General features: G+C 44.7%; 3 protein-coding genes across 10 annotated transcripts; 1 reads left to right on the top strand and 2 right to left on the bottom strand.

Annotated features, from left to right (window-relative positions):
* Positions 1-10259: 10259 nt before the first annotated feature.
* On the bottom strand, positions 10260-22737 carry C6H1orf116 (chromosome 6 C1orf116 homolog). The gene is made up of 4 exons (XM_006730402.3): positions 22518-22737; positions 17140-17326; positions 14515-14692; positions 10260-13057 (listed from the first exon to the last, which is right to left on the bottom strand). Exons 2-4 carry the CDS (start codon positions 17242-17244, stop codon positions 11532-11534), a joined length of 1809 nt encoding a protein of 602 aa, XP_006730465.2. The 5' UTR covers positions 17245-17326; positions 22518-22737; the 3' UTR covers positions 10260-11531.
* An 11085-nt stretch (positions 22738-33822) lies between these two features.
* YOD1 (YOD1 deubiquitinase) lies at positions 33823-40927 on the bottom strand. The gene is made up of 2 exons (XM_081824914.1): positions 40568-40927; positions 33823-39536 (listed from the first exon to the last, which is right to left on the bottom strand). Exons 1-2 carry the CDS (start codon positions 40908-40910, stop codon positions 38833-38835), a joined length of 1047 nt encoding a protein of 348 aa, XP_081681040.1. The 5' UTR covers positions 40911-40927; the 3' UTR covers positions 33823-38832.
* Positions 40928-42573: 1646 nt separating this feature from the next.
* PFKFB2 (6-phosphofructo-2-kinase/fructose-2,6-biphosphatase 2) lies at positions 42574-68010 on the top strand. 8 transcript variants are annotated; one of them, XR_014146507.1, is made up of 17 exons: positions 42574-42760; positions 43940-44047; positions 49802-49927; positions 50427-50523; positions 50952-51018; positions 51148-51222; positions 51614-51670; positions 52578-52702; positions 54798-55005; positions 55450-55596; positions 56290-56394; positions 57146-57275; positions 58099-58161; positions 58593-58657; positions 59307-59486; positions 65974-66539; positions 67291-68010. XR_014146507.1 is itself a non-coding variant. In XM_081824910.1 (16 exons), exons 2-16 carry the CDS (start codon positions 43960-43962, stop codon positions 66034-66036), a joined length of 1596 nt encoding a protein of 531 aa, XP_081681036.1. In that variant the 5' UTR covers positions 42574-42760; positions 43940-43959; the 3' UTR covers positions 66037-68010. The 8 variants fall into 8 exon arrangements, 5 of the variants coding, with proteins under 5 accessions (XP_081681036.1, XP_081681038.1, XP_081681039.1 ...); XM_081824910.1 differs by having other exon boundaries at positions 65974-68010; XR_014146509.1 differs by having other exon boundaries at positions 42580-42760; positions 59307-64759; positions 65974-68010.
* The last annotated feature ends 2449 nt before the right edge of the window (positions 68011-70459 follow it).

Genomic DNA, 70459 nt, shown 5'->3' with positions numbered 1-70459 from the left:
GCAGAGAGGCCACAGGAGTGGGCTCTTAAGAGACCTTTCCCACTGGAACATCTCCTGAGGTTGGACAGTTTTCACCTCTTTGAGAAGATGACAAAGAAAAGGCAATTTTAGGAAGTTTGTATAACAGCCAGACTTCAAGGCCTGACACCACTTGTTAGCTGTCTGACTTGGGGCAAGTCTCTTAACCTGTTTATGCCTCAGTTTCTCCCTCTACTAGGGCTGTTGTACGGATTGAACAGGATAGTGTGGGTGAAGTGCCTACCTCTGTGTCTTGTATATATTTAACTTCAGTAGAAGTTGCCGATCCTTACAATTCTCAAAATGAGCTCTGGGATCTGAGTCCAGAGTCTACCCTTTTACCCTGTTCTCTACTACCTTTCAGGGACATGAGGGTGTTCCTGGGGAGTTAGGATGAAGTTCCTCATCTTTGGTTAGGGGGTTCTTCAGTAAAGTCCCAGGCTCTCGGTGGAGACAATGTCCACATATTTGCTTCTCAAGGCTGACTACCAAGAGGACCAAACGCCAAATACGAATGGGGCAGAGCCAGAAAAATGTAAAGGGTCCACCTGAGACAGTAAATCAGAATTGTCCCATCTTTGTTTTAACCTGTAGGAACGATGTGCCTTTGTGGCACCCTGCACCCAATTCCACCACATATTCCTTTATCCATTCAACAAATATTCATTGAGTACATACTGTGTGCTGGGTATACAGTGATGACCAAAAAGAGAAGTGGTCTTTGGTCTTATGGGGCTTAGGCTAATGAAGGAGTGGACATTAATGAAACAGTTATGAGCAAATGCTCTTGGGGAAGAGAACGACTATTTCCATGAACTACAGGAGTGACTGGAGCCCAGAGAGGGGAAGGGGGAGGCTAGAGGGATGGCCTGGGGCTGGAGTCCAGGTTTAAAATTTTGGACTTGTCCTCAGAACAGTGGGGAAGCCAGGTCATGACTGCTTCAGGTTTATATTTAAAAAAAAAAAAATCTTTCTTAAAACTTTTTAATTTTAAATACTTTCCAATTTTAAAAAAGTTCCAAAAATAGTTCAGAGAGTTCCCACATACTCTTCACTCAACTTCCCCAAATGTGAGCATGTTACATAAGTACACTTATTAAAACTGAATCAGGATGTCCTTTTCTAATGCAAGATCCAACCCAGAATCTTAGATGGCATGTATTTGTCATGTCTTTTTATCTTCTCCAATGTCTGACAGTTCCTCAGTCTGTCTTTCAACATCAGGGTGCTTTTCAAAAATCCTGGCAGATTATTTTTGTAGAATGTCTCTCAATTGGTATTTGACGTTTTGTCATGTTTAAGTTCAGGTTGTGCATTGCTGGCAAGAACACCGTGACATTGTGTCCTTCTCCGTGCGGTTTAATAGGAGGCCCTTGATATCAATATGCATCATAATTGGTGATGTTAGCTTTGATCACTGATTCATCTTGTGTCTACCAAGTGTTTTCATCGCAAAGTTACTGTTTTTCCCTTTTCAATTAATACGTAAGTTGCAGGGGGATACTTTGAGACTACTCAAAAATCTTATTTCCCATCATACTTTCTTCCACTAATTTTAACATATATTAACGATTTTTGCCTGCAACAATGGTGTCTGCCAAATTGTAATTTTTCTATTTCCATCATTCTTTAACATATTGATGGAAAGCTACTATAACAAAGAGCTGTTTCTTAACCCCCATTTAATTATTTATCCAATGATTTATTTATATCAGTATGGAATCATGTATATTTATTTTATTCTGTGAGTTATAGTTCATGATTATCATTTCTTTTGTTGCTCAACTTATTCCATATTTGGCTACAGAGAGACCCTTTACATTGGCTATTCTGTCCTTCTGACAAGCTCCCACCATTTTTTGAGTACTTCCTTACTTTTGACATCACAAGATGGTTGGGGCCCCTCTTGCTCTTTCTATGTTCTCACCCTGGAGTTTTTTGGGCTTTAAAAAATTTTTTTTAATTCTTTTTTTTTTTTTTTTAGATTTTATTTATTTATTTGACAGAGAGAGAGACAGTGAGAGAGGGAACACAAGCAGGGGAAGTGGGAGAGGGAGAAGCAGGCTTCCCACCGAGCAGGGAGCCCGATGTGGGGCTTGATCCCAGGACCCTGGGATCATGACCTGAGCTGAAGGCAGACGCCTAAGGACTGAGCCACCAGGTGCCCCACACCCTGGAGTTTTTTAAGAAACCCTGGATCCTTTTTTGGAATTATATTAAGAAGCTGAGATCAGGGTGCTAGACATGTTCATTGGGACTGGGGTATCATTGTTTCTAAGCCCTTTCAATGAACAGAACTAGGAAATATATGTGCAAATATACACACACATCTATATCTTTGTCTATACTTACCTGTCTGTGTGTGTGTGTGTGTGTGTGTATATATATATATATATATCTTTGTCTATACTTACCTGTCTGTGTGTGTGTGTGTGTGTGTGTATATATATATATATATATATATATATATATATATTTTGAGATCTATTTATTTATTTGAGAGAGAGAATGTGGGTGTGGAGGAAGGGGGGAGGGGCAGAGGGAGAGGGAGGGAGAGTCCCAGGTGGACTCTGTGCTGAGTGGGGAGCCCATCCTGGGGCTCTATCCATGACCCCAAGAGCATGACCTGAGCCAAAACCAAGAGTTGGATGCTTAACCAACCATAACACCCAGACACCCCTGTCTGTATATATATATTAAAAACTTATGAATTCTTATTGATACCTCCAAATCTAATCCAAAATCACAGGATTTATTCTAGTCTTCCTCGTTTTCTTATTTATATCTCTCTTCTCCAACAGTGAGAAACCTAGTGCTTTCATCCATAATAAAGTTACTTATTTGCCTGATCCTATAATACACATAAAGTAAATTCAGAATGCTAACCCATAAATGTGAAACGCACCTTCATCAACGAGAATCTGTCTTCAGCCTTTGACATCATTGTGTGAACCAGACTCACACCATCTTGGACAAATGTGCCATGATGACTGCTTTGTGACCTGAAGCCTTCTCCAGTACAGCTCCCGCTTCCACCTTCTTCCATTTTTGTCTAACCACACCCTTAGGTGAACCCTTGGGGTATTATAGCCTTTATCTGCTCTGAAGATACAACATTTCCTGCCTGGTGGTCTACTAGCACATACTTACCAGCCTCTGGAGCAATAAAAGCAGGTCTTATGGAGCCGAGGTTGCAGAGACCTATGTATCTTGGGTCTTGCAGCTGCCCAAGACATGCTTCTGTCCCTAAGTCCCCTTACTAAACCATTTCTCGTCAAGCTGGGCATGTCAGCAGGTCTTAGAGCTCCTTTGGCCTTTGGAGGTGGTTTTGCATGTATGTCCCTTTCATGAAGCAATCACATAGTCAAAGTATTTTTTTTTTTCAAAGTTAGACCAGTTCTTTTCTTCCTCGTTCCCTTTAGAGTGGTGGGACATTCATCTTTAGTATGGTTAGGCTTATTTGATGTTGTTTGTATTTCATTTGGGATCCTTCCACCCTCCTCCTCCAAACACACACATCCTGCTTATTTATTTATCATTTATATATTTATTTCCTGGATATGTGAAACATTACCACAGTTCTAAAATCTGAGCTATGGAAAAAGGTATACTCAGAGAAGGACCGTCCTCCCCCTCCCTCCTACCCTGTTCCCATTCCCCCTTTTCACAGCTTTCCCACCCCCTCCCAGTAGGTAATCAATCCCATACGTTTTTGGTTTATCCTTGCTGTATTTCTTCTTGCACGAATGTGCAGATACATGCACATTTTCTTAGAACTTTATTCTTTACATGAGAAGTAGTGCGTGACAGATGAAAAGTGTGGCTCCTGGGTGGGCTGGAGGGGGCTTGAGTGGATGTAAAGGAACAACTAGAAAGCTGCCACCCAAGTCCAAAAGAGAGATGCTGGGGCCCCAGCGCAGCTGTGGTGGTAGCGGAAAAGAGGAAAGGAGGACAGGTTTGAGTGTTTGGAGGTGACATTGCCCTGATTTGGTAACTGATTACTGAGGGTCAGGGGGACGGCCCTGTCAGATGAGGTTTTGGTTTCTGGCTTACGGATTGGATGGATGCTAGTGTCGCTCACTGAGATATAGGACACTGTAAAAGGATCAGATTTGGTTGGAGGGGTCCCCCACCTGGGTCTGTTTGGATGTGTTGAATTTGAAGTGGAAGCAGAGTTAGGCCCTTGAGGCATACAGCACAGAGGGGAGGGGAGGTCTGAAGAGAAGTGTCTCAAGCTGCACAGATTCTGCCCTGGTCTTCCGGACACTTAGGTCAGAAAATAAGAGGGCAGCAGCATCGCGAGTATGATCTGCACCCAATTCCAGTAAGGGGGGGTTCCCACACCACCAAGCAAATCTGCGACATCAGCTGGGTGAACTACAATTCAACCTCTGACACTACTACCCAGGGTCACCATCAGACTCCAGTCGATGGAGGGCCCAGTCCCACAAGACGGCTCCCCACTGCAGACGCCAGTGTCAAGTCCAGCTCGTCCTCGGTGTTCCTGAGCAGCTAGCTGTACATTAGAGGCTTCCACGGCCCCTCCTTGGGTCTGACTAATTTGCTAGAGTGGCTCACAGAACTCAGGAAGCCTTTTTACTCCCGAGATTACCAGTTTATTACAAAAGACATTAAAGGATACGAATCAACAACCTGATGAAGAGATACACAGGGCAATCTCTGGATTGGTTCCCCTGGGAACCAGCCCCCACTTTAGGTGATCTAGGGGTTTTCCTTTTTTTTTTTTTAAGGTTTTATTTATTTATTTGAGATAGAACGAGAGTGAGTGAGTGAGAGAGAGAGCACAGGGTGAGAGGGAGAGAGAGGGCCACGGGCGGGGAGAGGGGCAGAGGGAGAGGGAGAGGGGCAGAGGGAGAGGGAGAAGGAGACTCCCCATGGAGCAGGGAGCCCGACAAGGGCTCGATCCCAGGACCCTGGGATCATGACCTGAGCTGAAGGCAGACGCTTAACCAACTGAGCCACCCAGGTGCCCCTCTAGGGGCTTTCCCAAAGTCACCTCATTAATATAACAAAAGATACCCTTATCTCTCTCATCACAGGAAATCCCAAGGGTTTTTAAGAGCTCAGTGCCAGAAACAGGGACAGAAATGAAGACCAGATGTGTATTTCTTATTACAAATCAAAATATTGCAGGAAGATATTCCAGTCCCACGCAGAAGAACAAAACCCAAACCAAAGCCTTGGTAGTCGCCCCTACTTCTTACAGGAGGCTGGCTGCTCAGGGCAGTGTGCCTACCAGAAGACTGTGCCTTCCCAGTGGGTGAGGTCAGAGGCACAGGGATGTCCCTGCCCCTCTAGGTGGAGGTGGGATGACAGAGGATTGGGGCTGCAATTGTGCCTGGTTTCAAGTCACCCTAAAATGCTAATGATGCTGTATTTAAGCTAACTTCAACTAAACCATATCCCTACAGCTCACAAGACCTCCATGGGACCTTGGCTGTTATAGGACCCCTGCCGAGGGATTGGGGTTGGAGGAGGAGGGGACCAAACTTCTCCCCATATCCAAGCAGATGGACACAGCAGGGAGCAATCGAAAGGAGCCCCTTTGAATTCCTTAGGAAGAGTGTAGTGGGGGTCGGTATCAGTTGGAGGTATAGATGCCAAAAGTCATCTTATGTTGTTTCCTCCTCCCTGTTTTCAGGCGTGAAGGTAAGTAGGTAGAGAACATTCCAGAGCTCATTTCAAGAAGATAGCCCCACTCATGGATAAGACATTTTTTGAAAAGTCTCTAGGGGCAGATGCTCAGATCATGAGGGGCTCTGAGTGTGGGTGGGTGGTGGGGAGAACTTCCACCAGGAGCATGGCAGGAGGGAAAAAGAAGATGGAAAGGGTGGCTTAGGAGGTGGTGGCAGGTGTGTTCCTTGTGTTGGTTCTCTCGATATCTCCTACCCCAGTCTTTAAAAACTCAGAAAGTAGCTTGATTTCCCATGCCAGTCAATGAAAGGCCTGGGCTTTGAGTCTGGCCTGGCATGGGTCTGATGAACTTGCTGGGAGTGGGGACAGTGGAGTGAAATGGGGCAGCAGTGCATGGAGCAGGAGGGCAGGCAGGGTGGGGAGGCCCTGGCACAGCACACCCAGACCCAGAGAACACAGCATCGTGAGGAGGTTGGCCGCAGGTTCTGGAAATTGGAGGAGGGCTTTTGCCTATTCCAGGCTGGGGAATTCAAGCATGGGCTAATATTAATCCAGTCCTCAAGGGAACCCACTGGCATCTGACTTACATATGTATACGATACTAATATTAATAGATTCCATTTATTTTATTTTTTAAATATTTTATTTATTTATTTGAGAGAGAGAGAGAGATCATAAGCAGTGGGGAGGGGGAGGGGGAGAAGCAGACTCCCCACTGAGCAGGGAGCCCGATGAGGGGCTCGATCCCAGGACCCCGAGATCATGACCTGAGTTGAAGGTAGACGCTTAACCCACTGAGCCACCCAGGTGCCCAATAGATTCCATTTATTGAGCAATGTGCTATATGTTTTTCATATGTATTATTCCATTTGGATTCTGTTTTCATAACAACTGCAACAGGTAAGTACTATTCCTGCTTCTACAGGGTCCATTCCTATTATAAGTTCTTTTTTTTTTTTTTATACTCCATGTTCAAACTAAATAACTGTAAAATAGCATATAGTTCCCTGAACTTCCCAAGGAAGTTAAAGGAGTCAAAAATAAACTGAAAAGGAAACTGAGGTGCAGAGTACCTGGCAGCTTGACTCCTAAGCGTGCACTCTTGGCCATGTTCTCAATCCTCTCCCCTCCTCTCTCTCATCTACCCATCCATCCATCCATCCATCTATCCATCCATTCAGACATACATCTTTCTGACTATATCCTTATCCACTTATAGATGTAATTCCTTTTTGAGTGGGAGGTTGAATTAGATAATCTAAAACTTTTCTTCCAGGTCTTAGGTTCTATGAGGTATATTTTACCTTAGACTAAATTGTGATTATTTTTGGCAGAGTGTTTGTGTTTCTAATTAAGTTGCTTGGACTCATTTTAACATAGGTTTCAGAGCTGGCATGGATCTAGGCAGTAGTCCATTCCAAGTTCCCCATTTTATGAGTGAGATGAAGTGACTCACTAAAGCTCATCTGGTCCAGAGCTTTGCCAGGATACCATTCTGGTTCAGATTATTTTGAAACCTGGATACATGGCAAGTGCTGAATAAGGACAACGATCCAGATAGGCCATGAGCAAGAGGGAATGGCAGCCTGGGACTAGAACGTCACCTGTTCTAATGCCAAGGGTCAGTGATGACAGTGTTGATGATGATGGTGGCAATGTCTCCTGTGATTCCCCGGGCCCTGATATCCCAAAGGATGTGCAGAGCCATCCAACACACCTTCTTGCTTCCTGCCAACTAACACCTCATTCATTCCTGAAAGATGCCTACCTTATTTAGAAAATGCCCCAGGAAGCTTGAAACCTTTTCTAGTCTCTATCTCTTCCTGATTTGAGCCACCATTCCCCCCTGTTATGTGTGCTTATTCTTTTTCTCCATTTTTTTTAATTTATTTATTTATTTTTTTTTTTAAGATTTTATTTATTTATTTGAGAGAGAGAGAATGAGAGACAGAGAGCACGAGAGGGAAGAGGGTCAGAGGGAGAAGCAGACCCCCCGCTGAGCAGGGAGCCCGATGCGGGACTCGATCCCGGGACTCCAGGATCATGACCTGAGCCGAAGGCAGTCGCTTAACCAACTGAGCCACCCAGGCGCCCCTTTTTCTCCATTTTAAAAATGAGTAACTATAGAACAGCATATAGTTCCCTGAACCACACAGCAAAAGGCAGTTGAAGGAAGCAAAAAAAAGTAAACTACATGGTCATGGGCAACAAGACATTGATGATAAATCAAAAGCTGGGTTTAGAAATAGAGAAGCTGGCTTCACTGAGACACAAACACCATATTCACACTGATCCCTTTCTTTTCCAATTCCGGGAGTCCTGGCGTGGGTGAAGTTGAGTCACCTGGAGGGTGTGGCAAAGCCTAGTTGGTACTTTGGACTTTTACTTGCAGCAAGATCTCTGCTATTTCCTCTCAGAGCTGAATTGGGTGAGCTCTTGGCTTCCAACCCTGTCTCCATTTGGTCCCTTTGAGAAAAAAGAAATAAGATGCAGAAGACAATAATCATGTATTGAGTATCTACACTATGTCAAGCACTGAGCTTTATATATTTTATATCATTTGTTCACCTCAATGATATTGAAAGGATGGTATTATTATCCCCATTTTACAGATAAGAACTCCAAGGTCCCGAAAGTTAGAGTGACAGCCCCAGGGTTCCCATATTGGTAAGTGATGGAGGTCAAATTGAGCCCAGCTCTATATGCTCTGTAGTCACTCACATGAGGAAAAGAGCATGGGAATCTTACAGCCCCATTCCTCCTTAGATTCTGAGATGGACATGATTTCTCCTGCACATCCCACTGGTCTCCACCTTCTCTAGTGTATGAGTTTTCACGTTTTGACAGTATGACCCTCCTCTTCCTACACATATGATCACGAATCAGGGATGGAGTGGTTCATCTCGAATGCTTATACGTATTGTAGACTCTTAAATCTTCACTTCCAGCTTTAACCCATAACATCAAGTAGGGCCTGCTCTCCACTCCTCCACCTGCCCTTTCTTCCATGGAATCAATACCTACTTTTGCAAGCCTGTGCAAAGCCAGGTTTCAGCGTGGCCTCTGCCAGACCATACTTTCCACGATGAAGGGAGGCACCTGAGAGGTGACCAGGCCCATCCCTTTACTTCTGTATAGGATAGCACTTGGACCTGCCACACCAAGTCGGGGTACAGAACTCCCAGGATAACACATGAGGGGTGATTTAGAGAAGCAACTGTCAACACACTTTTGGGCACAGATCCCACCGTGCCAGGCTGAGGAGAAGCCAGCTCCTCTGTTTGGCAGATAGTTTGTTCCCAGTAACAGCAAGACTGCAGCAGGCTAGAGCCGAGTTACAAGGCCAGGTGGAAGTAGAGTTGTCACACGGGTTTTTAAAATCAAGCGAATGGCCTTGACAACTTCCATCCAAAATCTTTCAAAAAGGGACAAACACAGCAGTGACCCCACTCTCGCCTCCACCCAATCATTTTCACCAATGAAGAGCAATCCTATATGGCTAAAAGAGGATAGATAAAACCCCTTCTGTCGTTCTAGCCTCACCTTCAGGATGGCAGATGTCCCTAGGTGGGTTCCCTTGCCCCTCTTCAAAATGAGGACAGCTGGGTTTGGGTTTCTTATCCTATTCTTGAATCCTGAAGACCATCCTAAGAGTAAGACATGCCCTCTGGAGGGCAAGGACCTGGGGAAGCAGGAAGGGAGTTGCTGGGGGAATGGGCATGTCACCAGCTCAGGATACAGAGTGAGAAGGCAAGCTGTATGTAGTATGTTTTGTTGGAGAAATAATTACCTTTACCTGGGAGTGAGGATTTAAGAGGAGGTACTCCTCACACACCTGTGTTGATGCGAGGGCCCCGGTTTCCTCCCAAGTCTTACTTTATGGGTAGCACCAAGTTTCCCTATTAATCAGGGCAATTAAAAAAAAATAAAGTGATCGTTCCTAGGTTCTCCTGACATACACACATGAAGCAGTTCAACCAAACACAGCATGTGTCAAACCAGTCCTCCAGGAGGGGGCCTACTCTCTTTGGGGGAGTCTGTAATAAGGAATGGCTTGGCTAGTTGTGTGAGTCCCTATCAGCTCTGACAGACCCGGTCCTGACCCAGGGCGAGGAAGGCCACAGGATTTTGGGTGTGTGTGTGAGAGTATATACAGAAACTGTCACACCCACACCCCACATACCATGACAGGGTGGAGCCATTTGTTGTCCGTACCTTAATCTTTCCATCATTTTCAGAAATACTATGCTTTGACAGTGCTGGGTCCCTAAGGATGCAGCCCAGAAATGCTCAGCCGACCTCACAGGCGCCTTTCCAACTACAGTTCCCCTTATCTGCCCCTCACATCTGGGGATCCTGCGCTCCAACCGCAGCCATGAATGATATTTATTTCCTTAGGGGAAACAGGGGTCATGTCTAGCTGTGCCTGATTTCCAAAAGTGTATCCACAAGCCGATACCACCCATTCCTATTACCCTCTCTTGGCATTTTGTCAAGTTGCACAACATGGTCAGGGAATTGGGGTTCATAATGAGTTATTATAGTGCTACTTTCCAAAGACATAGTAGAAAAAACAACACTCAATATGGTCTTGAACAACGTTTAATCTCTGATGTTTCAGAAGACACCTTAGGATCTTGAAGGGCCTGAGGGCTGAGCCTTTGAATGTGACTGCTGATCCTGAGGGTGCCATGTGAGGGAGGCGGCACGCAGCGTGGAATGAGAAGCCAGGGTCAATGCTCTGTTACAGGACAGCAGAATGACCACGGATGAGTCGCTTCCTTTCCCCAACAGTGTGGGACACGAGAGTCTCCTTCCTCTCTAAGATTCTTCCCAGCTCGGATATTATGTGAATAACTAGCAGAGAATGTACTGGGTTGCCTTCCCATGGAAACGGACAAAACTACATGCAGTAGCCGAGACAAAGTCCTCAAATAGTTCTTCGGTATTTCTAAAGCCTCAGAGCTTAGACTTCCATCTCAGGGTTGGCCCAGCCCTGGGGTCAGTCGTGTGCGGGCTGAGGTAGGCAGCAGGAGGTTAGGGACAGCAGCGACAGGGATCACTGCACGGTTTGTGATGATAAATTCGCCAGGCCCACGGGCCAGGATCCTCCCCAGTTGAAGCGTGCTGGGTGGTCACTTATCCTGCCTCCTCAGGCCACCCAGAGCCCTCCTGCTCCCAGTCAATGGAGAGTTTTAGTTACAGGGATGTGTCCTGTCCTCGGGACTGGGGACAGTGAGAAGGTAGAGTTGGGGAGGAGATGACAAAGCTACTCCTCCTGGGCCCCGTCCGGAAGTTCAGAACTGAGAGAGGGATCCTGCAAGGTAGGAGCCAGTCTCCTTCCATGCGGGGATTCTGGGAGGCCCACATTTCATATGACCCGGCATCTGCCTAATGCCCCGGCACATCCATTGTCTCATCTGACTTTTTTTCTCAGGCTTAGCCACCTCTGTCCCCTCAGTTCTGGCTGGGCTGAACTCTACCTACGGTAAGAAAATCTCCAACACAAGCAGAACTCTGAGCAATGACTCCTTGTGTCACATAAATAGCTTCAGTGATAATTACAGCCTATCGTACACGCACACACACACACATACACGCACACGCACACTGTCTTGTGGAAATCACCTTCAGGATGATTTGGGCAGGCACTCATTGACACAACCACTCTGAATATAAACGTATGCGTATGCCTGGAGACCCACCTCTTCCTCCCCTTCACCTCAGAGAGAGGAGCGCCCTGGAGAGAAGCCTGCTCGTGCCCAAGCTGTGAGCTGTTGGGTGGGAAAGGCCCCAAGCCTCCTCTTGTATGGCAGGGGCTGTGGGGCTATGCTGGGGGCCATGCTGGGGGCCAGTGACTACTCCTTCAACAGTCCCAGCTTCTTCAGAGCTTCCCTTCTGTGCTCATCAGGGACGCCTTTTGGGGAGATCTTGACACTGACGTAGGGGGGTCGAGGCAGCTTGTCACGGCTCTGTCCTTGGTAGGACAGGCGCTTGGTGCTCTGCTCCCGCTCCAGTTCAGCCAACTTGCCCACCTGGATCCCTTCAAAGTCCTTCCCTGTGCCCAAGGAGGCAGGGCGGGGCCGCGAGTTACGCAAGACATTAGGAGACATCTTGTCCAAGAAGGAGTCTTTGCCCAGAGAGGTGCTGGTTTTGGGGCTGGGGTCTTTCTCAGCCGAGAGGTAGCTGCTCAGCCCCACGCCTGAGCGCTCCAGAGTGTTGGACTTGAAGTTCATCTGTCTCAGGCCAGGGATGTTGCTCTTCTGGAGAGTCAGTCCTGAGTCTGGCCTTGGCTGGGTCAGGGGCCTACTTACCCCAGGGACCTTAGGGATAGGAACTGGCATGGATTTGGCAGCTGGCGCCTTCCCTGAAGTGGGTTCCTGGGCAGGAATCAAACCCTTGCCTGGAGGAGACCCCTGAGCTGGAGTGGGAGTCGGGGTCTTCCCCGGAGAAGTTCCCTGCCTTGGAGCTGGGGCTGGAGCCTCTCCTCCAGTGGGCACGGTGGCTATGCCCTGAGTTGGACATGCAGGCTGAACCGGAGCCCGAGCCTGGAGGGGGGTGGAGCTGGCATGTTTACTTAAGTGGGGGCTGGGCTCATCCTGGTCCTGGGGTAGCCCCAGCTTCTCTAGGGCTTCTCGGCGCGCCTTCTTCTGCTCCTGCAGCGAGGACGAGGCCAGGCCCGAGTCTCCGGGACCGGCCTCCGAGTGGCGGGACAGCCAGTTCTGGGGCTCGCTGTGGAAACTGCTTCGACTGCTCTTCAGAACGATGTTGGGTGGCAGCTTCCGGGGCTTAGAGGCTGTGAGGGGGGTCAGCCGGGCACCGGGGTCCCCCCCTGGTGGGACGGGAGCATCTTCGGCTCTCACATTCTGAGATGACGTGGCGGGAGGAGGCCGAGGCTGCCCTAGTTCCCCTGACGAGCCTTTCTCACTGGCCTTTTGGGACATGGCCTCTGAGGAAGTCTCCTTGCTCTCCTGGGGGCGGAGTGACGCGTGGCTCTGCTGCCCGGGCCTCGGGGGCAGGCGGCCTCGCTCGCGTGGCTCGGGCTGGCCGTCCCGGAAGGCCTCTGGCGGAGGGATGGGCACTGTGTCCAACTGCCGGGCAGGCAGCTGGGGGCCAGCTGGAGCCTGGCTGGGCTCACTGCTTTGGCTGACCTGCTCTTTCTTAGGCTCGGGAACGAGCCCCTCCGGTTCCCCCGAGCAGTGGCTATTAGTCTGGGTGGTGCTTTTCCTGAGGTTCTGGTTGCTGCCGATGTGGATATTTCTGGGGAGGCTATAGGAGCCAGACCTGAGGCCCAGGCCTTGGGGCTCAGGCAGATGGGTTGAGCTGGGCTGAGTCCCTCTCCTTGGCTCTGGTCCTTGCTGAATGATCTTCTCCCCTGGATATCCTGTGAGGGTCCCGGAGAACAGGCAAAGAAGAGTAGACAGAGGTGAGAACCCTGCTGCCCAGGGCAAAGCAAATACTTCCTGAACTCTGATCTCCACCTAGCAATGGGTTTTGTTTTTTGTTGATTCTTTGCTCTTAAAGGGACCACACTGTTGCCTGGATATCATTTAGACTGACAGATGGACACTAAGCAGATTCCTGACAACTGAGGAGTAATTTTTCATGAGGGTTGGGGCAAGAGCAGCCTCACGTAACTCCATGTCCTTGCCTCGAGCTCTTCCTAACCGTCTACAGAAACACCAGCATTGGGGAGAGATTCAGGACAGCCTGCCAGCTACCCTGGGGCGGGCGCCCAGGTAACAAAGTTCAGGGGAAGCACTGAACATGAATAGCATCAACAGCCGATGTGCTCTTGATTTGACCAGACTTCTGCCTTCCTCCACCTTCACTCTCTCTCTTTTTTTTTAAGATTTTATTTATTTATTTGAGAGGAGGTGGAGAGCATGAGCCAGGGGGAGGGGCAGAAGGAGAGGGAGAAGCTCCCCACTGAGCAGGGCTTGATCCAGAACCCTGAGGTCATGACCTGAGCCGAAGGCAGACGCTTAACTGTCTGAGCCACCCACGTGCCCCCACCTTTACTTTCTATAAGCACCTGAATGATTCCTGATGCTACAGCTGTCCCCACACCAGAAAGTCACATGGGCTCCGTCCTTCCAGCAAGCTAGGCAGGTGCATCGGGCCCACTGGGCCAGAGACTCAGTCTCAGGGAGCCGTGAAGTCCTTGCCCCCATTTAGTGCTCTATCTCCACAGAGGGTCTAACACATTGTCAGTTAAGATTCGCTAAATGGATGAATACATGGTTGCAGTCCCGATACCAGTGGGGCTGTCGTCAGGAGTCAAGTGCCCCCCTCACTCTGGGATATATGGCCCCACAGTCATGGCCACACTTGCGTGTCATCCTGGCCCCATTCTACGGAGCCTCACTACTACTGGCTTCCACACTCTCTCCCAGGAGCCTCGAGTTGCCACCCAATGAAGTTAAGGGAGCCCTTCCCTCTTATCTCTTGCAACCTGATCCTCCTGGATCACCCAGATTAGCTCTCCAGACTCACTTAGTGTCCCCAGAGCAACCACCCACCGCTCCCCAAATCCCTCCCGCACTTCTGTGGTCATGTCTCTTCAGAATTTCTCTGTGAGAGGACGGGAGCTAGTCAAACGCTTTTCCCTCCAGGCCTTCTATGAGACTTCATAGAAAGACAGAGGAAGCTGGCTTGTCAGCAGTCCCTCCTCCTCTCCAGGACAAGGCCTTAATTCTAGCCAGGAGTGTGGAGAGGAGTGCTGTTGTTTCTTCTGCCCGTGACCCTTAGAGCACAGGGCAAGCGAGGTACAAAGTAGCCATAAAGATGTACTGGTTTTCTGGGTTTGCCCAAGGTGCCACCCCAGACAGTCTCTCTTACCCTGGGGAGCAGGCTGGGTTATGGGCAGAGCTCGGGGGCCTTGAGGAGCTGTGTCTTGCTCAGACTCGTCAGTGGACAGTCCACTGTCAGCCTCAGTGTCCAGTGAGCCGATGGTCTCCTCCAGGAAGAGCAGACACTCTTTCTCTTCAGCGGACAGGAAGTCGTAGCTGCTATCACTCTGGAATGAGGCGTGGAGGACAGAGAGGGAGAGGGAGCTGTGAGAGGGAGCTCCACAGAAACTGGTGGGGCTGAGAACCACCCGTGTCCTGAAGGAATGCTGAAGAGCTGGAAACCCTTCTGAGAGGCTTCTCCGCAAACGTGCGCTGCAGGGATTGCCTCCTGAAACTGCAGGCACGGACAGGGCAGACACTGCCGGGCTGTTGGCCCGCTAGCACCCAGCGCTGGGCAGCCAGATGGCAACCAACATTTTCACCCAGTCCTGGCTGCAAGACTTAGGGGAACAGATCAGAAGCAGTCCCAGGTTCTAATTCCGGGTCCTCTGTGTGACCTGTGTCAAGCGCTTCACTTTGTGTGTCTCTGATTTAGCCCTAAGTGACATGGACAACATAATGATTTGACCTTAAACTTGAATGGTATTGTTTTTAACTTTTCAAAGGACTTTTGCATCTGCGATCTGGTATGTCAAGGGCAGTATGAGGACAAACAAGAAACTGCCGCCAAGCACTGGCTGTCAGGCCAATGGGAACAGTGGCATGACTAGCCACAGATACATTTACTGAATAATTTATACTTGACTTTGAAATGCATTCCATACAGGACTTTTTCCTTCGTGTATTTACTTTCTTGGTGGCATTTGGCTCTGGCTAACATTCAAATAATTGTGCATTTCTTAAGCAAATATTAACTTGAAGGGGGGAGGGGAGAGAAACTGGACGGGTATGGGAGGAGGAGAAAGCAACTTAGTGTGAAATATCAAGTAGATATTAAGTAAATAATTGTCATGATGAAAAAGCACATAGGGATATTTGGAAAAAAGTGTTATGGCCATTTTAAATGGTTATTGCTCATGTTCTACAAGGCCAGCAAGATCCAGAGAATGGTCGCTCTCTCTAAAGTTGAAGGTTGAAGGGAAAACCAAAAGGGCAAATGGAAATGTAAGAAATTTGGCTTGAGTCCCTTCCTGGCGTGTATCTCAACCCTCTTCCTAATATTTGAGATACTTCAGAGTTATATATTCTCCAGACCCGCTCAGATGGCCGGGGAAGATTTTGAGACAGCCCTAAATATATCCTGGGAGATGGTTGTCAGAATAACCCTACCAGTTCCCCTGGCTCCTTAAAGAGCCATCTGTCAGTTGACAAAAGTGAGGCTTACATGTCAAAGGAAGCCCCACATGTAGCCCTTGGAAGCCCTGAAGTCGATTCCAGGGGTTCCCTGAACAAAATCTTCTTTACTGCCCTTTTCTTCCTAAACTAGCCTTGCCAAAGATAAGCCAACTCTGAATTTCTCCTTTGTGGAGGATGCACTTTGAAAACCTTTAATCCCTGCCACAATCCCTGCCACTGGACAATCCCTGTCCAGTAGTATGTGACTGCTCAAATTGGCCTCAGCCTAACAGAAACAGAAAGATGTCTCTGGGGTCCCATCATCTCAGGTCAAAAAGAAGTGATATACAGATTGTGGGCACTTTGGAGTGTGTGTGTGTGTGTGTGTGTGTGTGTGTGTGAGAGTGCACTGCTTTCTCTACTCAATTTTTACATATCAAAACTCACAGACTATATTAAACATCTTTGACATTTGGTAGAGATCCTTATAATCCTTAAATTTCCAAGTACCTCTATAGGATATAAAGCAATAAAGTATAAATTCTCAAGGGTTATTATGTACATGATGAATAACAAGAACAAAGGCATGCTTACATATGGACATACGGCGGACTTCACTCTTTCACACCAGCCTTACGGCAACTGAGATTTACATTCATTCCCAGAAAAATTACAATTTACTACATGCCACACTCACTCTTAAACACAATGACTTTGGAAGATTCTGAATCGCTGCTCATAGAGATAGGCTACTTCTTTTCTACATAGAGGCATGTGCTAAGTGCTTTATATGCATGTCTTGTACTCTCCCGGAAGACCCTATGATTTCGGTGTTTACATTATCCCCACCCAAAAATTGAGGAGACTGAAGCTTACAGAAATTAAGTAATTTGCCCAAGGCCATTCGGCTTATAGGTAGAGAATTCAGACCTGCTTGACTCCAGAACCCAGGCTCCTAATCACTCTTTTCTCTTTGATCTTCCTAAAAGGAATGTAGCTTGCTGCAGGAGACTTCGGGAATACCTGTGCTCCAGGGATCTACCATCCATCCTTTCCACCAGGAGCTCAGATCACTGGCCCTCGCTCTCACCTCAACTTAGCCCCCAATGAATGAAAACCGGGAGCAAGTCTCATCTGTCCTCCTGCTCTTTGGGGCGGTCCCACCTTATTCTCTAGAAAACCAGGGTGAATCAGAGGCAGAAATACCAACTGGTGTGATTCACTTCCTGAGGAGGAAGATGAAAGCGGAGGAGCAGTGAGGCCGGTGGTGGGCAGGGCAGGCGCGGGGCGGGGCGGGCGTGCAGAGAGCCGGCCAGGCGGCAGGACCGAGAGTACGTACAGATCCAGAGCGGGTGGACGTGGTGCTCATGATGCTGTCACAGCTGCCGATGTGGGTCACGGGTTCCGAGCCAGGCCCCGCTGGCCACAGCTCGCTCTGGGGCATCGCCCGAAGCAAGGTGCGGGGGGGCGGTGAAAGGGGCTCCCAGAGGGGAAGCGGAGGGAAGTGGAGGGTGTCCCAAGCCGGCCTGAAAAGAGAAGAATCAAAGCCACGTGTGAGCCGAGCTGAGGCTCTCTGGCAAGGCTCTGCCCAGGCCCTGGAGCAGCGTGGCGGCAGGGACGCCCAGCAAGCAGAGAGCTGGAAGGGGCCGTGAACAGCTGTCACCCAAACCTCCGGGCCTGGCCTGCGTGGAAGGACACAGAAGCGGGCTCGGGCACGTGCAGAAGGGCGGACTTAGTGCAGGTGGGGAGGGCCGGGCAGGGGGTGGGGGCGGGGAGCAGTCCAATCAGAAAGGAGATTCCATCACTCCTGGTGGCCTTCTTTCTCTGAATCAGGGGGCTTAACCTACATTTCCATCACTCCAAACAGTACATGGGTTTGGAGACAGTCAGATCTGGATTCAAATCCCATTTCCACCATTTCCAGTTATGTGACTTGAGGCAAATTACTCTTTGACTCCGTTTTTCTCATTAAATCGGGTGAATGTAGGGTTAAATGAGAACAGTTAGCACAGCTTAGTTGGTAGTAAATACTTAATGAATAAGATAAGAACTGCTACTGTTCTTGTAATAAGAAAAAGGCAAGATCCATCTAGGATCAAAATAAACTGAAGTAAGGCAACAAAAGTTTAGAAAAGAAGGGTTTGGGTTAAATGGGAGAGAAGGAACAGGGTCCTCAGTAGTACCAACCACATAGGGTTGTCGCGAACAAATACTGATATACTGCACATAAAACACATTGTGCAGTAACTGTTCGCTGCCATCCGAGCCAACACCATCACCATCACCCCCCTCCACCCCCCACAGCCACCATCAATCACCTCCCTAGTCTGGGAGGCACGCACATGAGCCCAGAGGCTGACACAAACCCAGTTTCCCTCTTGGGCACCACCCCTCGATGTTGCGCTTATTTCCAGTGAAGTTCCCTAAACTTTGTCAAATGAACAAGAGAAGTGGCCTATTTGGCTTCCCCCTGACTCCAACTCGTAGGGAAAAAAAAAGTTCCTAATTCACTGTACCACCAGTAATAGCAAAGGAAGGCAGTACTATCTTCCTTCTGAAAATTTCAGTCAAGGTCTGAAAAGGCCAGAGGTGACTCTCTTATGTTAAAATGAAATCCTGGAAGAATTTAGTTTAAAAGACAGTTGCAAGGTCAAATTGAGAATTTGGGGAGAGCTAGAATCGGAATCCAGTTTGTCTGGTTCTGAATCCCTATTTTTCCTGTGACACCATGCTATATTTTTAACCCCCTTTCCTACCCTCCCAATACTAGATAAAATGTCCTAGGAAAACTGTGTTCTGTAAATAGAAATAGATCTTGGGACCTGGGGTTTGGATCCCAGAGAGGTTGTCCCTTCGGCCCCTGCTAATAACTGCTTCCAGGTCCAAGTCAGTTTTGGGCTGTGCTGGGTGAGTCAGCCTGCCAACCCTGTAGAGCGGAGAAGCATGCAGCCTCATGGAGCTCCTCTCCTGCTTTGGGGGAGGCCTGCAAGTGGGGCAGGTAGGGAGGGGCAGGACGATGGGGAAAGAAGAGGAAAAAATCCCAGTGAGCCAGACACACGGAGTTCGTAAGGGTCTAGACCCTCTCAGGAGATAGAGACAGGACCAGAGGGGACAGAGATGCCAAAGAAACCTAGCAATAAATCAACATCGGGTAAAGTAGTCCTTCAGGTTTCTTCATGAGGTTACTTTCCCAATCCCCAGAACTCCAAAGAAACAGAAACATGAGAAATCATGTGGATGGAATTCAGTCACCTCAGCCATCCACTCCATTCATGACTGTTTAGATCCAGAAGGTACTAACTCATTCTTAACATTCTGTAGGGCTGAGGCCATTACAGCCAAAGAGATGCATTGCTCAGAAGCCTAGGCACACAGAAGGTGTTCAGAAAATGCTGGACAAATAAACTTGTCATCTGTTCTAGTAACTGTTGAGTTAAGCTGTTGGAAGACCTCTTTTTTGTTGGCTCTTACCCTATTACTATAAACTCTTTCCTATGTATTTTATTTCCCTGAGGATAGATGGCTCAATGGAATTGGGGCAATGCTTCAGTTAAACTAACATTTATAAGCACCTAAGAGACGTGGGGCAAGCAAAACTTATAAGGCAAAGGCATGCTTTCCAAGTAGTCATTGTAAATCCAAGGGTCTAGTTTTTGGCTCTAGTTTTCTTAAAATATTTCTGTAAAATCATAATTATTAATTATTAATACTGTAATTAATACAGTAATTATTAATACTGTATTAATCACTGTAGTTAATATAATATTCTCTGTGAATGGGTGACCAGATGTTGCCTCTTCTTTTCAAAAACAATTACTGCCTTTGTTCTTCTAAGTACTCTTCGGACTGTATGGTGGCTCGCTAGCCTCTCCTTCCTCCCGGGGCAACCTATCACACTCCCATTTTGGAACTAAGTAGTTGGAAGTAACTAAAGTAGCTGGAAGTGAGAGAAACAATATGAATTGCACTGCTTCAAAAACACATAGCACCGTATAGCTTACAAAGTGCTTTCAATATGCTAATGAGATCTTTAAAATAGCCTGATAATTAAGGTAAGATGCGATATTTTCTCCTTTGACAGATGAGAAATCTGGGGCTCTTTCCACTTCCCCTTCCAAAGGGAAGCAGGGGATGACCTATAACAGCATGTGGATTGCAGCCCCTCCAGGGATGCAAGAGGGCCATGGACCTAAAGAAGGGTCATCAGCCACCCCTGGCTAAACACGAAAAGCCCTAAGATCACCCTTCTCCTTCTACTTCACACCTTAAACCCTCGAAATCATCTGATTCCGCTTTATGATTCCAGGCCAGCTTTTTGCCCCCACGATAGATATTTCCAGAGTAAACAAATGACACCAAATGTCACTGAGGATCATGTCATCAGGCACTAGGGAATCCCTGCAGAGCTGAATCTGAACCCAAAACCAAGGCCAAATGAGCTCTAAGGTGCTTGCATCTTGTCTCCAGGCCTCATTTTCTGATCCAAAGAGCCAGAACCATTAAGAGTCTCCTCTCTTGGGGTGCCTGGGTGGCTCAGTCGGTTAAGCATCTGCCTTCAGCTCAGGTCATGATCCTGGAGTCCTGGGATCGAGCCCCACATCAGGCTCCCTGCTCAGCAGAGAGCCTGCTTCTCCCTCTCCCTCTACCGCTCCCCCTGCTTGTACTCCCTCTCTCTTTCTCAAATAAATAAAATCTTTAAAAAAAAAAAATAAAGAGTCTCCTCTCTTTGTCCCACCCTTCCACTCTCCTTCGCCACTTTGGCCTACCTGGATGCTGCATTTCCTTTCACCAACTTTACAACCTTGAAACTTGGGGACTATTTCAGGGCAGCCATCGAAACCTGAGGTATTCCTACTTGATAAGAAGCCTGAGAAACAAGCAAAACTCTCAAGGTGAGAGTTTGGTATCTTTTAACCCTTGACCTCTTTGGAGGATTTGAGGGGAGGAGGAAATGGGTTATGAAATACGCACAGCCTATAGTCAGGGCGACCCGTGCAAAAGACATTAAACATTAACTACTCCACTGAAACCAGCCAAGTCTTGGAGGAAAGTAAATAAAGAGCATGAGGAATTCTGGCATGGGTGGGGGAGTCGGGGTGCGCAGGGCTCCAGCCCCATTCCTCTTTGTACCTTCTAAACAGGCCCAAATCCCCCTTGTCACCCTCCTCCCGTGAGCCCACCCCCATATCTTTCAAGAGCTCAACTTCTCTCCCAAAGAGTCAAAGAGATTTCCTATTTCTCTCAGACCACGTGTCTCTCCTTCTTGCTGACTGTCCAGAAATATGCCTCAGGCTGGGGAACATCCTAAGAAAAATGCCAGGAGGACTATAAGTTGCACCACGTGTATATGCTTCTCCATGAGCACATGGCCAAGTTTCTGAGTGTGTTTAGTCAACATTATAATCTCCTATTTCACAGGTGGGTTTGAGGCAAAGGGTGGGTCGACCTATCTTCTGCACAGAAGAGCTTTGTTCGACACTGCAGGTTATCTTATCACTGACAAGTTCACCATGGATGGCAGCCCTCAGTCAGTGAGTTTGGTGGGCTGGTTCTGTGGTGTGGGCTCAGCTAAAACCGAAAGCTCCGGTCGCCAGGACTGGAAACCCACATTTGCTTAGGGCTTGCAGGTGCCAGGCCCTGGGAGCCTGGCACGGGGGTCTTCCCACTTCGCTCTTTCCTGCCGCAGGAGGAAAAGAGGCGAAGTTAGGGGCCAGAATGTTAACACCTCCCTGCGCAAGGTGGATAATGGAGAGCTGACTTGCTACTCTGAATTGACTTTGACATCCAGCTTCTTTGTGCAGGTAAACCTGCCACACATTCTGTCAGCTGGGACACCTGGAGGAAGACAAAGCCAAGCCACCACAGTGGTCTGGTTCTTCTGTTTGTGGACTCCGCCACCCTACTTTGGCCCGAGCCCCACTGAGAACTCCTACCAGTTTCGAGGTACTACCGTGCAATGTTAATGTGGGTGGGGTCCTGGCACAGCCCAGCAAGCGGCTATTTGCCAGTCTCTGTGTCTAATAGCAGGCAAAGTCGGAACATTAACTGAGTTGAACCTTTTAACTAGATTATCTGTGGGTTTTCCAAAGACGAACTGGTAGTCTGAGTTGGAGTTTTCTGAGCCTCACATCCCCTTACAAACAACCTAGCACACCTCATACCTTACACGCTTGTCCACAGAGAGCTCCATTATCACGGTACCATTATTGAACACACACACACACACACACACACACCCTGCACCCTTTATTTAAATAAAGATAGACATTGAGTTGATAAAGCCAGGGGAAAATTTCCTTTTGGAAATGCAATGGAGAAACTGAGGCACTTTTCTCCCCTGGGTGATCCCCCATTTTAACTCCCTGTACTCTAACTCTTCCTTTCCAAAATCACAACTCAGTTTCAATTGCTCAGAGATGGAAATTTCCAAAACAAACCTATTTTATTTTTCTTGTTGTCTGCAAAATATGCTTATCCAACGAAATAGGCAGATGAAAAAAAATATGCATCTCAGCCCTGGTCTCCACAAAAGCATTCCAACCTTAAGAAGCTATCAGTCTACTCTGCTCCCAGACTGGCCTTACAGAGTTGAGGAACAGAGAGGAAAGCCCCCTGGCTGGGGTGCACAGGGCTCCCCACAACCCTGTGGCTCTGACTTCCCACAAAGCACCCCTTCTTGTTGCAGAATAAGCAATAGTTGGTTAGTAATTAACTCACCTTCACTGGATGAGGGGCTGAAGAGAGGAGAGAAATACCCTTTTATTGCCAAGGGCAGGGACGGAGACAGAGACTGCTTCCCCTGCCTTCCACCGTTTTCTTCTTTTGACCTCCTCCAGACTTACCTGGACAGGTAAATGTTTCATCCGTGCTGCCCCACCCCACCCTGCCACTGACTCACAGCCAATCCCAGCCTTCCCTCCCTACTTCTCATTCCAGCTGTTTCCACTGGGAGGGTGTGGGAGGGGGATGGGCAGGGCCAGGCTGCTCTCATGGAGCCAATCATCTCTTGCCCTCCCCTTCCCTGGTTAAAGCCAATAAAGAAAAAAAAAAAGAAAAGAAATAGGAAGGCTGGAAGGAGAAGAGACACGTTTGGGCTCAGACTGGAAGAGGAGAGTTGGCAGGGAGGGAGCAGGCAAAAGACATTATTTTAAATTTTCAATACGAAGAAACACAGACAGGCAGTATGCTTTTCTTTGTGTCTGTTGGAAACGTGATTTTCTGTCTAGAACTGCTTTCCTTTTCTTGGAGGTAGGTATTCCCTGGAATTCTCCAAGTTAAAAGCCACTGGGGCCAGTTTTGTCAGTAGCTTTTCTAGCTGTGCAGAAGCACTTTCACCGTCAAGCCTCTTCCTAGCGGCTCTTACTACTAGCACCTCCACTCAGGACTGCTGGAAAAGGGGTGTAAGCCTGCTGGAGCTGAGACACCCTTGCCCCCACTGCTTGGCAATGACCTTCTTAACCTCATTTAGTTCTGGAGGGCATGAAACTGTTTTCTCTCCCAAGAGGCCCCTGTACTGATGAAAAAGTGGCTGGACAGCCTCGAAGGAGGGAACGTGCATGCTGTCATTTGGGTCTCTGGTCTCTTTCAGCTGTTCCTGGAAGGTAGCAATGAATCTGAAGACCTAAAAACAAAATAAGCTTCCAACCAGTGTAGTGACCTGTCTCCTTCCATAGGCAGACTCTTTGCATCTGTTGTTAAAACAACCTGATGAGAGTAGGGAGAAGGAAGTAGGTGGAAGAAATCACTGCTTTCAGGAAAACACCTCCCTCCACGTGTGGAGGCCACTTTTACCAGGTAGGACTTTTGCCTGGAAGCTTGATTTTCCTACATAGAGGTTATCCTTGATACCAAAAGGGCAGGAAGAAAAATTAAAATCAAAGCATATAATAATCGCCAACATTTAATGAGCTCTTGCTATGTACCAGGTATTATGTTGTGCTGAGCATTTTCATGCATCATTTCATTTAATCTTTATTTCAACTTCAAAAGGTAGGCACTATTAATATACAAATTTTACAGGGTGGTGAAATAACTTGGATAAGATCACTAGCTAGGAGGTAGCAGAGCAGGGATTTCAATTCAGGCAGTATGATGTCCAGCTTGCCATGCGTCAGTATGATGCCAGTCTGCCTCTGTTTTGGAGAAATTCCCAAGTAGGAAATGTAATTTGCAGGCCTAAGTCTAACAATTAGATTAATCCTTTCCCATCTCATTGCTGTCTTGTAGCCATTCATATCTCTATTAACAAGATGACACATGCCTTTCAATCTTTTCTCTTCCTGTGATCACGGTTGGGTGATCTTAGGAAATAAGAAGTGCAATGATGCTGGGGCCAAGACAGAGAAGAAATGGGGAAGGACTAGTGAGGAGGAAGGAGGAAGCCTGAGATAACCAAGTACCCTATCAGCAGCATATGGGTAACGAGCTGACTGAGCATTGAAGGGTGGCGACCTCTCTTCATGGTGTGTCACTCAAACATGCACGATGTCATAGTAGTAACAAAACAGGAAAGGCACCTCCATCCACATCAGCAGGAGTTCAGTGCAACTAGAGTTACACCCATGGATGGAATCACTGAAGTTGATCCAGCTTCATAGGTGTGCGATTTGAACATTTGCTAGAAAAATGAATTTGACTCATGAGCATTAACTTCAAAGATGATAGCACAGTCTTGTTTGCGAACAAACACAGTTTTTCAGTTTATAATAAAATTAGTATAATCAGGAAGGGCTCCTTCTTTTCACAGGTAGAACTAGGGACATAGACAAAATGATTGTTCTGTTCCTCTCTTTCCTTTTAGACATACATCTCTTATTGAAAATTATGAAATATTTCAGATGCCCTGGCATAACAGACACCACTGTACCAACACCCAGTTCAAGAAATAGAACATTACAGCTGAAGTTACTTCCAAGATTTGCCCTCCCTTCCCTCCTACCTCCTCAAAACACACATATGCCCCCACTGAATTGAACCGCTATCCTGAATTTGAATGTTCTTCCTTCTCCATATCTTTAGATGTTTTACCCTGGAATCTTTTTTGCTTTGCTTTTTTTGTTTTTGCTTGGAAAAATACCAAGTCTCTAAAGGAGACCTGGACCAGGGGAAAGACAGGCCTTCCAAAATCAAACACTTGAAGGACTAAGGCTCCACAGTTGATGTAGGTCATTGTTTGAGGAGGAAAGTGTCATTGCTTTTTGTATATGAATTCCTGTTTGATGACCTGACTCTGTGAAAACTAATTATGGTCCAGTTCACCTGACTCACCTATGTCCTCCCTCCTTCTCCAGCCTGTATGTTGTTTTGGTATGGTCATCTCCTTGACAGACAGAGGCTAGTGTATGGTTTCCTTCCTCAGTACAATCTCCTACTGAGGTATCTCATTTCCCCTACCCATTTCACACACACACACTACTTCAAAACACACACACACACACACACACACACACTACTTCAAAACCAAAATGTACCATAATCATTGGTTAAGCTTTCCTCTTTGGGTCCCTTATAAAGTTGAGTTCTCTGCAAAATAGCTGTAGACCTCCAATCTAAACATTCATGATACTTATTCATTCACATTATAGTCACATCCTATCAGTGCCTTTCTTCTCCCTTTCCTCTCCAAAGGAAAAATGAAGGGACTTTGAACATGTTTTATCACCATCCTTAAGAAACAAAGGGTGCCCACCAAGTTCACGGCATTGAGCATGATACTGTATGCTGGGTCTGAGTGTTTTTCCAACATATCAGGGGAAGGAGAGGTTTTATTCCTCAAGTAGTACCAAGAGCTGTCTTTAAAGAGAAGACAACTAGAGAAGGGTTCAGATGAGGGTGATTATAATTTGGCTATAAGCCATGGAATTGATTGGCCATATTAAGACATCAAATAGATCACCAAGTTTTCTTACCAAAGTGGTATTAGTGTTAAGCCTAAAAAAATTAGAGAACTAAAGGGTGTAATTAAGAGGGTTTGGATGAATAAATTCTGAAATTAATCATTAGGTAGTTCTTGGGAGTAGCTTTTTTTTTTCTTTCTTTTTTGAGATCAGTATCTCTTTGGCCCACCTACCATGGAAATTTGGAGGATTCAGTAGTCCTTTACCTTCTAGTGCTAATGAAAGTTTGAGATCTGAGATCATCTATTAGGATCAGAGAGTTTTGTAAATAATGCCAAATCTTAACATGTTCAAAATTGAAATCATCTTGTCCCCCTGCCCCCGACCCCAAACATGTCCCCTTTCCCCATGCCAGCTAATTGCATCGCCATATTCTCACCCAGACTCCATGCTTCATAGAGTCCTCCCCCATCTCCTGTGAGATCATTCCAGCTCTTCGTGCTCTCTAGTCTGCTTCAGGATTGCACTAGTTATCTGGTCATGGACCACTGAAGATGTGAAGAGACCACAGGAAGGTCTTGTTTCACATCTTCCATTTTATAGATGGATCTATAGATTATCTGAGTTGTTGATCCTCTCAATACATGGATGCATTTTCATAGCATTCAGGACTAAATTCCAAGTCCCCATGTGACACAGAAAGACCTTCATGAGCAGACCTTACATGCTTCTCCTCTCACATATTCATCCATATTGTTTATTACAGTCACATCTAATATTTCTGAAACTGCCATGCTTTCATGTTTCTGGGCCTTTGCACATGCCGTACCCTCTGCTTGCACCCATTCCTATGATGCCCTCCTGGCTTAGTCTTATCCTTCTTTCAAGTTTCAACTCAAGTTCCACCCTCTTTTGGAAAGGAATGTTAGGTGCTGCTTCACTGTAATCTCCTAACACAGCATATACATCTCTGAATTTAACCCACTAGGATGTAACTGTCCTCTTTTTCTCCCTGTAAAATTTGAATTCATGAAGAACATCAGATACTTCTGAGTATGACTCCTCTATTGTATTATAGTAGTTACATATTAATGCCAAAACTGATGATGAACTTTTTAGCAACTGAAGTCCTTTACTTAAGAAAATTGCCCTAAAAACTTCATTTTTGGAGATCGTGTTGGTAGACAAGTCATCTACTGCCAGATTTGCTTATTATTTTTTCTAAATCTTGTCTTTTGACATACTATTACCCTGTGCCTTCCCATTCCCATCACATTTACAAACCTGCTTTCCTTTGCACCCATTTTCTTCTTCTCTTTTGGTACAACAAAGAAAATGTTTTTCCGATAAAACCCCATCATCCATGTGTGCTCTGGATCTCATCTCACAAACTCTATCCTTGCATTCCTCTCTCTTACATCATCTTTTTGACCTTTCTACTAAACTAATGCCCATCAGGGGGTGCCCAGGTCGCTCAGTCGGTTAAGTGTCTGCCTTCAGCTCAGGTCATGATCTCAGGGTGCTGAGATCATCGAGCTCAGCAGGGAGCCTGCCTCTCCGTCTCCCTCTGCCCCTCTCCCTTGCTTGTGCTCTTTCTCTCTCTCTCTATCAAGTAAAATCTTTTAAAAAAGAGTTAAAAAATAATAATGCCCATCAGCATTCGAATATACAACATTTATGTGTAGTGTTTCTGGAGCCACTTGCTGGTTTGATTCTTTGCTTCTTCATGTAAATAAATGCTATGACAGGTGGGCTCTGAGATACTATGTGTACTTTTCCTTTTCTATTTATCTTTTTTGTCCTTCCATTCTTGCCCACTGTGTAGGTCTCCTCTCAATACTTTCAAATATAGTAGCATATCATTAGTTTCATCGTGAAGAAACATTTTCCAGAGCATTCTGATTTACTTCCATCTGGATAGGTTTTTCTGTAGCCTGTTGCATGGCTGTCATTTTCATATCTGTCTTCATCATCCTACTGGAAAATATCCTTTCACTTCTTTCTTTTGTTGGAGTAACTGGATCTCATATCTCCCTCTTTCCTGAGTTAGCTCTCTCAGTTTGGTAAAACACATTTTCCAGTAGTTTCCCGAGAAAGTGTGTAAGATCATACATGTCTGAAGTATTGATATTCTAGCCACACATTTGATTGATAGCTTGTCAGGGTACAGAATTTTAGATTAGTATCTGCTAGCTTTCAGTGCTGTTATTGCAAAGCCCAAAGCATCTATGATTCTAAGTTTAAGGCTTTCTCTTTGTTTTCAGTATTCTGAGTTTTCATAATGATGTGTTTTGGAGTGAGTCTATATTCTGGATACTCAGTAAATTCAGTCTGGAAATTCATGACATTCCATATTTCTTGAATTATTTCTTTGATGAATTCCTACTATCCATTTCCTCTCTCTCTCTCTTTTTGTTGTTGTTTCTTTTGGGAACTTCTATTATTTGGATGTTATTGGACAACCTCCTGGACCTCAACCTCTTTGTTTTGCTACTGAGCAATTTCTTAAAATTTATCTACAACTTTCTCTTGCATTTTCAATTTCCAAGAATTATTGTTTGTTCTCTGAATTTTTATTACATTTTCTCCAGTTTCATTGATGCAAAATCTTCTCTTATTACTTTAAGAACATATATGTAAATATGTTAGTGTTTTTCTGCCTCTATATAGTCTCTATTTTCTCCAAGTTACTTTTTTTTTCCTGTTTGTTTTGGCTTCTGTGTTTCTTATTAAAGAATATATTCAGATGTCTGATGATTCTTGGCTATCCACTCAAATTTAAGAATTTGCCAACAGAAAGCTAATTAAATTTTGAGGCATAGCTGGGGCTGGTTGACTGTAGACGTTGCTAGAGAGTGATCTCATAGGACCATTTGGTTGGAAAATCTTTGATGCCAATATCTTTAGTATCAAAATGGCCTGTTTGGAATCCTCAGAGAAGAGTTTTCCAATATCCTTCCTGAAGTGCATAATTCTGGCAGCTCGCATTCTTGGAGCCTAGTGGCAGAGGAAGGTTATTGCTCTCAGCATCTAGCGTATAAAAACATCACTTCATCCCCTTAGTTTTAGTACAGAGACCCTACTTATCCTGAGAGGGGATGTAGCAAGCAAGCTCTTAGTTGCTCCAAGTGGGAGAGAAGGTGGGAGAGGTCTTACTGTTCCTTAACCAGACTCTTCACCCATCTTCCTGATTTTTTCCCCACCTCTGTTTTCAGGGGTACTAATGTCACCAATTCTTGAATTTTTGAGGGGGATCTCCATGGAAAAAGTAGGGTCGCTGGCTTAGGATCAGCTTTTTCAAATCTGCTAGGTCAGTTAATACTCATCCAACTGCTGTCTAGCTTCCAAAATTTTGTTGCTGTTTTTTAATCCCACCATCCCTTTGTCCTTCAGAGTTTATGCCTTTCAATAAATCTCATAGAGTTACTGTGAAGATTACATGAGATAATACATGAAAAATGCTCTCAACATTGTAAGCACTCAACAAGTGCTATTATAATTACTGCCATCATCACTTAAAAAGGTTACTACAGCAGCCTCCTCCTAACTGGTCCTCCACTTCCATTCTTGCCCCCTTCAATCCATTCTCTACAGAGCAGTTGAAAGAACTTGGGAGAAACATAAATCTGATGCTTTCCTTAATATGCTATAATGTCCTCCCAGTTACCTTAGGATAACTTTATTTTTTTATTTTTATTTAATTTTTTATTTTTTAGAGAGAGAGAGAGAGCGTGAGCTGGGGGCTGGGGAGGGACAGAGGGAGAGAATCTTAAGCTGACTCCATGTCCAGCACGGAGCCCCACACAGGACTCAATCTCACAATCCAGAGATCATGACCTGAGCCGAAATCAAGAGTTGGATACTTAAACAACTGAGCCACCCAGGCACCCTAGGATAACTTTATTAAGTTATACATTGATTCCATTCATGCACATGTTCATTCATACAAATATGTAATGAATATCCACTATGTGCCAGTACATTGTTAGGTGCTGAGAATACAATCGTAGTAAGGGAGAACTGGTCCCTGCCCCTGTGGACAAACTATTTGGGGACACACATATAAAATGAATAAACAAGTAAAATGTGGCAAGTATGCCTTCAGGTAAGTGCTTAATATAGCTTATTGATGATGCAAATCTGGATCCTTGCTTGCTTCTAAAAACTTCATCTAATGTCCCTCTTTTCCTGTGTATCACACTATGGCCAGACTGGCCTGGAAAATGTTTCATTTCCTCCTGCAATATAGGGTTTGCAAATGCTATACCCCTTACTTGGAATGCTCTTCTTACTCTTCAAATGACTAACTCCTATTCATGCTTCAGGTTTCAACTTAAGTCACTTTCTCAAAAAGACTTTCCCAGATTCACCACTTTTAATTAGAATCTCCCCCGCCCCATTATTCTCCTCATAACACCTGTATTTCTAATTTTTTATAGCATTGTTTGTGTCCCCCAACCCATGTATACCCAGCACCTAGGGCAGTTCCTGCAACTTAGCATTCAAAAATGCTTATTGAATGAATTGACTATCCTTCTCAAATCCTAAGGTATTTGACAACATACAAAAAATAGCTCAATAAGGGCTTGTTAAATTAAACTGCTTAACAATTTATCATGGATAAATTATGACTTTAGTTGCTTACAGCCAAATCCAAGATCATTTTCTCGGTTTTCATTGTTATAGATTAAGAGTAAGAAAAATAAGGCTGGATCATAAAGGATGGATCTAATGGGAAGGGTCACTTTGGCAGAAGTCAACATAATTCAGAGTCTGTTCTGTAGTTTCATTGGTTTAAAACCTTGGTTTGATCAGTTTACTCCATAATATTCAAGCTCCAAGAGAAGTAATTCAAGCCAATAAAATTCCTAAGAAAAAGACTTATCAATTCCAATGCAAAAGAGTTAAGTCATAGTAGAAGAAAGTTTGGAATTCTAATAGGTGTAATGTCCCATGCACAATTAGGATGAGTAATTTTGTGAAATATCCTATATAATAGACTCTAAAAAACTATTCTTATCCCAGATGAGATTGGGCACATTCAGGGTGGTATGGCTATAGACAATTATTCTTATTCCATAAGGGACATATTTTCTACCTAATTCAATATAAATATCCAACAGAATTGAAATGAATTGTGCTAGAAATATTCATGGTTACTTGAAAAAAGTCTGGGCCTTTTAAAAAAAAAAAAACACTGACAAATTCTTACTATATTCCTCCACCATTGATGACAGAAAAATCATATTACATCATTTGCTTCATACCTGATATTTCCAAGATTATTTCTCCTCCTCCTTCTCTTTTTTAAATACAGATTTTATGGCAGCTGTTTGTTTATCATGTGAAAGGTGCTGCTGAGGACTTCCATATCCTGTAACATTGTACTAGGTAATTCAAACAAACTTCCCTTGCTGAAGCAGTGGGGATCTAAAAATATAGTGCAGAATTTGAAGAATTTCCGGGCTTGGAACAGGGTGAGGATAGAGGTCAGGTGTGGGGCACCCAACATTTGGGACTTTTCCCCTGGAGATATTTCTCTATTCCAGAATGGGTGGCTGAGATCCTGAGGGGTGCTTCTGACAGCTTCATATAAGCAGGGGATCGGGGATTGGAGTCCAGGATCCACCAATGGATGGGATCTAGTGAACCGCCCCTTGCTGTAGGTTGGGAACTCAAAGAGCTGCGCTGGAGGAGTGAGCATGAACTCTTTCAACACCAGCTGTGTCGGACTTACTGCTGTGCTGATATCTACATGCTCTACTTTATGAGCCAATTTAGGGATTATCAGGAATAATTTTGTCCATACTTTGTATTTAACTTCAGCATTGACTGAAGTAAGCTTCAGTAAGCTTCAAACTTCAAATTCATAGCTTTCAAGACCAGGGCAATTATTCAATTGCAGGGCTTTAGAACATGGCTGAGTCACTGTGACACCTGCTCTAATGTCTAAAGATTCGCTAATGAAGCCCATCAATTGAATACGGAGAAATGCCATCAATAAGATCAGAAAACTCTTCTTGGTGTACAGAAGGAATTTTAGAGGACAGAAAGGCAGAGAAGCAGTTAAGAGGCAGTCACAAAAGCAGAGAAAGGATTTGTTCAGAGCTTGTTGCTCATGAATTCTTCACTTTTTTTTTTTTTTTTAAAAACTCACACATAGGGAAATCATAACTTTAGTGAGCTTAGGGAAGTATGTTCATGATACCCTGGCACTTGATTCCATCAGATAAATACCCTCAAAATTATCTATAAACATAATACAGACAAAGGCAATCCACGTTAGAACCAATTTTTTAAATAGGAAAAGTATTTGAGATGCCTATATTTCTATTCCTGAACCTCTCATTTTCGACTTAGAGATATAGTAAGACAAGCATAGTGTATACTACTGCCAAATATGTAAGTCCTCTCTGTAGCCTCTGCTGGATTACTAAATCAGCACAAGGCACTCCTTTCTAAACACTAATGGGACGGTAGAGAGGAAAAAACAAATCAGAGAAAAACTGTTTTTCTCCGAGAGAAGAAATTCTTTTTTTAAGTATCTATTTCATAACTAGTCCTTGAAACAAAATTTTCAAGATGTCAGGGACCTAATTACTTTTAGCTCTATTTCTCACAACGCAGGAGGCTTATCACAATACTTGAGCTTCAAGTATTTGTATTAGGTTTTCATGGTAAATTTTATTTTGCAATATTCACCCCTTATTGGTCTCAGTTCTTTCCTCTATAGAGCTTTAGAGAATAAATCTACTTCATCTTTCACACAATGCTTCCCAGAATGTGAAGTTGTCACATCGACCTGAGATCTCGTTTCTCTTCTCCAGTTCCCTCAGCTGTCACGTATGACAGTTGCCAAACTTTAGTTTTTCATTGTTTTACATGTAAAACCCTCATCCAAACCCCCAATGCAATGTGACTAAAGCAGTTTACATTAATACTATTGCTTCCTTTTTTCCCCTAGATTTTTTAACTATTAAAATGCCACTGTTTCTGTGGCCCAAGTCACATCACCCTTTTGGGATAGACTTTGAGTTAAAATATCATTGCTATTTCATCAAATCAACTACAGAGCCAGGTTTTACCTGTGTTGGACTCACATAATAGACTGTTTTAGAACTTCAGGGCAGGGCTTCACATTTAAGAATATTCAATCCTGGGGTTTTTCAGCCTGTCGAGAGTTTTGAATTGTCATTCATTGTACTATCAGTCTCTTCTGGATATATAAGATTTTTATTTATTTACTTATGAGAGAATTTATATATTTATGTTATCTGTAAATTTAATGACTGTCTTTAGCGGATTAAAAGGGATTGCAGGAAGCCAAGGACATGGGACTGACCTAAGTCATCAGTGGTCTCTGGAAGTTGATACAGACTCATTTAAACAACTGTGGTTATAATGGTAGTTCTCAAACTTTATCATGCATCAGAATCAGAACAGATTTTTGGCCTCATTTATTTTGGATTTCTGAGAATTTGCATTTCTAACAAGTTCCCAGGTAATATGATGAGCACACTTTAAGAAGCATTGCTTTATGGGTATAGCTAATTGTTCAACAAGCTGCCATCACACAGCCCATGAGACTCCTTACAGACCTTTTAATGAGGTTTGACTTGTCTTAGATTTATGCTGACCACCTCCCTCCCCCAAATGTATTTTGTCCTGGTGCACAAACCACATCATGGTTCCACTTCCAGAATTTTTAAGCTTCAATGAGAAGGAAAGGATAAGTAGTTCAAGTTAGAGTCTAAATTCCGGTCAATTCTAGTAACTCCAGTGTTGTTCAAGTAAGATTAGAGTTCTCCCACAGAGATGTTGCAGTATCCAAACAGATCTAAGATCATGTAGATCTTAGTCTATTATAAATGAAAAGGCACCACTTAGCCTTCCCACAATTACTCAGCAGTAGACACTGACTTTACACCTTTCGGGAGCTGACTGTATACCCGAAAATTTGGAGTCAAGGAAGGAAAATTTCAAATGCCCTCTGGTGTCAAAAAGAAGAAAACATGTTTAGTTACTCCTGTCAAAGTCATTAAGATTCCACCTACAGAGTGAGATTTGGCAGATGTTGGTACCCTATTCAAAGCAGTGGTCCATTAGCTTTTGGTAATGAATATGTAACTTGAGTGCAGCGGCTGTTCACTGGTCCTGTCCTCACCCCAAAATATGCTCAGACAACAGTATTTTCACTTCATTTATTTCTTCAAAACAAATCACATCATACAGCATTAGGTATTTAAAATCATAGACCTCATAAATAAAATCACTTCATCTCAATGACAATGGCAAAACCACACAAAGTTGTACAAAATGAAATCAGACATTTCCCAGGTGGCAGCAGTGCATTAACTGTGAAAAAGATGCTGGCAAATAGACAAAAGAACACTTTTAAAACAAGAAAACACTGTCCATCTTAATGAAGAAAGATATGCCAAGAAACAGAACTTCCTTCTGTTTTGCCCTTACCTACTACTTTTTCAAGTCATGTTCTAAGCTCTAAATTTGACAACCCATGCTTTCCTTCTTGCTTCAGGAAATCTCCACATCGCCTCCATTCCATCAAGGAGTGGAGGAAAGAGAGGCCTACTATCATCTCTATCCCTTTTAACAAACTTCTATATATTTATTCTGCATTTTAAGCTGAGTTCAATACTTCTTTAAAGGGAAAAGATTACTCTTTGCTAAGGAAATTATATTTCCTGTAAACAGCTTGAGTCATGAATGGCACCCAGGTGAATTGGAAACCTGACAAGAATTAGGTGCCCTGGTCCTTTTAAGTAACTTATGGGTTACAACTTACTGCATATCCTATACCAGGTCTAAGATCGGGCTCATGTAATCTTAACCAAATCATATCTTCACATCCCTAAGCTCCTAGATATGGGTATTTTTAAAAGACAAGTATAAAAAGGCATCACAGCAAAATGCTTCTATTCATGGTTTATACATTAATGATAAGCTTCTCAGTTATGGTCCTGCTACATTCTATGCCAAGAAATGGGTGAGGAGGGTTAGGAGGACACAATGCATTGCTTGAGAAATTTTTCAAAAAGCGTTATTCATGACTAAGGAATGTATCCAACTGAGCACCTCTTCTGTTTAAGTGGTACTTTATCCCCCTTTCTCTTCAATCTAAAATAGCAATCTCCTTTAAATTCATATGGACCAAGACCTAAATCAGCACCCCACAACTCAGTATCAATGCAACAATTTCTTCAAAGTCAAATATTCAAAGCACTGTAAACAAAATGCCAGCTAATTTTTGGAAAAGAAAAAAATAAAACCCTTTCCCACAATCAGGCAAGTTTTATAGCCTAAGTTGAATTAAATGTGTTGAAATATTATAACTCTTAGTAAGAAAACATCTTTAATGAACTAGCTTATTCAAATCAAGTGTTTCACTTTAGACTTAAAAATGACACTTTTAAGGCTAGGAAATCAGCTCCCTTAAAGTAAGTTTGCTTGGAAACAAATGAAGAGTTTTAAGAATCTGATCTTTTCCAAATTGGTAGTCATCTTTGTGCTACAAGGACAAATTTGAATACTGCACTGTACAATGAATGAGAAAGAATAATCACATTATAGAAACAGGTAACTTTTTGAATGCTAGGGCACAGAGCATGCCCCTATGTTACTGAAATCAAGTTCCACTGTTATCAAAAACCAGAATGTTGTACCACTGGATACACTATACATTGATGGCAATTGTTGATTAAGAGCTGACTGTTAGCAGCTCAAGAATTACATTTTAATGCCTTTAGCAAGATCCCTGGAGAGAGCTAACATGTAAACTTTTACTTCGTATTTTTTTTTAAAGTGCTGCAAATAATAACAAACGTGTGTCTCAACACATGAAAGAACACAAATCTTAATATATGAAAGTTTAAGAAGGCCACCTGATCCATAAAGAAAACAATTATTCTGCTAATTTTACATACTCCTCATTCTAACTTTTTCAAAAAAGACACAGAAAACTATGGTTAGCTAGGGCAACTCGCAACATATATGTTTTAACGCCTACACAGGATAGAAAGCATATGCTAGATAAGCAAGTTGGGCATGGGCACTTAGGGGCATTTATAGAGAGATAACACATTAATGCATTCCTGATAATGACTTTGCTCGGGCTTGAACTTCACGGAATAATCAACTGGCATGATTATATTAGTTTTTGCCAACAGGGTCAAGCTGACCAGCAGCCAAACTTTCAAGGGTACCCCTCGACTACGCTCATTTTTCATGGAAATAATAATATTAATAATATTTCATGTGAAATAATTAAGAAATCAACTAGGAACAATTACAAAAGATGTACCACACTGATGTCCTTATATGGCTATCACATCACAAAATTCCCAGGGATAGTAATTTTAACCTATGAAAACATTCTACCTAGAAGTGCATCTTCACCGCCCTACACCGGATCTCTAAATCCAAAGAAGAGTAAGGGAAAGAAGAATAAGAGAAAAGAAGAATGGGGAACAGGAAAGCACAATCTTCATTCATTCAGCCACTAATGTAAACTCTCCTCATCTGAATTAAAAAACTATTCTTGCATGGCACTCAAAAAAGGAATAAACAGGAAGAAGGGTTTCATTCTGCTCAAGTGCAAATTTAAGAAAAAGTTTTGATCCTGTTGCAAGTACTAACTCCATAGTTTTCAAAATTCTGAAGATTAGAATTTACATACATTAATAAACTAATTTCAAGACTTTAATAAGTGCAGTAAAAAAACCTTTAGATTCTGTGAGGTTTACAAACTTAAGTTTAGAAAGAGCACAAGTTTAGGTTTTGAATCCTCAATAACTAAATCAAATTGTCTGCAAATAATGCATCATCTTGGATTTTCCATGCTCAGAACATTCAAGTCCTAGTGCTGAATTTCAGCAACTGATTAATTTATAACTTATTACTGAGAGCCATTTGACTGAGTTACCGACGTCCAGTTGGTGAATGGACAACCTAGGTAACAAGTAAAATAGAGTAAGATCACCGGAATAAATACTTGACACTTGCTAAGAAGTATAAGCTTAAACATGGGAACAAAAACACTGAAAATGAAGGGGTTTAATTTTATAAAATATCAGGTTCTATTTCTATTTGTTAAATTAATCCATGTAGATAAAATATACTTAAAGTGACAGAAATTTATGTTGGAAAACATATCAATATCTGCTTGGTACATTGTAAATTACCCAATAAATATTTGTTGCATGAACAGACTTCTCTAAAATTCCAGTAAGCAAATGTCAAGTTTGGCTCCTGAACTAGCTTTATGCATAATGACATGTAAAGCTCAATTTGATGGATGCTACCCAGTGATATACTCTTAACTTCTAGTCTTAAATGTAGTTATTTTCTGGGGGAAATAAGAGATACAAAAATCTTTAGACCGAAATGACAGCCAGGTACAAAGAGATCTTCAAACATATTCATTTGTATATATTATGAATTCCAAACATTAAGTATCGCAAGCTCACAAGTGCTATTTTTAAGGCTCAGTAAAATAGAAAATTAAATTCTTTTAAGTTATACTGACCATAACTTATAATGCCTAAAGCAGCTATTCACAAAATAGGTACTCAAGAAATGTCACCTAATAATTTCAAGCATACTTTGTGAATTCTTCCTTAAAGGAACTTGTCCACTAAATTGTTTACATGCTCCTTAATTTTATATGGCCACCTCCACCAAGTGAAAGTGCTAAAAGTAAATCTCAATTTTAAAACATTCGCCAAGAAGATATGCTGAAAGAGACAGAAGTGCTTTAAAGTATACCATTGGTTTTATAAATGAGATACTTCATAAAAAAATGAGACCAGATAACGAAACTACACATTAAGCCTCTTCACATTTTGTGAGATAATACATAACAAATTATAATTTAGCATCCCTGATCTTCAGAAGAATTAAGAGGTAGAAAACTTTTATCTGGAAGATCTCAGAGTGAAGCTAATTTTAGAGGGTGTGCCTTGCAGTTTAGCCCACCAAGCAAATGACTACACGTCTAATATTAGGAAGAAGCAGAATTTCAAAAAAGCTGAATAAGGCAAGGATTTAAAAACTGTCGTATTTTGGAAGTGAAACAAATTCACTCAATGTTATTATCCCAACTACTTTAAAACTCTTCAAAAGTCAAAGTAAAAGATTGTAGATAGGCAAAGTGCTAACTTGCAGAAACGTGAAATTATTCAAAAGAGCATTAGTGGCCAGATAAGGCTAGCATGGAAAAAAATACTGTTTAGGTAAACAAAAGATCTCACAAAAACCAAATCAAAGCACAGCATTATCATTTTAGACGAAGGCTGTTTTTTAGGAGTTGGAGAAAAAGCTGAGGAAGTTAATCCCTCCAGACAAATCTTTATGTAAAAAAACAATAATCAAGCACTCAAATTTCAAGAAACTTCAATTAAAAAATAAATACCCTGCTTAATTTAAAATTTTTATCTAACGTGACAAACATCAATAAATGAGTTGCATTAAAACACGAGGCCAACGGTCTTTTAAAGCTTTAGTAAGCTGCTCAGGCACCTTTTCCCTCATACATTCTACTTTTATACACTAGAAATCCTAAATTGGGCACTATCAGTTCCTTAGGTAACATTCTCAAGGAACACACTCATCCCTGTAAAAATTGCTTGTAATGTACTTATAACTGGTTAAGTACACATTTATAAAGTCTACCAAATTGTAATATAAAATCGGTTTTGACAATTCTGAGTATCTTCATTTGAGGAATCAATTCAGAATTTAGAAACTATTAACTCAATCAGAGTTTTTAAAAGGACTCAATTATGGAGACATTGTGGTTTAAGTCCAGTGGCCTCTAGTGAGGCCTTCCGCATTACTCAAAATATGAAGTTGTTTTCTTCCACAGGTTAATGCTGCTGAGTGCTAGTTTATAGTACTAAAATTCAAATCTTCAGGGTAATGTCAGTAGGTAGCAAGGACCACCTATTCTGTCACCCCAGCAGAGAAAGGGCATGTATCACCACTGTAGACACACATCTGTAAACTTGCACACTAATTTTAATCTTAACAAGGAATTTCAGTGTCTTAGTGGTTTTAAGTTAAAAAGACGGTTCAAGCATTGTGTCCTTTTGTTCTTTAGGGTTACGAATAGCTTATTGGAAAACCCAGAGCCTTCTGGATCTGTGAGGTAGTAGGCGGCAATCCTCATCATGCATAGATCACACTTCTCCGAAGTTGGTATGGCCTGTCTCCTTGGCATGGTCCCTTGCTTCTGCTTGTCCAGTTAATCCCTTCTGACATACCATGCATCTCAGGGTGAAGCGGTTTACATCAGTAAATTGTCTCTTTCTTCTAGCTTCGTCTGCTAATTCCAGTGCTTGTACAAGAACAATATCATCATTAGAGGAGAAAATGGTCAGAGGCGGGGTGTCTGGGTCAGGGAAGTTACGCTGAAGCGGATCATAGTGGATGCCATCATATATAAGCAGGACCCTTTTGGTGTATCCTGCATCTTCCCCAAAACGATCAATTCTTACTGTCTGTGTATCCACTACACATATTTCACACTGATAAAATTTAGACAAAATTGATATCTCAATAGCTCCTCCCCAAGTATCATCCCTTTTGATCCAGTCACAGTACTCTTGATTTGTTTTTCCCAGGATTGCCTCACTATAGAAGTCTGGATCACTTGCTACAATTTGTGCTATGAGGCGTCTCATCTCAGGGGCACAAGCTGGATTCAAGACTCCTCCTTCTACAACATAATATACACTGGTAAAGAGACAAGAGTTGTCTGCTGGGACCACAGTTCTGCTAAGCACAGGCAAAGTTTCCCTGACGTAACTAGGAGCACCATGTTTTGTAAATGCAGGTGAAGTTTTGGGCCTGGTTTGGTCTTCTTCAACGATCAGCATGTCGCCTGTTAAAAATAAAACAAATCCAGAACTGCAGAGAAATTACAGATGAAATTGGTTGTTCACTAGCCAAGTTTGTAAATTACAAACAGAAGGAGTTGAAGTATAAACTGGGTTACTAGGGAGAATACAGCTTTGCAAACAGGAAACCAGTAACACTTCTTGTTCACTCAATCTCCATAAAGATGAAAACAGAACGAAGAAGAAAAACATTTTAGGCTGCATACCAATTTAGTGAAGGATCCCTGGTTATACACCTTTATACTTACTTAAAAAGATACATTTCAAGAACAAAATTTCCTTAATGCTTCCTCTCTGCATTTTAAAAGCACAAATCTTCCAAAAAGTGTTTACCCTAGACTACACCACTAGGGGGTTCTCGTTCTTCTGAAACTTAACATATCCACCCTGTAGTGTTTACAGGATCCTTGATACAACAGCTGAAAGCTTTTAATGATCAATATTGCTGTTCAAGTTTTAATATTGGACAGAAGTAACTGCAATTGTTTAGAATCTGAAAGGGACTCCAGTGGATGTGTAAAACCATACTCTACAATGAGTATACCTATTTATCTAAGTATATGAGAAGGTGATTGCAAAAACCAACTGGCGAACCAAAAAAGAAAGTGTCCTGAATCCTTCAGATCTGCTATCTTCTTTCACGTTATAAGGGAAAGAGCCACCAGGACAGAAAAAATAGATCTTATTTTTTTAGACTTTTGTAGATGCAGAAGGAAAACAAAATGAATGAGACGTTTTCAAGGTAGGCTAGGAAACAGACTGAGGAAGGGGGGACTCCGAGGCTTTGGGCTTCTCATATAGGTTGGGCCCTCCCTGTCTCTTTCAACCATATATAAAATCAAGGAGTTGCTAGCCCACACTTGCCCCGGCCTCCGTCAGAGTTCTCCGTTCTTTCACCTATCCTTATCCCTGTTCTCAAACCCCCCAAATGACCCACAGACCAGTTCTCTGTTCTCCCCCACGCTCTTCTCCGTCCTCCCAGGGCTTTCCCTGGTCCCAGGCTCAATTCCCTCACCTGACTGGATGGGCAAATCCCCAAGAATGGTATCCTCGTTGCTGAGATCCAGGCATTCGGGCGGGTATCCGACGAGGATTCGCTGACAGCCGGGGGCGATCCCGGTGATGGCGGCAATTTGGCCCTGGAGTTCCCGCACTCGGGTTCGGCTAGACAACCCCTGCAAAACATGGGTGCCATCCTTGGCCTTGCAGCGGAGCCGCCACATCGTGTCGGTCCAGCTGCCCACAGGCCAGACACCCGTGGGGCCAGCTTTGGTCCCGGCAGCAGGTCGGCCGACGCCGCCAGGGCAACCAGCCGCCGGACGGACTCCAAAATGGCCACCCTTCGCCGGACCAAACATCGCGAGAAATCGCGGGTGGCCACAGATCTCGCGATACTTTCTGGCAGCGTAAGTCTTAGCACTTTAAGAAGCGCGAACTCTCTTAAAGTGACAACTAACTCACTGCAGCCAACGCCAGGGAGCCAAAGGATGAAGATTTATCCGTTTTCCTAAAGTACAAGTGGCTTTGTTACCTGTAGAATGAGTGAGGTGCCTTGTGCGTTGGCAGCATATATGCCCAAGGAAAGAGGGCGGAGGAAGGAGTTCCTCAATCGGGTACATTGGAATGTAACCTTGCACTTAGTGAGGTCGGAAATTATTAAATTGGAGCTTCCAGACTACACCTGGAGAAACAGAGTCATAGTTCAGAACGCAAACGAATGCCAAGAATGGTCAGTGAGTCAAAAGACCTGTCAAAAACAAGCAGACACTCGTGACTAGGAATCATGGCTGCAGCAAACATTGACTCATTGAGGTTAAGGAAGCCGACTGGCCTTGCCACCTCGACGCTGTAACTTGAAAACGTCCATTTGCCACATCAGAAAGCGCAGTACGAGGTCAGCATCTGGGCCTAGGGCAATTGCTACATTTGGGTGGTAGCAGTATAAGGAGGAGGAAAGAAGAGGACTAACGTGTGACATCCGGATTCCAGTTCAGGCCCTGGGCTTACAGATACGAAGACGACTCCATTCCTGCCTTCAGTACTACAAGTACTGTCATGGGGAGAGAGGGTGGGGTGTAAAAGGTACATAACCATTGAATTTCACAGCCACGTGATAATGCTAGATTATGTGACCTTTTCCAACCCCGTATCCCTTAGAACCAAGGACTGTGCCTCAAATAAGTGCTCAATAAATACCTGCTGAATGGATAAAGGCAGTTGTACTGGTGCAGATAAGGCAACCATAACATACACACTGGGAGTTGTAAAAAACTTCAAAAAGGAGATACTAGTTGAGCTGTTTTGAAGGATGAATTTAATCCCCAGGTGAAGGAGGAATAAAGACATCTCTGAATTTATCTCTTTTCCAAGAAATCCACATTCCTAGTTCTTTTTCCATCCTGGATCCGAAAAAGCACGCCTGCGTAGAGTGGGTTTATCAACAGCATCAAGCATCATCAGAAGGGCCTGGGGGCAACTGTGAAAAGTTCGCTGGAAATATGCAAACTCACCTCTACTATATAAAAGCCTCTCTCTACCTCTAAGTTATATGGAAGTTTTGCCTCTTTTGCCCCATTTTGTGACCCAATTTTTTGCTGAAGCAATTTTCCTTTTCTGGTTTTTCAAGGAGACCAGAACAGATGGTATAGCGTAGGAGGTAGAGGGAGAATAAAGGCGACGATTAGAAGACCACCGGAGTATATGGATGTGTCCAGGGAAGTTCCCGGTTCAGCAGTAAGAGTAGTTGATTTTCTTACGTTACAGTGTCTGGCCAATGGGAAGGAGATGCAAACACCCTAAGGTGTAATCAGCTCAAGTACGGTGGTATCTTATTTTAGCAAAGCACCACCTTCTGAAGTTTACGTTCCAATTTATGGATCTAACAAGGTCCCTCTGGGATTCAGGGAGGAAAGCGTTAACCTCCACAATGTTTTCCCGTCACCAAAAAGTCACATCCCCTCAAGACGTCTGTTTCGTCCACTCTCGCGAGAGTATGAAAAAACGTCAAGTATTTTATTAACCCCGCCCCCAGCCCTATGAGTTGCCTAGCAACGATGCAACCAACCTCCACAGTGCGAGGAAACTTGGGAGCTTGCGATCTTTTGGCTTCACAGTTTCTTCCACCTTCGGGAGCCAGCGTCAGCGATTCCGATTTGAGCCCCGCCCCAGGGAGCCTGCGGGCGCTGGATTGGCCGATGATTCTCTCCAGGTGAGGACCGACGCCAGTGTGGCGGAGCCTGACAGGAGCACGTGATTTGCCGGCTGCTGGTGTGCCGGGCTCTGGCCACAGTGTGTCAGCTCCCGTCCTCAGCCTAACGGGGCAAGTACCCGGGCCACTGGCGGAAGGGAGCTTAGGAGGGATCATAGGGTGAGCGGTGGCTGTACGGCGCCTCGCAGGGCCGGGGCGGGCGGGAGAGGGCGGGGGACTGCGTGCGCCGGGATGAGGTGAGGGACGGTGATGCCTTGCCGTTTTCGGGGAAGTGCCGGCATTGCTGGGAGTGCAGACGTTCTGGGACCGGGAGCGGCGGCTGGTGCTTGGGTTAGAGGATTTGTGTGGTCAGTGGAAGAACAGTGCAAGGTCCTTGAAGCAGTAGGACCTTCGGTCCTCACGAGCCCCTTGTCTGGGTGTGGGGCGTGAGCGCGAGGCTATCCCACCCCGGTTCGAGTCAGGACTTCTTATTAAGCAGGTGACCTTGGGGAAGTCATTTACCACCTCTTTGCGCCCCATTATTCCTTATAGACTGTGAACCAAGGGATGGGTGGGAAGAGGGTGCAGAGCAAGGGCGTGAGAATGGGAACACCAGAGGAGAAATGGTGACGCGCTAGGGTCGTCACGGGGTCCAGTTACAGTTTTTCCTTCAGGGAACATGTTTGAGATTTCCCCCACTTCTCCCATTTTTGTCAGGAATAAATCCTGCCATTGGACTGCAATGACTGTATGATAATGAACTCGATCTATTTGCAACCCATTTCACCCCCGACTTTTACCATTACTCTCCCCAGCTTTTTAAACTAAAGTAGAGGTCAGGAAGGAACTTGGATAAGCCACCTAATTTTATTAAACTTAGTTTTTCAACCTGTAAATTGGGGGAAAGTAACAATGGTGGCAAATAAGCCTTATGGAAGGATTATTAGGATTGAAGGAGCTAATTTATGTGAATGTAACTCCTAAGTCAGCATTAAAAAGACAAGATTCTAGTATAACTGAGTCTATAGATGAGGAAACAGGGCTAGGGAGGACTTATCAAAGGACATGTAGCTATTAACCCAGAGCAAGAGGGCTGGACTGACTCTTGGTCCAGGATTCTTTCACTTCTATTGCACCTGTCCTCTTCCCTGGGTGTTTTGAGGTATATCTCCTTCCTTACATCCCTTTTGTCCCTTTCAGACATCTCCCGAAGAGCTGCCATGTCTGGGAATACTGCATCTTCGTCAGAACAGAACAACAGCTATGAAACCAAAGCCTCCAATCTTCGAATGTCAGAGAAGAAATGTTGTGAGTCTGGGGAAAGAGGAGGGGCTGCTCCCTCCCAGAATTCTATCTTGGGAATATAGTTGTAATCCTAGACTTTAATGCTTGTTGGGAGTGAGAGAGAATTCTTTGACATGGGAATTTAAAACCAAGTCTACAACGGGAATTTCTTGTGTGAAACAAGTAGGCCCAGTGAAATGTCTGTCATTGGGTCCAGACTGCTGGTATATCCCCACATTTTCTTACTGCTTTCTTTGACTGTCTCGTGGGGGAGTCTGCACATTCGATTGATGTTGAAAGTTACCCACTCAGTGATTAAGGCAGAGTGGCAGGTGCAGGGATTACTTAGGGCTGATACTGTTAACAGTTTCCCTTCATTTTTTGGGCTACGTTTTGTGAAGATGCTGCTCACTGCAGAAATTGCAGTAAGAGCCAGTAGTAGTTCATTTTAGCAGGCCTCGGGGAGTCAGGTCTGACGTCTGACCTCTCACTCTCATTTGGGCACCCTGCATTCCCACAGGGTTAGCCTTTGCACTTTGCAAGGTATTTTTCCTGTAGGTTTATTCCTGTGGGGACAGGTTTGACCAGAGCGTTTCCATGCCAGTTCTTTAGACAGAGATAGCAGGTGGGTTTGCCGAGAAGTGAAGCATCATTTCTTCTCCCCTTGCATTTGCATTCCTAACCCTCATTGTAGCCTGTATGGGCAAAAGGTCCTGGGCAACTGGCCCTTACAATTTGGGGGGAACCTCAAGGAATGCTGACCCTTGCCCTTGCTTCCAGGTGCACCTTTCCTCTGGAACCCTGTCAGTCAGTGCTCACTTCAGTGGTCATGTATATAGCAGGTGGAAACAGCCAACCAGCATGAGACCTGGAATCATGTCCTGTTCAAAGCTTTCCCCAGAGTCTCGACCTTGATGTTGTGTCCTTGTCAGTCTCATGATTAATGATGATAATCTCTTTTTATCTAGCACTGATGAAGCTTGCTGAGCTTTGCACTGCAACAGAGGCAGCTTTTTGTATGTGGTACTGGGGTTGGCACACCTGTATAATTAGGGTCTCCTTTCTCTCCCAGGGCAGGAAGCCAGGTACCGAGGGCAAGTACCCCATGGGAGATAACTAGTATAGCACGATGTTTGAGTGCAGCCCTTGGAATCAGACTGCCCAGGTTTGAATCCTAGTTTTACTCCTTCCTAGCTGTGTGCCCTTGAATAAGTTGCTTATCCTCTCTGTGCCTTAGTTTGCTTATTTATAAAATGGGGATACTGATATTATCTTCCCCTAGAGCAATGTGAGAATTAAATGAGTAAATATAGGAAAGCACTTAGAAGAGTGTTTATAGAGTTAAAGTGTATTTTTTTATTTTTTATTTTCATTGCATATAAATTGAATTATACTGTAAATGGCTGTGCTGGGAGCTCACTATTTATAAGAGCCCTATGAAGAATTAGGTTTTCAGTAAAGAATGTTTTCTCCTCTTGCTTGACAGTATCGTAGCCCAGATTTGGGAGCACTAAAGAGAGGTGCATTTGTGTTGCTGGGACACTTGATCCAAAAGAGTACAGAGAGCAGGTGGTGGCATGGGCTGCCCAGTGCCCGGCGTCAGCTGTATTCTCCACAGAAACCTGCTCCGTGCCATTCAAACTCTTCTGCAGTTTTTCTGCATTGAGGGCTCTCGATAGTCAAGGAGGCAGTAATCCCAGGTCTCCTTTCTTTTTTTTTTTTTTTTTAGATTTTATTTATTTGCGAGAGAGAGAATGAGAGACAGAGAGCATGAGAGGGGGGAGGGTCAGAGGGAGAAGCAGGCTCCCCGCCGAGCAGGGAGCCCGATGCGGTACTCGATCCCGGGACTCCAGGATCATGACCTGAGCCGAAGGCAGCCGCTTAACCAACTGAGCCACCCAGGCGCCCCCCCAGGTCTCCTTTCTATCCTCTAGACTCTTTAAGTCCTGCTCTGCGCTCTGATTTCTCCTCTCCAGCTCCACCCTCTTCTCCCCGACTGGGAGCATCTGGGGGGTGGAGGGAGAGGTTGTCCCGACTCCACCATCATTCATTTACCCCCTTCTCTTCTTCCCTCATGGGTTGGACTGGGAGACTTCTGCAGCCATAGTCAAAGGAGAAATACAGTAATGAAAATACCTGTTTGTTTATTTATATCTCTCCATTGCTTGCCTGTGTGTTGGAGCAGGCTCCCCTGGCTACTTAGTGCTCACACCCAGCAGTTGCTTTATTAATAGCTCAGCCGTTATCTCCTTGCTGCCAATTACACCTGTGTTGGCTGGCTTCACCCTGGGAAATGCCTGAGCTGGAGGACTGGAGAAGGACTTCAGGGAGCCAAAACCTCCAAAGGAGCATTACTGGAACTTCAGCTGCTCCAGGGATGGGGGTGACGGGTGGTTGCTGGCCGAGGTGCCTGTAAGATGCTCAGATGCCTGGTTTCAGGGCATCTTAAAGGCACCTCAGGAATTAGGCAGTTGGGGACAGCAGTGAGTGTGTATATGCTTTTCTTTGTTTCTTTTCTTCTTTGAGATTTTGAGTAGGTCTGAAACAGACAAGTTCCCATGTGTACCTTCCCGCAGTTACAAAAGCAATATGTGTTCATGAAAAATTCAAACAAAACAGAGAGAAAGTGAAAAGTAAAAAAATCTCTCACAATTTCTCCTGTCCCTGTTAAGTTTGATTCTTCCCGACATCTTCTGGTGTATTCTGTCAACGAAAATAGGTTCATACTGTACATATTCTATTCTGCTGCTATTTTCCTTTTTTTTTTTATAACTTACTATCTTGTGGAGGGTTTTGTGTGTGTGTGTGTGTGTGTAAATCCAGATTTACCTCTTTGTGCATAGTATTGCATTCTAGGGATATGCCAGCCTCCCCCTGATGGACATTTGCCCTGTTTTTGGTTTTCCACCATCACAAAGAATGCTGCAGGAGCATCCTTGCCCATATATACCTTAGCATGTGCATGCTAGCAACTTTTCCTACAGAAGTAATAGGAGGAAAGACACATTTGAAATGTTGACCAGCATTACTAATTTATTCTCCTAACTAGTTCTGTATTGTTAGCTGTTTTTCATATTTCAGAGGGCATGGGTGAAAATTGGGTATTGTCAACTATGGCTGCGCTGGCTCAGTAAAACGTTAACGTTCTCAGTGTTTAGCTACAGAACTTGGATAGCTCATGCCTGTCAAATAGCAGGAGATAATTAGCAGTTTTATGACTACTCAAGAATGAAAAAATAACTAATGAAACACATTTTAATAGGCTGCATATTTTAAAAATATTGGGCCTATTTAGAACGAATAGTGGAAGAAGGCCTTGTTTATGAAAAGGCAGGGAACCACTGACCTACTAGACTACCTTTCAGGATTAGATTAGAGAATTTAGTCATGCTTACCACATGGTTCCCTTGGCCAGGTGCTGACAGGAGCTGGTGGCTGGGACTGATGGGGCAGTCATGAAACCAGGAGTCTGGTCAGAGCCCTGACCTTGACTTTCTACTGTGGAATTGTGGACCAGGCTCTTCACCTCCCTGGGTTTGGGTGTTTCTGTTTGTAGTAGGGAAGTTATCAAACCTTCAATTCCTCTAAGTATGTTCATGAGGGAGAATAAGTTTAAGATGGAGAAAGGGAGTTAAACCTTGTTTAAAGAAGGCAGGAGAGAATTTCAGGATTAAAACAGCTTTCCATTATAAGCCAACGGGTATGTTACATTGTCTCTGAAATTAATCAGCTTGAACTATATACTATTCAAATTAAGGTGCTAGTGGTTTTGTTTTGTAACAGGCAGGACAGAATGTTCCTAATTTTGTCAACGTGGCAGTTTGAAATAGGAAGTGTGTTTTAGTTTTGTATTCTGGAAAATGAGAAGCCCAGAGGTGGGAGGTGTGGAGCCTTGGGGAGTCCTTTTAAGAGACCCCTGTTTTTTGTTGTTTTATTTTTTTTCCTCTTAGCGTTCTCTGCCCAGTTAGGTAAACATGTAGCAGCTGGTCCCCTGTTTAGCTTCAGAGCAGCTCCCAAGCATCAGTTCATTTTTAGCTTTAGGGAGGGTAAGAGGACCTTTGGGGGAAGCGTCTAATGGGCTGGAAGTTGTGGACAAAGCAGGCCCAGAAGTGCAAGTAATGTGGCAAATCATGGGGGATTGAGCAGAGCATGGTGGTGAGCTGGAGAAAGTGAAGACTCAGGAGGATTTTACTACTGAAAGGCGAGGCAGTTGTACCCAGGCAGACCTGTCAGGAGTCAGAGATCAGGGATTCACATCAGCTGAGGCTGCAGGGTGGCATTTTCCTGCCTTTGTGCTTCCTATTTGGACACAGATGAAAATCACTTCCGTTGCTCCTTGCCTGCTTTGGAGGAGTCCCTGCCCAGGCCCAGGAATTGTCCATGTGCACAGCAGGTAAAGGACTAGAGGCCAAGTCCTCCGACCCCGAGTCTGGGCATCCACTCCCGCCTCACCACTTGGGGCCACTCTAGTTTCTGGGTACTTCTTGCCCAACACCCCTAGGAAACTCCCTTCCTTCTGAGGTCCGTCCTCTACCCAGGCCCTTCTGCCCACTTCTCCAGTGAGAGCTGTTGAGAATGACTTTCCCGTGCAACCACCTAAGTTTTACCCAGTTGTTTCTCAGCCTTACGGGCCACCTCGTCCCAGCACAGAGAAGCAGCAGTACCCAGCAGGGCACCTTCCAGAAGGCAGTGCCAGGAAGTGGAAAGCAAGGTGATGCTTTCCCTTTCTCATCCCTGGGCAGGGCCTCCCCTCACAAGAGTCTGGAGTCGTCCTGTCCGACCTCGGTTGGTCTGGGCCCCAGGGAAGTGGTGGGCAGCAGTGGAGGCCCCTCTCCCACCACTCATCTGTGGCAGGATGGGCAGGGAGGAGCCCGGCCCTGTGAGCAGGCTGCGGAGGAAGCACAAGCTCTGGATTCTAGTGCTAGCTCTTCCATGACCCATCCTGTATCCTTAGGCGAGTCACCTGACCTTTGACCGTCTAGTTTGCCCCACCTGTCCACTGAGCCCTATCTCTGTACATGAGCATTCCTGAACTAAGTTTCCTTAGGAAGGATGGACCAGTGACTGTTCCTGTTTCTGGATTTCTTGCTTTCACACGGCCGTTGAGGCTGGCTGCCCACGCTGCCCTTGCAGGCTAGCTTTACCATGAAGCTTCCTGAGGGGTCTTGTCAGAACTTCTGTCAAGTAGGCTTTGCCACAGTCTGAATCTCACTATGGTTTAGAAATTCGGGCTTAAGCTTGTGTCCTGAGCACAAAAGCCAAAACAGTTTGAGACCAGCCTCTTTTTACAGTGGGCAGGCTAGTTCTTGCTCATGGCTTTGAAGGGATAGATGGGATCCTCAGGATAGAAACTCTGTTGGACCTTTTGTAGGAGCCAGGCCGGCTCATCCCTGGGGAATCTCCAGGCACAAGGCGTGCCTCCACAGCTGTATTGTTCTTGTGTTATTAGCCATTCTTTTGTTAAGGAAGGTGCCATGGTTCTTATCTTTCTAATCCTTGCCACTTTTGTCTCTCTTTCCACCTAAGGTACCTCTGTGGAGACTTTGCACATGTGGGGAAGACATGTCTTGACTTGGGTACTTCTTGGAAATTTACATGACCTTTTAGTTTTTTTTCAGGAGGTTGGCCTGATAGCTCCTCTATTTGCCATCCCAGTCTTCCCCTGGCTTGGCTGAGGTGTGTAAAGATTAAATGAGGTTATGGCTATGAAGTATCTAGCCCAGTGCACGAACCTTCTGCAGCCCCTAGTCGCTCAGTTCTGTTCTCTTTCCCCTCTAGCATGGGCATCTTACATGACCAACTCCCCAACTCTCATCGTTATGATTGGCTTGCCAGCCCGGGGCAAAACCTATGTGTCCAAGAAACTCACGCGCTACCTCAACTGGATTGGGGTGCCCACCAAAGGTAGGTGCAGGTCATTTATTCCTTGGGAAGGGAAATGATTAGTTCTTGGGCCTCCCAAGCCTCTGGAGATCTGTTCTCCTTGGCATCAAGATTACAGGGTGCTCCTGGCAGAAATAGTGGTTGATTCCTGATTTGCTGGATTTATTCCCTGTTTACAGACTTGTTTCCTCTTGGCCTGGGTGGATTGGCCTAAATTTAAGGGCATGCCTTTGGTGGTGTAGCACTTTACCTCCATATAGATCATCTTGTCTAATCCTAGCAGCACTCCTGTGAAATCGCCAAAGTGGCTGAGGAAATTGAAACTCAGACAGTTTAAGACTTGTTCAAGGACTAATACATCTGAACTTGAATCTAAGTTGACTCTAAATCTGGTATTGTTCCCAGCATACCATGGTGCTTTTTTTCATTTCCTTGGCAACTCTGACATTAGACCAAGAAGTCCCCTTTGGTGGGGCCATTGTATTGTTTCACTGCTGAGGGCTGTTGGTGTCACCTGCAGTGTTTAATCTTGGGGTGTATCGGCGTGAAGCAGTCAAGTCCTATAAGTCCTACGACTTCTTCCGGCACGACAATGAGGAGGCCATGAAGATCCGCAAGTGAGTCTTCTTAGGCCTGACCTCCCAGCGAGCTCCTTCTCTGCCATCACAAGACTGGACATGGCAGGGTTTGGTTTTCCTGTCAGTAAATATCCTTTGGGGATTTTAACTGGAGATTATTTGGTAGACAGGTCACGTTGGGCTTGGGTAGGTAGCAGAACAGGCTCAGGGAGAGGCATGTGTGTTTGTAGGGTAAACCTGTAGAGTGAGACTTTATATGCATGGGGCAGGGGAATGGGAAAAATACAGGATAGTCTAAAAACCTCAGTGGGGAAGTTGAAAAGTTCAGTTAGGGGAAAATTTTGACCACTGGGAAAACTAAGCGGGAAGGGATATGACTCCTCTAGCAACCCAGTTGTTCATGTCTCTGGCTGTGCCTGAGCTTGGTCTGGCGCTGCTCTTGCTGATGTCCTCTGTTCTCGTGGCAGACAGTGTGCTCTGGTGGCGCTGGAAGATGTGAAGGCGTACCTTACCGAGGAGAGCGGGCAGATCGCGGTAAGCCTTCCCTGCCTCTTCCCCATCTTGATCTCCACCCAAGAGACTGCACAGCCTCACCCGGAGTCTGCCTTGGTGGGATTCCAGTTCTCTCTGCCCGCTCATCTACTTTGCGGCCTCTCTCCCCAGGTGTTTGATGCCACCAATACGACTAGGGAGAGGAGGGACATGATTTTGAACTTTGCCAAGGAGAATTCCTTCAAGGTAGGGTTTGGCTCCCTGCTGGAGGAGAGGGATGAGTGGCAGTGGGGAGTCAAGAGGGACGTGAGGATCTCTTTGACTCTGGTGGGTGAGGAGGACAGGGTTGGCTATCCGCTTTTCTTTTCTTGGGAAATACCCCCAGTCCTTGAGTGTCTTCTTTCAGGTCCTTTCTCAGCCCCTTAGCCCGTATGTCTGAGGCCCTGGGGATGTGGTAAGAGCTATTTTTAAATGAGGAGGCCTTGAAGGCCACTTTCATGAAAAAAAAATCCCGGGGGGTGTGGTGGCCATGGTGGGGCAGGTGTGAGCACAGGCTGTTAATGAACAGCCTGTGACTCATTTATCACTGCCTTCTCTCCCATTGACTCATTTATCACTGCCTTCTCTCTCTGGCCAGGTATTCTTTGTGGAATCTGTCTGCGATGATCCTGATGTCATTGCTGCCAACATCCTGGTGGGTGACACCCCTGCATACCACCACCTCCCTGTCCTTTCTGCCTTGTGTTATGTGTGTGTTGGTGGGTGAGGGGGGAGAGTCAACTGGGCAATGAAAGAAAGAAATAGACACGTTTAACAATGCAGGGTGATCTTTTTGATCTGCCAGAGCACCATTTTATACTTCCACATTCTTCCCATAGGAGAAGAAACCGAGGCTCTGAGGAATAAAGTAAGAATGAGCTGTTGAATGGAAGCCAAGACTTAGACCGTAGGAGTTTTGGCCCTGTGTTCTGGGTATCAGCTGGATGCTGAGACCTAGGGATGTCCTCAGAGTAGATCAGCCTCTTCACTATCTGTCAGGGCCACCATGTAGGAAGGTCATCTGCCCACTCACTGTCTAACATTCAGGTCAGTGCTCTGTGCACTGAGTGTCTCATGCCCTGGATGGTCACGGTATAAACCAATGCCCATTTGATGGGTTGTACTGTTCTATGTGGACATGGTATCATGATAGTGCTCTTCTAGCAGTGTGGGAACTTGGAAACAACTAAGAAGAGGTATCTGGTCCAAGTCAGGCATGCGTCAGATCAAGCACCCTATTCTGAGTGGTCGTACGGAGAAATTGAAGCCCATTCTGTGTTCCCAGCAGGGCACATAAAGGGATTGGGCCCAGGAGCAGTTTGAGCTGTATGACTGCCTCAGTCCTTCAGCCAAGGGCAGGCACATGACTCCCCAGTTGTCTTGCCTTTCTTCGTTGCCAGGGTCACAGGACAGGGAGGGGGTGCTCACTGAACGGGGATTGCCAATGCTCCAGTGAAAGAGCCCTTCTGTGGACTTCCTTCTCTTTATTTAGCATTGGCTGTTTGTACAAGGGCTGTTAAGGACACACCTCTGACCAGGCCCTACTCTCCCTATGATTCCAGGAGGTAAAGGTGTCGAGCCCTGACTACCCTGAAAGGAACAGGGAGAATGTGATGGAGGACTTCCTAAAGAGAATTGAGTGCTACAAAGTCACCTATCGACCCCTTGACCCAGACAACTATGACAAGTAAGGTTTAAGGCCATGGTTTGAAGGGCCTCAGGCAGGGGTCTCATTTGAGAAAAGAGCCTTTCTCCCTCTGTCCTCAAACTTTCTTCTGACCATCCAGACCTATAATGTTTACATCATTCCAGAGAAACAAGGTATGGATTTGTGGCTTCTCTGTAGGTTGCATCTTACACTTGAACAGTGAAGTGTTTTTTATCATCAGTTCTTCCTCTCTGTTCTCTAAAACAAGATTTCTCAGTCTCCGCATTGCTGACTAATTCTTTATTACAGCAGTGGGGGGCTGCCCTGTGCACTGTGGGATGTTTAGCAGCATCCCTGGCCTCCACTCACTAGATACCAGTAATACTCCCAACCTTCAACAAGCCAAAATGTTTTCAGACATTGCCAGGTGTCCCTGGGGAGCAAAATCAAGTAGTTCTGATCTAGGGTGTTGTAGGACACCCCTCAGAGATGTGTCATCAGCTTTTGATCAATTTTTGAAGTTTATTGTGTGTATATATCTATTCTGTAACACACATGTATTAGTATATAAGATTACATATATTATACACACAAGTAACATAATATAGAAATATGTTTACATAGAACATATATGCATGTACAGGTATATATAATGTATATATGATGTTATATATAAATACATATGATACAAATACATATCAGTAAAAATGTGTAACAAACATATAAATATATATAAAATGTGTGTATGTATATATATATACACGTGTGTGTGTGTGTGTGTGTATACATATACATAAAGCATGTAAAGTCCTTAAGAACATGCCTGGCTCATCAGAAATGTCTGATTGAGTGCTAGCCATTATTACTGTGGTAGTGTCTACTAGCAATGTGCTATGCAATATGGGTTAACTTGATGTGCATGAGGTATAAGAGCCATAGTAAAAATTCCAGGCCTTTTGGAAAGATTCATGCACAATGTATTTTATCCATTTTTTTTTTCCAAAAACTAATGATGTACTGTATGTTGGCTATCTGAACATAAAGAAGAAAAAAAGAGCCATAGTAAAATGTGAAGTCCATGTTGAAGAAAGATGTGTATACACAGAAACCTGGGGAATGTGGCCATACAGTTAACGGCTGTGTTTGAATAAGATATGGCCCCGCAGCCAAGCAGATGGCAAGATAAGTCTGCGTAGCTCACTGTTCCATTGTGGTAGTGGTCTGCTTAATGTTTTGAGTCTTTAAGTTCCTTCAAGTAGATTGTTAGTATTTGGAGGTGTTCCTTTAAATATAGAGTTTGAAATGTTAGTATTTGGAGGTGTTCCTTAATATAGAGTTTGAAATGTCAGTATTTGGAGGTGTTCCTTAATATAGAGTTTGAAAACCACTGTTCTAGAGATGGTATAATAGTATATTCTTCTACATAGAAGTCCTTTATAGAAAAACATTCTAGAACAGTGTGTGTGTGTGTGTGTGTGTGTGTTTATAGATAGTATTTCTGATGGTAGGGTTTGGGTGGTTTTTATTTGCATCATTCTATCTTTTTTTGAAAATGTTTTTGGAATAAGTATCATTTTTTTTAAAATTTAAATTCAGTTAGCATTTATCATTTTTACAATGAGAAAAATTCTCTGATGAGGCAACCGCTGCAGAAGTACCTCCGAGAGAGGCTTGATTAGGTAAATGCAGGGAACATGGAGAAATCTCTAAGATTCTGCTGCCTGCTGCCCTCCCCGCGGGCCATGCCATCCCCTGGCCAGGTCTTGACCAGCTCAGATGGGGGTTGTGCTTCTCACCAAACTTCAGGGTTAGCAAAATTGTCAGGTCACCTAGTCTAACCCTTGAGGGAAAGCCTGGATTCTTCGTATCCTACTTATCTAAACTACATGGCACGGTACAGGCACTTGAAGAAATGATAGAGTGGCCAGAAGTTCGGGACATCTTACTTCATCTTGGGTCTGAGGTGCAATCCGCCTCCTGCTGGTTGTTGGTTCCTTAAAATGTGGGTTGGCTCTGACAGGAGACGAGGAAGAGCTGCCTCAAACCTGCAAGTAATTATGGGAATCCTTCCCTTCCCGCTGGTATCCTCAGATTTTCATTCTCAGGGATTCTCTTTTCTCCTGCTCTGTCCCAGGGATCTTTCTTTCATCAAGGTGATAAATGTGGGCCAGCGATTTTTAGTGAACAGAGTCCAGGACTACATCCAGAGCAAGATAGTCTACTACCTCATGAATATCCACGTGCAGCCTCGCACCATTTACCTTTGCCGGCATGGAGAGAGCGAATTCAACCTCTTGGGGAGGATTGGGGGTGACTCTGGCCTCTCGGTGCGGGGAAAACAGGTGAGGCATTCAGCAGCAGGCTGGATTTCCCAGGCTTAGAGTTGGAGGAAGGGCATGGTGGAGGTCATCTCTCTTATCCCCTTACTTCTTCCTAAATCCCATTGGGGCTGAGGCTGTGGTTTCAGATAATCAAGCAAATGTGGAAGACCTCTTCTTGTCCACTGATTCTGGCTGTGTTGTAATGTGGTAACTTGGAACCACTTCTGTTAATTCAACCGTCAGATATTTAATGGGCATGACTTGTGTGCTGAGCACGGTACAGGATGCTCCAGTGGAAGTTCATTTCCTCTTGGGTTTATCATAACTGTGTAGCACCTTTTGGATTTTGACCATGGTCCTACACGTTGCCCTTTGTAGGCCAAGTTAGCAATTGTGTGTGTGTGTGTCTGTATGTGCGTGTGTGCGCATGTTTCTCTCCTTTAAAATTTTTATCTCCAACCCAAGTTTGCCCAGGCTCTAAGGAAGTTTCTGGAGGAACAGGAGATAGCAGACCTCAAAGTGTGGACGAGCCAGCTAAAGAGGACTATCCAGACTGCTGAATCCCTGGGTGTGACCTATGAGCAGTGGAAGATTCTGAATGAGATCGATGCTGTGAGTAGGAATTCTGATGGCTGCAAAGCCAGTAAGAGTCTCTTATTCAGGCAGGAGCTCTCAGAAGTCACAATATGGTCAGTTTTATCTAGAAAACTAGAACTACCAGGTAGTAGTAGTAGTAGGGGAAGAAGAGGGAACAATTGCACCCCAGTCAGGGCTTCCTGCCTATTTGAGCACCTGTGGCAATTACGGGCCTAGACCAGTCTGTGACCTAGCCCCTCTGGCATCTGGGGACAGCACGGCTCCATTTCGTTTCTTTGTATATTTTTCTGCTGGGGAAAAGAAATAACTAACAACTCCCTTCTTTAATTTCTGCTTAGATCACTTGGTCCTTTCCAAATTTTTTTCTTGGCTTTCTCTGTCCTTGAGCACAAAAGCAGACATTTTTCTTTTCTTCCTCTGTACCTTTTTATGCCTTCTGCCAGAATTCTCTGGTCCCTTCAGTTTCTCCTCCCCTGCTTCCTGTTCCCTTTATCCTGCTGACTTTTCTTGGACCTTTAACTTCTCTGAAGTAGTCGGAGCAAGTAGTCGGAGCAAGCTGAGAAGCCACATCTCCTGTGCAGTGGCCCTCCCCGTGCCAGGCACTGTGCTGGGACTGGGACACTAAGGATTCCTTAGTGTCGCCCCCCTTGTTTGGGGGGATGCCGCAGGGGGCGGCCTCCCTCCTGCAGCCGATGTGGCTCCCTGCAGGGCGTGTGTGAGGAGATGACCTATGCGCAGATTGAGAAGCAGTACCCGGACGAGTTCGCGCTTCGAGATCAAGAGAAATACTTGTATCGGTACCCTGGTGGGGAGGTGAGATTTCCCCTCACGTGGTGTGACTATCCAGCCCTCCGTTGGGGGTTTAGCTTTAATTAGGGGGAAGGAGTGAATGGGATGTGGAAGGTCTAGAAAGGGTAGTCAAGGCATCATGTAGTTTTGTCCTCCAACTTTGGGTCATAGTGTGTTTAATTCAGCTTAGACCGTCAAACATCTCATTAAGATCTCCAGGGAAAAGGGTGACAGGATGTCTTGTGTGTTGATTCATTGTAGAATCAGCATCTTCTTTTTTACTTCTTTTTTTTGTTCTACTCCCTCAGTCCCACCCCGACCCAAGCAGGTATAGGCCCCGAGTCAATATATGGGGTATGAATGACTTCCCTGTCATCTCGCATGTTTGAGGCTGTTCGCTGGCCCGAGGGGCTTTGTAGTCTAGAGCCCTGGGAGGCCCAGGTAACTAAAACCAACAGCAGAGGTCCAGGAAAGCCCTCGGAGCCTCACGTGCTGCCTGTTCATCTGGGAAGGAAAAAAGACCCAGGCTGAATTCACATTTCTTCTTTTTGACCTGTAGTTTTCTCAGTCTAAATGTTGCTCTTGAAAGGTCTGAGGATTCTCAAGAGATCACAGGGCTGGGGTTAGTTAGCAGGCGACATGAAGTCGCTAAACCTCCAGCAGGAAAGCCAGCTGGGGAGGAAGGAGAAGTGGCCTCCTGACTCTGGAGCCAGCTACCGACTTGGCTGCTAGCCTGTGCCTGGCCTCCCACCAGTCTGCCTCACTTCCCCCGCAGTCGTACCAGGACCTGGTGCAGCGGCTGGAGCCCGTCATCATGGAGCTGGAGCGGCAGGGCAACGTCCTCGTGATCTCCCACCAGGCTGTCATGCGCTGCCTGCTGGCCTACTTCTTGGATAAGGGTGCAGGTGACATTTGGGGAAGGGCCAGGGGACACATTCATGGCGAGGGGGTTGGACTCAGGGTGGCGCCAGGATCCCAGGCAACAGAACCTGCCCCTCTTCCACTCAAACTGGAGTGCATTCTTCTGACAGCAGTGTGGGGCTCCCAGCAGCCACTGGGCCAGCTACTCGCTGAAGTTACTCCTCTGGTACCAAAGCCCCCATTGGAGTGGCCACTGCTGGAGCTCCTTAATCCTGCTTGGCTAGAGGGCCAGTGTCTAGCTGACCCTCCTGGCAGAATCAGAAAAGTGGTTTTGCACATTCCCGGCTTGTTATTTGGCTACAAGGAGGGTGGTGTCTTAAAAGCATCTTCATCCTTTGGATTCATCATAGGACAGTTTCTGGGTAAAGCCTGAAGGAACTTGCTGACTTTTCTGACCCTTCCCTTCCCTTCCCCTTTCCTTTCCCCTTCCCTTTCCCCTCCTCCTCCCCCTCCCCATCCCCTCCCCTCCCCTCCCCTCCTCTTCATCTATCTGAGCTGCTGGGCAGCCTGCAGATTGGCCTTTGGTACACCCACATAGGCCACAATCTTCCCTTCCACCGGGTCCTGCTCACTTCTGTTTTGCCTTCATGGAAGGTTCTAAAATGGACTGCTTTCCTTCCTTAGCCTCTCAGTAGCTTGGGCAGCTTCTTTAGTGGCCGTCCCGATAATTGTCTGGGGTCTAGGGGAGGAACTGTACAACTCTAGGTCAGGGTGAAGAGAACTCATGAGCTCCTTAGATTCTCCCACTTACTTGACCTTAATCCATAATACTAAGAGACTTCTCTCACCTGGTCTTTCTGTTTTCAGATGAGCTACCATACTTGAGGTGCCCCCTCCATACCATCTTCAAACTTACTCCTGTGGCCTACGGTAACTATGAGCTTAGCAGTGGGCAGGATGTGGGGATTGAAGAAAGTCAGGCTATTTGAATTTTCTCTGAAGTTTGTCTAGAAGTTCAACTTTATCACCCCTGTATACCAGGGAAATTCCATCAGTGCTTTCCATTTTTAAAAGGATCTATGGGGGCATGTGGGTGGCTCAGTTGGTTAAGTGTCTGCCTTTGGCTCAGGTCATGATCTCTGGGTCCTGGGATCGAGTCCCTCTCCCTCTGCCCCTCCCCTTGCTCATGCTCTGCATCTCTCTCTCTCTTTTTTTAATGCATGAATAAAATCTTTAAAAAAAGGATGTGTATATTTGGGAATATATGCATTCTTTTATGGTATGTTTCCCATACTGAATCTAAGGAATTTTTCTTGGAGCTTTTTTCCTGAAGGCCTTTTCTCTTTCCTCTGTTTCCTCAGGATGTAAAGTGGAAACAATTAAACTCAACGTGGAGGCTGTGAACACTCACCGTGACAAGCCAACCGTAAGTATTCTCCCGCAGATGAACATGCAGGCTCCCTGCCACCTTGAGTCTTTGAACCTTTGACATCACGAGACTCGGGTTTTGTTTATGTACAAAAGGGAAACACATCCAGAACTCATGTCCTATGTAACTCATGTCCTAGTCTGCTTACTTCCAAAAGGAAGAAATGTTGGAATTACTACTTTTTTAAAATTAGTACCTCTTTCATGAGTCTTAACCTTGAAAGTTGGCTCCTGGAAATCCAGTTAAATATGGGAAGTGTTTGGCCGAAGTCAAATACAGATTTTTTTTCCCCCAGGGAGTGCTCCCTTTAGAGAGTAGGACCCAGAGGAGCCTATAAGGTGGGGTCAAGCGGTATAGGGTTTGTTCCTGGGTCTGTCCTGATAATCTGTGTGATCTTAAATAAGCCCCTTCCTTTCGTGGGCCCTCCTTCCTCCTTTGGAGTATGATGCTCAAGGAGCTTCTCCTTCTACAACCCTTTAGCTTCCTGGGACTAGGGCTAAGGCCATGGCCCATGTCTTATGAGAGACTCTATCTGCAGAGGAGCAGGACTGGAAGAAACGGTTGTGGTTACAGGCATTATTTAACCTTTATGAGTGAGCTTTTGGCTTGGCTTTCATTTGTGTGGTGTCCCTCCATTTCCAATTAGAACAACTTCCCCAAGAACCAAACCCCTGTAAGGATGAGAAGGAACAGCTTTACGCCTCTGTCCAGTTCGAATACAATAAGGCGTCCAAGAAATTACAGTGTTGGGAGCCGGCCCCTCAAGCCCCTCAGCCCTCTCCGTGCCCTGGACACGCAAGAAGGGGCCGACCAGCCGAAGACCCAAGTCAGCATTCCGGTGGTGTAACCGTGTGTCCCCTCCAGGCTTGGCCTCCTGCCCTTGTCTCTAAGCACCAATGAGTCATTTAACTTCCAGACCCCACCCCCAACACCCCACCATGGACTTTAACACAGAATGTGAGCTAATGTGTTTCCAGACCAATCTTAGCTGTTCTCCAGTGTGAAACATCTCCCTGCCCAGGGGCAATTTGACCAGTGGGTGTTTTAGGACATGTCCTTGGTTGGGGTAGTCTGGAGGAGGAGGAAAAGGGCTACACTCCCCTGGGTGCTTAGCATAGCTGGGTCTGAGGTTAAGCCTGCCCCATAGCCTTGGTTCTTATCCTTGGTGTCTAAACTACTCATGTCCTTGTGTTGGTAAAGGAGGGGGTGGGGCGGAGGGGGAGACAGAAGCCCATTTTTCCTTCACCTTTGTCTCTTCAAGGTGTGCTTTACTCACAGTCCTTACTTGCCTGCTTTGTTCCCCCCTTGCTCACCTCCCCTTTGGATTCTCCAGTGTGATGCATGGCATTGTCATCGTGTCTGTTGAGGAGGGAAGGGGTGGTTGGCGAGAGAGAAGTCTGGGCTCTGTTGATGCTCTCTGCAGGGGGCCTCAATGGATCCAGACTGGGGGAGCTTTTTTTTTTCCCCCTCTCCTTTCCTCTCAAACCAGGTCCTGAAAGGGTCAGCCCAGGCTGCAGAACATCCACAGATGCTCTGGAGCCCACAAGTGGACATAGGGTGAGAGTTCGTGCCTCCTTTCATGAGAGCCAGTCCTAAGTCTTTGAGGCTCCGGGGGAGTTGGCTCTGAGTATGTGTGAAATATCTTGGTTGGTACTTTTCACTTCAAGAGCCAGGCATGGGTCTTTTTGGCAGCTGTGGAATGAGGTTTAGGAGAATAGGACGTTCTCTAGGTCTTGCAGGGCTCTTGTAGGGCAGTCATGTCTTTTTTCAGTGGCTCCCAGCTTTGCCAACCACAGCAACTTTCCTGCCAAGGCCAGTGACCTCTGGGGCTGTTTAGAAGGATAGAGTTAGATTAAAGAGTCACCGCGGATACTGGAATTGCTCAAGGCAGACAGAAGGCAGCGAAGAGTTCACTAGAGCTTTTTATTTTCCTGTAATTTTCAACACACTCTCCTCTTTACGTTAAAATATTTTGCATGAGCAGTGTTTCCCCCCACCCCCCCAAATGTGGAAAGGCCTGGCCATGAATTTAATCTCCCTCACCGGTGTATTCTTTTATCTCATCTTGGTTTCCAGGAGTCTTTGGGACCTTGAGGGGTCTAGCTCTTAATTATCTGGAATTGCCTATTCACTTTTGTCATTTTGTTTTCTCTAGGGTTAAACAGGAAACGTTTAGAACAGGGGATTCTTAGCTCCTTGGTGGCCCCTCCAATTCGGTATATAAAACATGAATATATGTGCAGTTTTCTGAGAGAGAATTCGGATTTCTCATGAGATTTTTAAAAGTGATGGAATACATCCACACCTTAAAGTTATCAATTGTCTTTTAGAGGAAACCAGTGAGAGCAAGTGACCTATTTGCCAAGGGTCTTTTTCTTTGGTAATAGAAGACCTTTTGTCATGGTTCTCATCTAGGAGCATTCATTACAATCCTCTTTAGAATTTTTGAAATACATACATGCCCCAGTCCACATTAGGCTTAATACTAACTCAGAATCTCTGGGGTTGGGGTCTGGGCATGTATGCGTTGGCAATAACTTCCCTGAAGATTCTGATTCATACTCAGGGTTAGAGCTTCATTTCAGTTGTGGGGAGAAATACTGGAGTAGTTCTTCGGACAGAGCGTCAACCTAAGAATTTTGAATTCTTTTTGGCTCTGAAAGGACGATTCTCTGGAGTTAGATGTGTGAGCAGATCACAGTATTACACTAAGTAATACACTAAGTATCACACTAAGTGACCCCCTTGAAGGCAGGCTGCTGTGTTTTAGAGCGTTATTCTGGGTTCTAGTCCCATCTTTAACCCTTTACACTGCAAGGTGTTGTGGAACAAAGCATTGTGTGAATAAATGTCCTCGGGTAATAGCTGGGAATTTTCAGCACTCTGGATAAAGGCACAGAGATAAAACCTGTAGGATGATAAAGGTTATCATCATAGGCAGCTGCCTTGTGACCTTGAGTCCTTTATTCTTGCATCTGAGTAGAGCAGGACATCACAGTGTTTCCAAAGTCTGCTTGCCTAGCTTCTGCTCCTCAGTGTGTCTAACCTGCTATTTCTGTTTTGCCATTACATTCTGGGTACATGGTGTCTTTGCGGGGCTTCGGGCTGGGTGGGGGGGGGCTGATGGTGATAGGGTGCACAGAAGTGGAAGAAAAGGTCCTTGCCCTGAAGAAGGTTATTTTAGAGACAGGGTATATAGTTTATAATAAATGAACATTTGCAAAAGAGCAACACCTTGCATCTGTAAGTGTGGACACTGAAGGGGAGTTCAGATTCCTTCTGACTTTTCTCTTGTCCTGTGAGACTGAAGGGGGGTAGCAGGTGAGAGTCCTCCCCCTCCAGGTGAGAATGAGATGTGGTCTAGGTGGTGTGGGGGGCACTTTTACAAGGTGGCTTCATCTAACCTTACTTGGCCGGCAGCATGCTTAGCCCAAATGATTATTCATTCAGTTTTTTTTTTTTTTCCTGCCGTGCAATAAGAATAATTCAGAGCTAATGAATGACAAGCAGGAGCATTTTGATCCAAAGACTTTGGATTTGGGTTGTGCATACTCTTAGTGAGAGGAGGATTCTCTAACACACGAGCATTGTGTTACCCTGTTATAAACCCCAGCATGAGCCACAGGTCACCGGGATGTTCACTGTGGCCCTCAGCCTGCTCCTTATTTCTCCACTCTCCCCCATGCTAGTTTGCTTCCCCCAAAAGAGGAGCCTGAGGTGGTCTTTTTAGTCTCAGGTGGGACACAAGAAATTAGAACTTCACGGTAGCAAGGCTTTCGGCATCCTTCAGTTTTTAGAGCAAGATCCCTCCAGAGAAGTTTCTGCAGGAAGAAGCCAGGAGAATACAGAATGGCATAGAGCTCTTACTCCAAATTTTAGAGAAGTTCCACTTCTTATCTTTTCTATCCTCCTCTTCCTTTCTTACTGGAATGTGTATTGGTAGTATCTGCACATTGCTATAGTTATGTCTAGGTCATAGATTCTACAAAGAAAGGATGGATTCCGGAGCACCTTTTGCTGAGGCTTTTGGTTTCATTGTGGGAGAAATAGGTGAAGGCTTTAGCATTTAATCTATTAAATTATTTAATCTAGTAAATGGAGAAAGGAAAATCCCTGTATATTTCATTGTCTTGCTTGGAAGCTGAATGATGAATTTTGTAACAGACTTGAAAGAGGAATCCAAAGCAGATTTAGAGAACTAGCTTCTCTTGTCTCATAATCCTCAAATTAGAATTTAGTTCTTCTTAATTTGTATTGTCTTTGGTTTTTGTTTTGATAAGGGGATTGTTTTACATTCAGCTGCAAAGTAGAATTAGAAAATCTTTTTTTTTTTTTTTAAAGATTTTATTTATTTATTTGACAGAGAAAGACACAATGAGAGAGGGAACACAAACGGGGAGTGGGAGAGGGAGAAGCAGACTCCCTGCCGAGCAGGGAGCCCGATGCGGGACTCGATTCCGGGACTCCAGGATCATGACCTGAGCCGAAGGCAGTCGCTTAACCAACTGAGCCACCCAGGCGCCCTAGAATTAGAAAATCTTAAAAACATGTGTAGGGGGTCTGCCCTATCTTATTGTCTCAGGGTTTTGTTTGTTTGTTTCTCCCCCAAGAAGTTAGAATTAGGAATACAATGTGTCTGTATTCCCAGGCTGAATGGAGGAGTGTTTCCTGTGAAGTTCTGGGTGTTCCTTTTTGCAATCCACAAATGGATCTGCAGAGGCACCAGCATTCTCAAGAAATATGACATAACTTTGGAAATAAATCCCATCTTCCGGTTTTTCTGTGAGTAGGAGGTGTGGGTTCTGGAGAAACTCACTGGTGCTTGGGGTAGCCAAAGGACAGGGGGCAGAATGTCTAATGATTGAGAGAACTATATCTGGGTTATACAGTCTTAATGGACATTCCATTGTTTTTGCCCAGTTCAGAAGCCATGTTGTGTTTGTTTTCAAGAAATTTGGTCAATTTACCCAGGTTTTCTAGGATGTATTTTGACTTGGTCATGTTTTAAAATATTTCAATTTAAAAACTATCTAACAATTGAGCAGGTTGTGACATTGGCAGGATGGATCTCTGACTTCCCAGAGAGGTGATACAGTCATCAGAAGTAAGTCCAGGAATTTAATTTGGATGCATAGTGTCCAGAAGACTGTATCTAGTAGTATCCATGTGCTTACTGACTGGCAGACCCTGATAGAATCTGTATGCTGACTGACTGACTGACTGACTGACAGACTCCAGTAGGGTTTTTTAATCTGACCATCTGTTTTCTAATTGTACCAGTTAGTAGTATATGCATATTACTGTGATTTTGTGTCCGTTGCATGTGTCCTACAAAGAAAGGAAGTAAACACTTTACCTTTTTTTTCAGGGGGAAGTTCTGTACCTATGATTTTTAATAGACATTTCTTTTAGAGTAGCAGTCAAAAATCTCATCATTTTGTAGAAAACGAAGGTTGAACATCACTTTTGTGTGATATTTTGTGAACTCAGTGAAGGAAGTACCTCCTCAAAGCCTGTAATTGTTACCTCTACCTGCGTTAATTCCACCCACTCTCCCACTTCTAGGCAGGACTTCCCTTTTACCGTCTGCTTCTGAACCTTCTGTGTCCTCAGCTTCCCTGTCACAGGATGTAGCAGCGGATAATGCTGTTGTTGCATTTGACTCTTATTCAAATCTAATAAATAAAAATGCAAAGGAAGTTTTGCATTTAAAAATTGATCTTAAGAGTTGGCAAAGGTGTTCTTTCCAGTCAGCCTTTCACTGGGGATCTAGGTAGGACCAGTCTTTACCATCTCAATGTTTTTGTATCTGAACTGCTTGTGTACATTTTTTTAATTGTGTTTAAATAACAAAATCCGCTCGTTCTGATATGGTGATGGTTTTACTGTGGCAAAAGCAAAGGACTGATCACCAGCTGTGCCCCTGGAGGGGGTTGGAAATTGGTGAAGGGAATGAACTGGATTGGGAACTCATGCATAGAGTTATCCTGCAGATTTCCTAGGCACAGCTCTGGTGAAAAAGGAATGTGAGTCCTTACCAGCATTCTGACTTAATCTGGTGACATTGGTATCAAAATATGCCACTCAGATCCACATAAGGTGTGTATAACTATATTTGAAATGTGCTTTTGTGTGTGTGTGTGTGTGTTTGTGTGTAGAATGGGTAAATAAAATTGTTGAGTAACTTGAACCTATGAGAAGGCTTCTGGGTTTTTTGTTTTATATTTTGGGTTGTGTTCTCCACCCACTCCCCCACCTTTGAAACTGTCTCCTGGTGTTCCATGATTGAGCCTCAGAGGAGCCAAAGCCAGTTGGCGGTGTGACTGGAGTCCTTGGTGTGGGCATGGCTCTCTTCCACCACCTTCTGGGAAAGATGGGAAGGACGTTATGGAAGGCACGTGAACTTCCGTAGAAGTTGTGTGGACTTGTTGGCGCCTCTACAAGAATTAAGAAAACGTACCTTTGCCCGTACTGTACTATGACTCCCCTTAGCCACATGCAACTCATTATTGTAAAGAAAAAAATGCGGAGATTTCTTAGAATTTAGTGGGCTGTTCTTCTAAAACATGACCTGCCTTTTTGTAAAGAGCTTACAGTCAACGGAATGAAATGGCATTTGACTTCTGGGACAGGAAGGAAGGTGGAACTGTGTCACTGCCTCGCTCTTCAGTTCTTTGTCAGCCTCGAAAGGAGCTGCAGGAGCTCATTAGACATGCACTCTGGGGCCTACTGAGTCAGAATCTTCGACTTAATAGCATTACCAAGTGATTCCGATGCACATTTAATACTTGAGAAACACTGCTCTAGGGGGAAGAATTCCTCACAAAACATTCAATCCCAGTTTATGGGAAGAAGCTGATTTCTGCTCTGACGGACTGCAGAACGGACTGGGATAGCTACAACTGTAGAGACCCTCCTCAGAAGCCACGTAGCCGTGACAGCAATGCCGTTTTGTCAGCATGGTCTTTTGGTTGATAGTAGCCTGTGTGCTCTCCTTTTACCACAGGATTTCCTGCAGCTTCTACCTCCTATCTTGGGTATATAGCTTATAGTCTAGGTCTGGAAGAAGTGCCTGGTCCAACATGGTTACAAAGGTCGGTTTCTCAGGGAAAGAAGCCCATGACTATACTGTTGGGAGTTTGCTAAAGGGTAAAAGGGTGTGTGCCAGCACAACAGAGGGTCCATGCATGTGTGCGGAGGTGGGGATATGGGCGGTGGGGGAGCAGTGGGGGGGGGAAGGGGTTCTGCATTACTTTTATTTGTCTTTCGGCCATGGTCTAATCGCTTTGTCTCTCTTCCTCTCTGGCTCATAGGCAGAGACCGGGTTGGCTGTGCACAGGCACTCTTCTTCAGCATCCCTCACATCGCTTTGCTGATGATGTGAAGGCCGAGGCCAGACCTCTCCAAGATCTACTACAAAGCTTGGGATGGCAGCTCCACAGGGGCTCCCATCAGGAAGTTAAGCTGGGATTGGACATTTGGGGCCACCAAAATGAGGCCTGGACAAACATTACATTTCTTCCTGTCATACCTAACGGGAATATCTTACACGGGATAACTTAACTTCCCTCTGCCTCAAAACATCTCACAGCCTGAACTGATCAGTGTGTATTATCTCTTTGCTGGGTGTGACCCCAGTTGGCCAGTCTTGTTCCGTTAACTTCCTACCTGCGATTGTATCCCTGGCGGCCTGTTCTTTTCTGAAATGCAAATGCACCTCTTCAGATTTGTTTCCAAGTGAGAGGGCTGCACTGCAGCAAGCCTGTTCAGTGCTGTAAGAGCTGGTCTCTTCGTCCATTCCAGCCGAGCAGGCTAGAGGACAATACACAGATGTTAGCCATCCCTTTTTGTCACGTTGGAAACGAGACAAATTCACCAGGTGAGTAGAGGGTATCTGAGAAAGTCAGTCCCTGAAATGTCTCTTCTGCGGCGATGGAAGAGCAGTGTCAGCCACCTTTTCGTGTAGAGAAGTTTTTCCTTGTTCAGGCCCTGTAAGGGCAGGATCTGACTGCAAGACTCCCCAGAATGGGTCCCCGTCTTCAAAGTACCCTTTTCCCGAGTAGCTACTGTATTTCCTACCTGATGCTGTGTCCCCTCACAGTGGCAGAGGGATATGTCATTCTCCAGTGGTTGGGAATGAGGGCTGGAGAGAAAAGTAGGGCACCATTGACATGACCTGGAGAAGTAGAGGGTTCCTTGGGAATCAACTCTACCAGGGAGTTCTTACTTCAGACCAGGTGCAGGGGCACATGACTTTCTGTGGGGTTTATCACTATGATGTGGTCTCTACGAAAGCTGTGGCTGTGCCTTCGAGAGCAGCTGGTCTTCTGATGCCTGCCTCTTAGCTAATTGTCACTAGTGGGGTCTCCTGGTCTCTTATGTATAGAACACTGGGGGGGAGGGCAAGGGAGACATGAGTCCTTGAGGGGTGTGTCATTTGGCTTCCTGTAAAGATAAGCCAGGTAATTCTCTAGATCAATGTGATTCTCTGTCAGTGTGATTTTAATATGTCACAACTCCAAAGGAGGGTATGGAAGCTCCAAACGATAAATATCTTACAAGCAAAAAAATTTTTTTTTTAAGGATAGTAAGTTTTTTAGCTTTTTAAATAATTTTTCCCTTTCATGCAGATACCCACTTGCTGGGCGAAAGGGTACGTAACAAAAGTAATGAAATGCAGCTTTTCCCAAATGGTTCTTTTATACTGTGGATGATACGGGGCTCCGTTACCTAAGATGTGATGAGCTGGGCTGCGGGCAGTTCAGCATCCGGCAACCAGGAGCTTATTTTATACGCACAAAGCTGCCTTCAGAAAGGCTCCCGACTCTGCTCTGTAGCAGGGGATTTTCATCTGGCCATTTGTAGCATGTGGTACTGTCATCATTTTGTTCTTGTGCTGCAGGTTTCTTTCTGCATCTAAACGCAGTGTCTTGATGATCAGATAATGTTTTTATTTAGTTATTTATTCATCCATGTGAGATATTTTTAAGTCCCATATTAGTGTTTGCATGTGTTTGATCAGAATGTAGGATAATTGGTGTTGTCTGTTTTTTGGTTGAAATTTAGGTAGTTTGAGATTTTAAGTGTGGTGTCCATAGTATTACCTTAAATTAAATTTCCAAGGTCTAGGTATCTGTCTTCTGTAAAAGGATGATAACTATGTTAAGGCACAATGGATTTCTTTTGAGTACTTTTTTTTTCTCATTGGTTTTTATTATAAGTATCAACCAAGAGGTGCATTTCTCTGGAGAGAAGTTTATCTCCTGGATAAATAAAATCATGCTAAAATATGTCAGTAATATGTATTGCTTTGTAATAAGAAATATAATAAAAGTTATTTTTAATTTAAACATGTAAGTAATTTTTGAAATCACCACAAAATAGGATAACATTTGGTACATTATACATACCCAAAATGTTAATAATATTGTGCAAAATGTCTTTGAAACTAGCTTCTTGAAAATGATTCTCAAGTTCTTAGATCATATATATATTTCTAGCTAGTGCTTGAATTGGTGACTCCTGCCTTTATCAAGTTACATTAGCATTTCCAAATGATATCAGTGGGATCATTATTGCCATATATTATTGACATTCTGGAGCTTTATTAATTTATTTAACAAATATTTAATGATCATCTATTGATGGTTTTCATGCAGTGAGTAAAACCAAGTCCCTGTCCCGTGTCCTTGGAAAGATCTCCAAGCACTTCTGCAGGTGTTACATTACCCGGCCATCAAACCATCGTTTGTAGAGGGAAAAGCACATCTGGGATCATTCTTATTTCACAAATAGGTGAATGAACACCCTTATTAAGTGACTTACCTCAGAACAAGGTAAATGGTAAGATGTGTAACAGTGAGGGCTCAACAAACATATAACATGCTGTTTTTAAATGTAGCTGGAAACTTCATAAAGATACCAGAAGTAGAATATGACTCCTCAGAGAATGCTCCAGTGTTGGGTGATGGTCATTATTTGCCTTATTTCTGTAGCCTTTATTATTCCCTCATGTGTTCAGCCTCTCCAGGGTCTTCTCTGGGGACTGTCTGTGAGGAGGCCAGCCTCACTAGCTTGCCCTGATTGGTGACAAGCCCACTGGCACTTCCCATGGCAGTCCAGCATTCGCCCATCACCATGCCTCATGGTCTTGAAGTATTCCCACCATCCAACCTACATTCATTGTCTTGAACTCATCTGAGGATTTGACAAAAGCTGAGGCCCCTCTCCCCCACAAAAGGTAGATACACCTCACTTTTGCGTTCAGTGGAGCGGGCGTCATGACTGCAGGGTAGCAAAGCGGGAGCTAGATGATAATGTATACACACCCCATTTCCCTTTCTTTTCTTTGACATTAAAAAAAAAAATCCATCCATTTGATACTAACTTTTTTAAGCAGGGGGAAGAATATGTGGGATTCGGAAATGCTTACTTTTTAAAACCGGACACCGTAGAATATTTAGGAATTTGAATGGATTATCACAAGATAGCATCACTAACCTCTGGGGCAGCCGGGGCTGGGGGCGGGGGGCTGATATTTTATTTTTCTTAACCTCAGGGTGCCAAGTGCATTTTTTGTTCTCATTAAGCCGGTGCCACACCGTCCCAGTCTCCACAGGTGGAACACCTCACTTCCGAGCGCCCTTCTGAATTCCCAAGGGCATCTCGATACCCTCTTGGTGGTATGCTGTACCTTCCCTGCGAAAACTTGGTCAGATTTGAGAGACGAGCTTCTCCTCGCAATTAAATGAAATAATTTCACAAGCATAGGAACCCTTGCGAAGCAGCGCCGAAGCAGCGTTCCAGAACTAATAGGGCCTCACCTCTGAACAGGTAGTGCCATCATGGAGCATCCAGCCTACTTTCAGAGAACAGCTTCTTAAGCCACTTGGATTTTCTTCCTCAGTGATCTTCTTACCTTATTTTACATTCCATTTTCATTTGTCAGAGCGTCTCCTCTTTTGTCCGTCGCCTTTTCAGAATTTATGGATGGAAAGGGAAACAGTCTCGGGCACAATTTAATAAAGTCTATTAACCATTCTTTCCCAAATTTAAATTCCTGGGTCGTTTTACTCAAACCCTGGTAGAGCCTTATTTATTTATTTATTTTTGCATTGATCAGTGTTTCAGATTAGAAGGTGAAGGTGCCAGCAAACACAGAATAATAGCACCTTTTATGTGACAGAAGGTTACTCTCCCCCACAATGAGGTGTGGAGATAAGCAGCCTAGGGCTGGAATGGAGCTTTCTCAGTCATCCAAGACCTTCTGTCTTACAGTCCTTCTATCCTTCTATCATGTTCACTTATCATCCTCAAAATGTGTTGGAATCTACCCCCTAGTACAATGTAGCTATTCGAGCTACAGGAATCCTGTCTGCATTTCAGTCAGCTGGAAGGAGCACAAAGGCCACGCTAACTTCTTGCCATAGTGCATGTCTGTCTTGACTCACAATCAAAGCTCAGACTACAATGTTTTATGAACAATTAGAGCTTTAAAAAATTTCTGTTAGTTTTAATCTTATGTAATCTGCATAAAGGCTACTTTTCTGGCCCAGGTTTTTCTTGGTGAGGCATTCAAGAAACATCAACTCAATACATAAAAAAAAAATCGTTGGAAAAGCATTTTAAATCTTTTTGGAATTATCTTGACAAAGACCAAAGGGGATCTAATCATAACCTACTAGAGAACTTAAAGTCATCTTTTTCCAATTCTCTTAAAACCACACACACACACACACACACACACACACACACACACACACACACACACACACTGCAGTTTAACTCCCCACACCTCTA

Source organism: Leptonychotes weddellii, chromosome 6, assembly GCF_054177405.1.
Source record: "Leptonychotes weddellii isolate Sample4059 chromosome 6, ASM5417740v2, whole genome shotgun sequence".
Taxonomy (NCBI): Eukaryota; Metazoa; Chordata; class Mammalia; order Carnivora; family Phocidae; genus Leptonychotes; species Leptonychotes weddellii.
Note: the sequence above shows the minus strand (reverse complement) of the source record. Positions and strands in the feature narration are given on the sequence as shown.

Bases quoted from the DNA above. Each gene is read 5' to 3' on its own strand.
- PFKFB2 (XM_081824910.1), top strand. From the start codon at position 43,960: ATGTCTGGGAATACTGCATCTTCGTCAGAACAGAACAACAGCTATGAA. The intron at 44,048-49,801 runs GTGAGTCTGGGG...TTTCCCCTCTAG, and splicing joins AATGTCAGAGAAGAAATGTT to CATGGGCATCTTACATGACC. The intron at 57,276-58,098 runs GTGACATTTGGG...TTCTGTTTTCAG, and splicing joins CTTCTTGGATAAGGGTGCAG to ATGAGCTACCATACTTGAGG.
- YOD1 (XM_081824914.1), bottom strand. From the start codon at position 40,910: ATGTTTGGTCCGGCGAAGGGTGGCCATTTTGGAGTCCGTCCGGCGGCT. The intron at 39,537-40,567 runs GTGAGGGAATTG...TATTTTTAACAG, and splicing joins GGATTTGCCCATCCAGTCAG to GCGACATGCTGATCGTTGAA.
- C6H1orf116 (XM_006730402.3), bottom strand. From the start codon at position 17,244: ATGCCCCAGAGCGAGCTGTGGCCAGCGGGGCCTGGCTCGGAACCCGTG. The intron at 14,693-17,139 runs GTACGTACTCTC...GCCTCATTCCAG, and splicing joins CGTCCACCCGCTCTGGATCT to AGTGATAGCAGCTACGACTT. The intron at 13,058-14,514 runs GTAAGAGAGACT...GGACCCTCACAG, and splicing joins AACCCAGCCTGCTCCCCAGG to GATATCCAGGGGAGAAGATC.